Here is a 72089-nt window from a genome sequence, read left to right on the forward strand (position 1 = left end):
GTGTATTATTGCGATACCATGTCAAGCCATTTCATCTAGTTGGCAATTTGATCATATTTGGGATATGATTACTCAGATGGAAAATTAGTTTTATCTTCTAAAATAGCCTATTTAATGACAATTTTACTTAGAGTCTTTGAAGGATTAAAAAAAAAATTGACCATGAAACACAAACATTTGTTATTGAGATCAATGGTGAGAAGCCTCCCTGGTTCCATTTAGAAGGGTTTGATGATTGTCTTCAAAGTGCTTGGCAACTCTAGGACAATAAACACTTTGAAGCCCAATGCTTTGTCATTCCCCTGCCTCAGGCCTGCCCTTTCTGGCATAAATTAGCGGTGTTTGCTATTTCTTTCTTTCTCTCTTTCACAATGGAAGAGTTTCCCCATAATGAATGTCTTTCTCCCATGTGAGTACCAAGCTTTTCAAACAGCTTAGGCTATGGTCCTGAACTTTGTGGACAACTTCATTAATGAAAGGCGTACTCCCTGGGATCTTTGTTGCCTCGTTATTGTATTTGTCTTAAAACACTGTGTCCCCCACATGCCAATGATACGGGCACCACCACCACCATGACAGTCAGAATGACAGCAGCAAAGTAACTCTTGCCCTGGGTGGCTCTTTTGATGCTCTTTTCTGACAGTGACTAGACCTTCTCTCCACGCTTCCTCTAACTGCTTCCCGAGCAGAAAGCAGTTTCTTAAAAAGACGATCCTTCATCATTTTTATGCAATCAGTTGTCCTAATATTTCCCAAAACTGCTTTCAGATTTTATCTGCCAAGTCTTCTGCAAGAAAAGTACTTCTCTGGTATCCCTCTAGTGAATTGAAGGTGTGGTAGGATTCCTAGGATGACAGGCTCTTCTCAAAAGTGGACACAGTCAAGTGGGGCAATCGTCTATAACTAAGAAGTCTTGAAACAGCTCTGTGAGCCTTGCTCGCGGATAAACAATTTGTCTTCCTTATTTTTTCTTACTGTAGGCACTGGTGACATGACAATTAAAGAAACCCTGAAAGGGAGTTATGGAGAATTTCTATGGATCCTGCCTTTTCACGGACCAAAGAGAAGAAAACATCAGATCATAGAAGAAACACCAAAATTCTTTTAAGGGAGCAGACACTTGATTTGATGCAGGAAGGAATTACTGCACTGCTCTCTTCCCTTTTGTTTGAACACATCCTCAGGCAACTGATTTCTGAGAAAGGATCAGACCTCTAAATGAAATGGATTTAGGTGGTTCCTTTAAATGATGACAAATTCTCTCTCTCTCTGCCCCATATATATGTATATATACATCACATATGTTAGATGTGTAATATATGTATTACATGTACATATATGTGTTTTTACATGTACACATATTTATATTTTTTTCTATAACTGACTTTTGTTTTCTTTTAGTTATTTTTTCTTACTTATGATAACATCTGTATAAATTTCATAATATGTTACTCATTTGTAATTCAGTGGGGTTTTTACTTAGTTCCTAATATATATTCATTATTAAACTTGGCAGGAAATGAAGGCTAATGCATGTGCTAATGTGTGCACATACACACAATTACACACACACACACACACATCACTGAGCCCATAAAGTAAAATACTTCGGACGAAAGGTTTCCTCTAGCAAAATATAAGCATAGAAAAGACAAATTAATAAATATAAAGCAAAACTATAACCATTCTCTTTTTCTAATTTTAAAAAATTGTAACTTTCTTACCTAAAACAGATAAGAAGGGTTTGGTATGAATCTACATAAACTGGGCATTTCACTTGGAGATTATTAAGCTGTCTGGTGAGTATAAATAAAGTACCTGTGTTAAAAAGTTAGAAGTGTGTTCAACACTCAACCCTCACCTCCACCACCACCTTTTTTTCCTTGGAACATAAGGAAACTAACAAAAGAAATGGAAGTATGGAACAGCAAAAAAAAAAAAAAAAAAAAAAAATTAACTTGAGACTTGAATACAGACCTGGCTTGGAATCCTAGTTCCAATTAATGTTACTTAACCGTGCCTCAGATTCATCTGTAAAAGCAGGGTTGTAAGTATCTACTGTTCTGGTTGGCTGAAACAACAATGTGGGAACAGCAAATAAGATGATGAATGGAGACATGCCTGTTCATATGGGCATTTATGGAAGATAGTTTCTCCATATAACCTCTGGGATGGGCACAGATAATAAGGAAAAACCTATAGAAGAAAAGGGTGTACAATCAATTCATTCTGGATTGTACTTGTGTGATTCCAAATTGGTCTGGTTGGCCCCAGTACTTTTCTCTCCTATGTATGTAGTTCTTGAGCCCTGGTTGTTCTATGCAATTCCAGTTGTTTATCCAGAAAGAAAAGGAGGAAGAAAAAAGAGAGGGAAGAAAGAAGGAGGGATGGAGGGAAGGAGGAAAGTGGGAGGGAGGGAGGGAAAGAGGGAATGTCTCTTTATTTCATGTTCCTTGCCACCACAGGAATTTTCCCATTGAGAAATGGGAAATGTAAAAAAATGAATCGAATATAAATATTGCTGGTCCAAGTACCTGCAGCCCATTACAAACCTCTGCCACAGCAATATATATTCTTTTTCTATATGCGCTCTCTCAATTCAGCTTTTGTTCTCTCTCTCCCATTCGATCTATTTTTCTCATACTCTTCCAGATAATTACAGTAGAAATGAAATTATCACCCAGCAAACGACGTGGCAATATGTGTGCAAGGTTGATCTTGGGAAACCAATAAGACAAAAAAATAAAAATAATAAATCCCAAACAGGTCTTTTTATTTAACATAAGGCCAAAGAAGCTATCAGGCGTTGCTGAATACTGTCCACTAACTGTACAAAATATTGACTGCATGCCTCGCAAACACCAAAATATCCGCTGGAATGCCATAGAAATAAATAACTTCTGCTATAAACACATGAAAACATATCAAACTGTTATCTCTTTAAACATATTGTAAATAAAAAAATTACCAGTACTTCTACACAATAAATATTAAGAAACCATTGACATAGTTGAAATGCACTCATATAAATTAACAACTTTAATTACATTAGCCAAACAGACATTGGTTAAAGAACTGCATGTAGTATGCCAAAAAAAAACCAAAAAAAAAAACCAAAATAAAAATCAAAATAAAACAAACAAACAAACAAACAACATAAACCACAGAACATAAAAGGTTTTAAAACAAAACAGGTTTCAGATTATCTTGGCTTTCATAATTATATTTTTCTTTTAAAGAAAAATATCAACCCATTGTCAATGCACTGTTTTTCAAAGCATTTAAATAGAGGGTAAACCCCATCGGAAATTAATACAGAAGAAATGATTCACTTTATGCATAAAAAATAAATAATAATGTAGCTGAGACATGTGGTTTGCTTCTGCTCTTGAAGACGTGAACAGCTTCTAAGCATTCATTTTTCTCTGACCCATACAACAGCTTCTCAGTGATAAAGGGTTTAATTTAAACACACACAATGTCCACCCCCAAGACCTCTGCCCACTTCTACAAGTTCCATTTATTGTGTAGGTTTTCAGGGTGACTAACTTTTCTCTACATTGAAAAGGGAAGTTGCCAAAAGGCCCACAGGAAATCATTTTATCAAGTGAACATGATAATTTGAATCTAAGCTTAATACCTTCTCTGATTTTTAGAGTCATCTTGATGTCCAATCCCATGAGGGTGACAAAAAATTCACTTGCTCTATCTAAGAGAAGGCAGGTACTCTCCTTAAAATCAGAGTGTGGAATCAATCTTAAATAAGTATGAAATTGGTTGATCTTCAGGGACAAGAAAATCCCAACTCAGTGTGCCAGAATTCACCTTACATTTTGGAAAAGAAAAGAAAAGAAAATGTTAATCCAATCTACAACATATTTATCATTCTTAAAAAAATATTTGGTAATAAAGGCTTTTCAGAGCTTTGAAGATTGGTGTGGGTAGATTTTTAAAAGCCTAGAGATGGCCCTACAGAAAGAGTAGAGAGATGCAAAGATCAGATGAAGCCACACTTGTATTAGGAAAACAGACAAGGAAGACCCAATCTGGTAGAATTTAAAAGCTTTTTCTTTTGACCTCATACTGTTCCACGAAAAGTGTGGCTGTTCGCAGAGCTGCATAACTTCCAAGATTATTAAAGATAGTAGTAGTTTATCATTTTATTTCAAGGCCGTATACACTTAATAAAATATTTTGGTTAAAGTTCAAAGATGTGTAATTTAATGTAAATGAAATCTTCCCATTAAAATATTGTCATATGGAATATCATTTAGTTCTGCTTCTAATTACTGTGGCCACTCATCAAACCCCATCGTACCTTCAATACGTCCAGGACTTAGAGGCTTTAGTAGATGGCATATGTATTTGAGATGAATGGAAGCCACAAAGGGGGATCAGCTGTTTTTTTAACCTCTTTTTGCTTTGGCCATTGCCTGGGCCAGCTCTGTTATCACACAGTGAACTACGACTTGGTTTCCCAGGCTATTTACAGGTTCCCATTAGTTCCAGTGCCAAAAAAAGAGGCAGTTCAAAAAGCCCTCCAACCTCTAGACTTTAGTAAATATAGCCAGGTAACGACATTAAATCTGCCTCCATACAGCCTAGTGTGATAGCAGACTGATCTGGTCTATTTCTCAAGAGGAGCTAAACCACCTTGAGTAATATTTGGTTTCTCACTGATATTTTATTTTCCTACTATTAATATTTTTTAAAAATCTATGAATTGACATAGGGCTGAAAGCTTCAATATTTTGCAAAACGCTAATAACGTAATTTTCTGAATTAGACTTTGTTTTTCCAATTTTTGCAAACTTCAAACAAGTCAGTACAAATAAGGTTCTGTATTTTAAAAAGCACATAAATGAATAACTTCCGATCTAGGCAAGCTAAATACTGTAGAATAAATTAGTAACAATTTAGCTTTAAGCAGGTACTTTGATATTTATAAAACAAAGTGGTTTTTGTTTTTTGTTTTTTTTCCTTCTTGCATCCGAATCGACGCATACCAATCTATACATCAAGAGTTTTGGCTGTAAATTAAAATATTCGCAATTTTTACTACTGCCCCCCATCCCTGCTCCCCATTCTTTTCCTTACTCCTACTCTCTTAAACACCTTCCCCCGAATTGTTTATCGTTTTACTAGTGACAACATGATTATTGAGCCCAGCTGTGTAGGGTAGTATTTTTCACAACCAGGCCTTAATCGTAAAAAAAAAATTCAAAAAAACCCAAACAAACACAACCACCTCTTTTATCCTGGCCTAAAGGTTAATTTTTGTCTGCAAAAGCTTCTGATTTAAGATTGATTCCAACAGATAATACATATGTTATCCAAAAATAATCGGCCTAGATTGAACATGAGTTTCCTGTTTTGTTTTCCCAGCAGGGAGTAAATAACTTGTAGAATGGGGGTGGGGGACAAGAAAGAGGAGGGAATTGGATCCCTGTACATTGAAAGAGGGTCTTGTTGAATATTCACTGGAATTCCCAGGCTTTTTCCCATCCGAATTTCTGAAATGTGCCCACCTAGTTCAGAGTAAAAGCAAAAACGATAGCCTATCCTTCTTAAAAATACTGTGTTTTGCACACAAACATTCATTGCTTTAAGAACATTAAAAAATGACAGCCTGAAGTGCTTAAAATGTGTATGGACACGATGCGTCACATGTATACATACACACAGACATGCACGTGCCCGAGCACTGTATATATACACATACAAGCATGGAGCGTTCCATGAATCTGATTGAACTTGATAGCCAACAGTGTACAACTACTGTACATCCAGTATGAAATGTCCTGTTTCATGGATGTAAAAGGAGTCAAAAAACCAAACTTCTCAGGTCTTTCAAGCCTGAACACAATCCACCTTACTCAACCTTGGATCCCAACCCCTGACTCATCGACGGTGAATGATACCAACCACAGACAGACTGTTTAAAGGCTCACACAAATGTCTTTGGTGTATGTGTCTATTTTTTAAGGTACAAAATAATAATAATAATTAGAATTATAATAATAAAAATAGCTATTTTGTGTGCTGTAGCAGTTCTTTTATAGCTCACATTAAGTGCAGCTCAGAACCCGCCCCGCCCCACCCAAAGAAAATACTTGTTAAATAAGGATTAGACAGGTCGAACACCATTGTAGTGCAAATAGTAAACGATTAAAAAAAAAACACAACATTTACAAAATATAGAAATGTTTGGATCCAACAGATGGACAAACATATTCCTTTCAAGTATCTCTCCTTGAAGAAAATAAAAATTAATCAGGTTACTTCCAATACAAAAAAGTCTCTCTTTTTTGTTCTCTCTCAGGTAAACAGTTTCAAACCTATTAGGTTGCATAGTTCTAAGATCATAAGCACCTTAACGAAATGTAACTTGGTATTCTTTTTTCCTTGATCTTTCATGCTTCCCATTCTTGTTCTCAATTTTTTTTTCATTTTGGTTTTTGTTTTGTTGTGGAAGTGGTGCAGAAAAAGAAGGTGTGACCACCTGCACACGAGTGTTCTTTTACCAGAATGTGTGTGTGTGTGTGTGTGTGTGTGGTGTGGAAATGCCTCTGTGTGTGTGGTGTCTGTACGGTGTGTGTGTCTGTGTCCGTGTGTGTGTGTGTGTGTGTGGGTTGTGCATGTCTTTGTGCAGCGTGTGTGTGTCTGTGTGTGTGTCCGTGTGTGTGGTGGGTTGTGTGTGTTTGTGTGCGGTTGTGTCTTTGTGTGTGTGCATGGGCTGATATACACAGAGAGAGGGTCACACAGACATACCTTACGACCTGGGTTACTGGGTGGGAAAGTGCCTATAACTGGCCCTTTCAAACTCATGGCTTTCTAGATGCTATTTGGGTTGTGTCAGCCCACATTACTGCAGACCGGACAAGTTGACTTCGAGGCTCATACCGAAAGGGAACCGAAAAGGAGAGGACAATATTCCCATTTGAGCAACTGCTGTCACCCCTTGAATGCTGGAGGGAGAAGTGAAGGGTACCCCATTTTCCCTCTCCCCCCAAATTCCCACCTCCTTCACTGTTTCATCTCTGAGCCCTGGCTAAGGAATTTCTCCACATCTTCCTTCATCTGCTTCAGGTTTTCTTTTAAGTTTATTATTATTTTTTTTAATTTCTATTCTTCTGGTTGTTTCAGTCAGAAACCTTAAACATGTCTTCATGTCACCACTGTCTTCTCTGGACCATCTTGCTCCCATCCCCCCCGGGCTGGGTGCTCTACGAGCACCCACACTCCTCCACAATCATGTTCTGGATGTCCTTTTTGATGATGTTCTGCCCATCATCATAGTACAACATGGACATGGGTCTCAGCTTGGTGGGCACACAGCACGACTTGAGGTTGGCAAAGGGGCTGTGACCCCGCATGCGGTAGTGGTTGATGACCGTCGAGTGAAAGGAGAGGGATGAACCCGACGTTCCTGCTATGTGGCTGGGACACTCACCCTCGCAGTAGTTGGCGTGATAGCCAGAGGGGGCGATGATCCAGTCATTCCAGCCAATGTCCTTGAAACTGACAAAGAACTGTTTCTTACAGCAGATGTTGACCTTGCCGTCACACTCCAAGCCCCGCCGCCGGCGCCGGTGAGGGTGGTCTTCAGCCTGGCGGGCCTGCAGCATGAGGAAGGGTCTGTGCGACTGCTCCTTCTCCTCGTCCCCTCCCGCCCCTCCTTCTCCGTCCCTCTTCTTCCCTTCCCCCTCCTCTTCTCGCTTCTTCTTCTTGCCCAGGAGCACCAGGCTGGCGCCGGTCTCGTGGCACTGATCACAGGCAATCCGAATGTCCAGGGAGCTCTTGCCCTGGTCCAGCAACCGCTGGATGCAGCTGGAGACGGGGAAGATATGCCAGGTGCTCTTCCGGGCGTCCACCGCCTTCTCTGATATCAACACTTCATTCCTCTCCCCCATCAAGCCCACCTCCTCGGCCTCCTCCCCTGCGTCCCAGCTGCCCTGCGGGTGCTTCTGCTGTTGAAAAAGATGGATGGTGACTTTGGTCCGGGTCCTGTTGGCCTTGGGGACTTTCAGGAAGAGCCAGATTTCTGCACGCTCCACCACGGACAGGTCACTGCCTTCTTTGGAAATCTCAAAGTGCAGCGTCTTCCTGGCTGTGCCTGAGGACGAAACAGCACAAGAGAGAGCAGGGATACGGTTAGTTCTGGGGTTCATGGCCATTCCCTAATTTCAGGCAAGCTCTGTTACAGACCATCTCCAACCGGGCTCCTCAGATGAAGGCCCACAGATCTTAAGGACGGTTTTGACATTTTTAAATGGTTGAAGAAAAATAGGATGCTGTGACATGTGACAATTATATGAAATTTAAATTTCAGTGCCCATAAAGTTTTACTGGACCACAGCTAGGCTCATTTCTTTATAGGTTGTCTACAGCTGCTTTTGCACTAGAACTTGGATTTGAGGAGCCGTGACAGACAGAGTCCGTCTGGCCCACAAAGCTCAAGTGATTTACTCTCTGGCCCTTTCCAGAGAAAGTTTGTCAACTCTTGCTCTAGAAAGAAGAGAGTCTGGATCTGAGTGTGTCTGGGAGACTGGGTCTGTTGACTAACTGACTTAACCTCAGTTTCATCTTTTATAAAAGGGGAAAGACATAGCGACATTTGACCCATTATCCCATAGGTTTGGAAGGACCCAATGGGATAACACAGATGAAGACACACTATAAACTCTAGCAAGCTGTGGGAATACTATTATCCCCAACACAAATATGCACACACACCCCCCCCCACCGTGTAAGTCTGCATGGCCTGTACCCACAGAGCTAGCCTCCCCTTCCTCCACGGCCACAACCCACTTCACTCCCCATCATTCCTCTCCCGGGTCACTGCGACAGCCTTCTCTTTTATGTGCAAGCCGCCAGGCCAGCATGGAGTCAGGCCCCCTCTCCCATCATTTCTCCATTAAGCAAGTAAAGGGATCTTTCCCACAGGTGTATCTGTTTGCATCACTTGTTCCTTCCAATCCTTCACTGAGTTCCTGTTGCCCTCAGTATAAGACAGAAACTGCACAGAGCTCTGGGCTCTGCCTGAGCTGCTCCCGCCTTCCAGCTCAGCTGTCTCCCGCTGCCCCATCCTCACGGGCCAGTCACGCAGCCTGAGCATCTCACACAATCTCTCACCTCCAGGCAGGGACACTTGCCGTTCTTTCTGCCCAGAAGACTCCCGCTCCCAAAACACCAGCCTCCGTGGCTGCCCTATTAAGGTTTCAGTTTTCAGACGGGACAACCCTCTTCCTAAGCCACCTCTGACATCTCCACCCACACCCTCCTGCCAGTCTAGCTTAGGACGCCCCAGGTCTGAGGTCCTGTCTGTCTCATTCACTGTCATAGCCCAGAATTTAGCAGAAAGTAGGCAATTACTTGCTTCCTTATTAACACATGGAGGCGCCCTTAGCATTGAGCTAGATTAAGAGATCCATCTCCTACCCCCTACATCCCCCAGACCACTGCCTGCATGTACCTGCTTCCCACTCTGAGTACACGCATCCCGAGTCCAAATCTGACAACCATCTGAAAGTTCATCTTAGAACTCGCAACTCCCTGGGGAGTGGGGGGTGGGGGGTGGTCTCCCTGCCTGGATTTCTATAGCTAACGGAAATCCAGCCATACTTATCACTCTCAGCCCTGAGATGTTTACGGTACTATAAATTTTAGGCCCGGTTTCAAGTTCTCTGCGGCAGAATGCAGGCTCTTCTGTGCATGGCGAGCTGTAGATTCTGTTCTTAATTTAACACGCTCTGCACAGTGTGATTGTGCTAGTGGTAAATTCACGGAGGCCGGGGCCGAGAAGGTTTGCATAGGAAAGGTGCTCCGGCATCTGTATAGGAACTTGGGAGGACACTGGCCCTGATGGCGGTGGTGGCGAGGGGCAGACCTCGCATCTCTGGCGGGAGTTGAAATGAATCATGAAGTTAGGTTTATGATTAGATCACCAGAGCGGGGAGCAGTCAGAGGAGGAAACTGTCTTTTTTTAGGAAGCATGATGACTTTTTTTTTTCCAAAATGGGAATCCATTACTCTCCTTTGCTAAAAAAACGGCGGGGTGCTGGGGGGTTGGGGGGGAGGGGGATGGTAGTGATTGTTGGTCTTTTAAGAAAGCAAAAGAGGAGAGTCCAGGAGACCGAGCTTCATGGTTTAAATCTAAAAAGAGGGTCGGCTGTAGTGGTAGGGTCCTGCCGAGACCAGAGGAAAAAGCTGCCGGAAGCTGCCCTAGGCTCTGCGACCCGGCCCGGAGGAGAGCGTGGTCCCCTCCAGCTCCCGCACATCCGCCCTGCCCCGCGGAGGATGTTAGACAAGCCCCTCGCTGTTCTCCCTTCTGCTTCCGCCCCCGGCCGGCTTCTGAAACCCTAAACCGCACAGGGTGCCACTCTAAAGACAAAGAGGTAGTAGCTGCAAAATTAGAGAAGCCAGAGGCCACAAGGTTCTGTTTTGTTTTTCTAGGAAAGAGTGTGAAACGGGAGAGTCTGTCCGTCCCCGGGCTGGGAGAGCCCTCTGGGTTTGACGTAACTCATCCCCACAGGCTCTGCTCTGCTGTAACCCATGTTGGCCAGCGGGGCGCTGAGGGTGAAGGGAGATGGTCCCCGGGTAAAGAGAGGGTCCAGGTGGCAGTGTGGACCCACCCACACTGGACTTTCCTTGAATAAAATCCAGAGAAGTCTACACATGCTGGGAGGGGGTGGTGAGATGCTCACTGGCCGACCTGTACAAGCGAGAGCGCATGCAAATTGCCTCTGGAGGGTCAGCGAGGCCGAGGCCCCTTGCTTCCAGCAACAGCCTACAGGGCGGCCCCTCATTTCACAAGAGCTGGTTTCTAAAGCAAGATATGGCTCCACCCCTTCTTCACAGGCAGCCGTACTTGGAAGCAAATGATTTAGTGTTCCTGAGAGAGGATTGTACAAAGAGAGCACTCATTAGAGGGGGCTCAATCTGTCAGGTGCTGTTATATTAGGATCAGAGAGTCATCATAAAATGACTTTCATCCTGGTCCTGGCTGGTAATTAACTGCATCGCATCGCCTGCGTCCTGGGAAGAGACACCGTGCTGAAATAGGCATCGGTTTAATGATCTGAGCAGAAAGACTCGGTTCCCTGTATTTGCCTCCACTGCCTGCGGACGGATCTCTCCCCCATATTTCTGACATTTGGATTTTCCCCCTACTAATTGACATGCCTGTCGCCTCCTTCTCCTGGTGTCCATTTCTGGAACTGCTATTTGTATATTGCATGAGGTTTTATCAGGGAAAAAAATAAAACTGAGATCCAATTTCATGAAAATGCTGTTGCCATAATGCTCAGGAGAACGGGGGGAAGAGAGAGATTCAAGGCTTCCTAATGTCTACCTTACATGCAGGTACATTTTCAAAGTTCTATTGTATTCTGGCTTATTCAGCAGTGCATATTTTTTTTCTTTTACATCTAGCTTTCATTGCAGAAGTGGGTGGGGAGAATGAGACAGCTAGACGCTGGATGGAATTCATATATACCAGGGCTGTAGGTCTCAGAAAGATATTACAACCCTCAAATTTCTTAGGCATGAAAAATATAAGTAGTCAGCCACTTGATTATATTTGCTTTATCTGTGTTTTACCTGAGACAGATGGCTATACTGCAGTGATGGTTTCAGGATGCTCCAATCCTCAAATCTCTACGCAGAGCAACTCGAAAAATGGAGGGAGGTTGCCTAAGGCTGAGGTGTTTAGGATCAATTGCTAGTCAGTTTCAGGTTTGACTTAAATATCTCCTGCTATAAAATCTCGGAATGGAAGTCTTCCCATAGTGCTTTGTGGTACAGCATCAGTTTATACAGGTGTGCACTGGGTTCCTACACTGTTACCTGCCTATCTAGATAGAGCTGGAGGCTTTGCTAACCTTTCATTACCTACTCTCTGATAATATTCTTTTCATCCTCTGTGCTATTTTTTCTCTCCCGAGGCTTGTGAGCAAGGCTTGTATCACAGCCTGCTCCGCCTGAGTAATTCACTAAGAAAGTCCCACGCAAACCCATGTGGGTGATAATATTTCATCACTTAAACCTCTCTTGAGCTCGGTGGACACATACCAAAAGGAGAGAAAAAAAGGGCCTAAAAATGGGTAGGAGGGATGACTACTGCACCTTATAGGGAACACCTCAGAAATGTTGCCGGACGGGAGGAAAGACTTTGGAAGGCTGGAAGGGAAAACACCTGAAAGCACATTTTCCTTGGCTTTTGTGCTTTCAGAATTTTTCAGGTGTTTTTAAGAACTCACTCACTGAACCGGCATGCCAAGGGTTAAGCAGCCAGGCTCCTGGTTGTTCCCCTCCGCCCACATCAGGATACAAAACTCTGCTCATCCACCCCACACCCCCCCCCCCCCCTCCAGCATCTCAGGTTCATGGGCGCCTGAACAACTCCAATGAAATAAGCAATACTAACAAGCAGGGTTTCATTTTTGATATGGTTTCTTCCTCACCGGGGTCCTGCTCAAAGTATGCTGCCCTTCTCCATGTGGGTAATGATTAAATCCCAAATGTTAATGTAAAGAGCCTTGTTGTTTATGGAGAAGTTAAAGTCACCATGGGGGGTGGAGGGAAACCTCGGTGTAAAACGCGGCTATGACTTCAATTTTCCGTCCTTTCACCAAGGTTTCCCTGTGCCTAGATGTGGTATAGTCATGGGTAGGAGAAGACAGAGCTACCTTTGAAGGCATGTGTGTTCCCTGAAGCACTAATTTTGCATTTGGACTGTTTCCAGGGGTTTCTGCAGAAAGCAGCAAGTGAGGCCTTAAAGGTTATGCCTCCTTTAACCTACAGGAGAGGGTCTTGCCTGTAGCAGAACTACAAGTTTGGTTATAAATTATCTTTTGAATTTTTTAGCCTGAAATATCTTTTCTTAAGATGTGCTATTGAATTGTAAATGCCCGGCCACATTCCTGCATCTTTCATTTGAAGGGTGATGAAAAAGTTTAAATATTTAGAGAGAAAGGGATTTTAGTTTCCTAAAAGAAGTAGAAAAAAATCCTGAAGGTTCAACCCACAGTCTTTCAGAGACTTCTTCCAAAGTTCCTGAGAACTCTTACACTATGAATTTTTGGAGCTAGGAATCAGTTGGGTAGGAAGCATTCTGAACTACAGCTAAGAGATGGTGCCTGAGTATATTTTAGCAGAAGAGGGGGCAAGACGAAAAATCCTAGGAAGGTACGATTCCTGGCTCTCCAAATATGAAAACTGTATTTCTACCCTGACACTCTACCCTCACCCCGACTCCAGTGCACCTCCTCCACCGGCCCAAACCACTAACACATCTCTTTTCACATCTTTTCCCAACCATTTCTCTCTACACTCTCGGTTCAGAAACAAACGCATCCTCCAAAGCCGTAAGCTCTGTTCCCACAAGGTGTTAAATAAATAGACTTTCTCCTCCCTGTTCGAAGTCACTTGTCATTTGTCGCTGGTGAAAACCGTTGATAAGACAGGACAACTAGGCAACAACATCAGGGGAGATGGAAGAGGTTTTTTTGTAAAAGCCCAGGCGGCCGTATTAGGGAGAGACCTGTGAGCAAAGCAGTATTGTTGATGATTCATGGTCACATTTCTCCCCGCTCTGCTTTGTTTGCTTCTGAAATTTCTCATTCCTCTGTCTTCCGTAGAGCTCCGGAATGTTCACATGTATCACTAGAATTCCCATTTCCTTTCCTTCTGTCTCATTTAAAATGTTACAGGTAGTAGTCATGTCCCTCCCAACCCATAAAATCCTAACTTTTCCTGCAGAATGGTAGGAAGGAGGGGGTAGCTGATAATCACCAAGATTAGGGCGATTCAGGCTAGGGCTTCCAGTAGGTGAAATTGTGTTTCCCTAAAAGATTAACTGGTTAAGGAGCAAAAGTCTTTGGAATGCGCCCTCTTGTGGCCGATCATTTCCCATTATTCAGCGAAGAAAGTGTGTAACCCCTAAAGACACCCTCCAGTGAGGGTGAATTCATTCCCAGGCAAGTTCAGAAGACTGGCGTGGGGTGATGGGAGTCAACTCCACCTTGAGATGGCTTTCTTGGGGTGGAGGAAAACAGTCATCCCAGCAAGCTGCCTTCGACCCCTGTTTGGGAACATTTGTGTACATTTCTAACTCAGATCTTCTGTACCTAGTATCTTCCAAGGGAGGAGCTTTATGTGTTGCTTTCAAACCCACATGGCTGGGCTATGTGAGCATTTTCTATTTGTTGGTGCTTGATTTGTCTTTCTTCCCCTATCCTTTCTTCAACAAGTGCTATCAATTGCTAACTTCATTACCAGAATCAGAGTATCAATTTGGCCTCATAGGAGGACTCAAGGATACAGTGTTATTGTACTTTGACCAGCTATTGTCACAAATGAAAAAAAAAAAAAGAAGAGAAATTAAGATAGAGCGGTCAAGAAGACCACTGATTTTGACTTCAATGACAATTATGGTGATAGTTGGCTTGGCCCTACCCATCCCTTCCTCTTTTCCTTTAAGGTGTTAAAGTAAACAACAGAGGATTCTGTTGCCAGCCTTGAAAATATACAGTCACCTCCGTGAGCAATCTGGGGTGACAGACTTGAAAATCATTTTTGTTTGTGGGAATACATTTCAGAGAGCCTGAGGGCAAGGCTTCGCTGATTAGTCAATAACAGCTCATATCAGCTTTACCAAGATGGGGTGCTTTCCACCTGAGCACTAGGGGACAGACTCAGTTCAACAAGTTCCTGGCACTTGAGTTCTTGGAGTTCCTCAACTGCGGTGGCCATGTCTTGGCCTTATTCAACCATCCTGATGAGCAGAGGCCACAATTAAACAAGAATCCCCAAATGAGGAATTTTGAGGCTGAAGGATGCATCTGGGGTGAACATCGGTGACATGCATGCAGGTGACAGATGACTTACTGACTGGATTCTGTGCTGTACAGAACAGTTTCTAAAGAAAAGAAAAATGAATGCCCTTTGCTATCTCCCAGAACCTTGATGTTTGACGTCGTTTGAGCATTGCTAAGGTTGAATTGTTCCAAAAGTAACAAGACATTTTCGTGTATTCACTACAATCATCCCGAAGATAAATCTCTTTCCTGGGTCAGCAAAAGAACAGCAAAATACTCACATGGTACTTACTCTCCTTGGAGAGTAGATTGTCCACAGAGCAATCGTTTTTGTGAAATCATACAAAATCGACTTAAAGTTGAGGCGTGAAACTTCTCAAACGAGAAGCAAGCGTGTCATAAACCTTTTCTAAGAATCCAGCGGCTCACCCAAAGTCAAGTTGTAAACTCAACCAGGAGGACTTTTGCATTACAGACCTTAAACTTTAGTCCACATGTGAGTCAAATGAATCCACCTTTTCAAAAAGTAGCTCAATTTCTTTCAAACTAAACACCTACCAGAAAAGATCTTTTTAAAAATGACGAGATTTCATATAATTGAGAAAAAGATTGGCACTCAGATGAGGGCCATAAGTGAGAAAGACGGTAAAGAGTCAAATTCTTTTACTGCAAAATCTCTCAGTGCCAAGTGAGTAATTTGCTACACAAGTCAGAGAAGTCAGAAAGTGGGCATATTGCTAGCATCAGGCGTAGAGTTAAAAGTGGCCAAAGGCAGAGGTCTACCTAGTCATATGACGTGGGAAAAGCCAATTGAGGAAGAGCTGCAATTAAGGCCCTTCTGTGTGGCAACTGGTATATAGAAACATATATAGGGTCCCTCTGTGGCAGAAGGAGCAGTCCCTAGACCACTGGAATCCATTCCCTGCTCAGGACCCCAGGAATGGCTGAGAAAAACTGGGTGACAACTCAAAAACTCCAACCTGCCTTTTTTCACTCAATAAGCTTCACAAGATAAAGTCAAAAGTATCATGTCCTTTGCAGCTGCATTATAAAAAAAAAGCTTTAAGCGAAGGAAGTCAGACGTTCTTGAAAAGAAAGAAGCTTCTGGTGAGACAGCTAAACTGCCCACAGGACACCAGGGCTTTTCCTACGAGGGGAAGCCAGCAAACTAGCAGGCTATCTCCCCCAGAAGGATGCCCAGGTCTCTCATGGTTTTCTTGGAAATATAACATCTGAGTCAACAGGTTTTCAGGACTGGAAATTCTGAGTGTTGCCTTAATTGTTTATACTACTGCGGCAAACTTTTAAACAGCAATGCTGGGAGTCCCGGCACATACTTTACTGGCCATATGCTCCACCAAACAAAACAATGGCATTCCTTTCAAATGGATTTGGCAAGGGAGACGGTTCTTTAGCCTGGCATTACCATGAAAGTAACATGAAATTAACACATCTGTGTGCCTGGGCTGCATGCAGGGGCTTGTAGGCTGGCAAAAGGATCTGGGTCACCTAACTGTAAAAATAACCTGGCCCCCAGGGTCTCCAGCCCGCCCTTTTGACAGGTAATTTTTTTCTTCAGCAACAGGTTAGCTCGGTCCTGAGCCAACGATGAGAATCTATTTATTAAAGTTCTTCCTCTTAAGGATTGAGGGAGCGCTCAGCGTAGTATCTGAGAGCACTTTGTCAAGGTTGCATTCCTTGGCCGAGAGCTCTTAGTAACTTTACAGAGAACAAAACTCTTTTTTTCTTTTTTTTTTGGTTCAGAGAGCAAAAGTCAGTGCTCCGAAAGGGACTGCTGGTTCAATGTCATCTGTTCCCTAACCCCCCAGCCCCCAAAGTTGCTCTTCGCTGCCTAGAATGTGATGTCTGTGCTCTTACAGGCAGAATTTCTAAAGGTCAAAATGACTGTCACTAATATGCCCTGCTTCTCGGATGTGGCCCCTGATTGGATTTTTTAAAGGAAAGGGGTTGCTTTTAAGACAATGACTTCATCTGTGCCATGCCGCCCCGATCCCGCGCTCGCCGCCCCTCCCCTCCCCCCAGTAAAAACTTGGGATGGGGTCCGGAAGCCTCCAGGCTCCCCCCCCGCCCCCCCCCCCCTCCCCCGGGCCAGCACCCGAAAATGCCCCGGCTTTTCCTCCGGGCTGCTCTGATCTGGTTTCCCCGGCAGGCCGAGGGAGCCTCTCCCAGAGCGGCTTCCTGCTCCAGATCGGGCCGAGAGCTTCCTCCGGGGCGACGGGCTGAGATACGCAAGTGTGACCTAGTCACCTCCTGCCGGGGCTCAGCCCGGGAGCCCAGCTCTGTGCGGTCCTGTCCCCCTCCCCTGCGTCCCCTAATAACTCCTGACCTTGCCCGGCAGGGTACCCCTGGAGGGCAAGAAGTTCCTCCCAGGACTGTCAGACCAACATGACCACCACCACCCCCGTCCCATCCCCCCAGGGTCGGCACCCACCTGACTCCGCGAACGTGATGATCTCCGAGGTCTGCTCCATTAGTTCATTCATTTCTGCCCTCCTGCCGATGTCATCCTCTATCTCCACGTACCCGTTCTCCCCGACTTTGCCCACATGAAGCTTTCTGATCGCGTTCAGAAGCGCCGCCTTGGGTACCGGCTGGGTGACATCGGGTCTCTTCTTCAAGTGCAGCATGTTTAAAATGTGCTTCTTAACGGCCTCCACCATCTCCGGCTGAGAGTTGGGTACGTCCTTTGGGAGGGTGGCCAGCGCACAGGACGGGCAGTCGGGGGTTGCACTGTGCCCCTCGGATCCCGGGGTGGGGGAACTCCTCACTATAATCCAGCAACTCACCAACAAAAATCCTCGCAGCCAAAGCAAGGGCATCCTGGCAGCAAAAGTTGTTGTGATTGCCCTTTTAAAAGGCTCTGCTTTTCCTCCCCCCCACTCACACACAGGTTTTTTTTTTTTTTTTTTTTTCCTTTTTGGGTTTTTTTTTTTTTTTTCTTTCTCCTCTTCAGTCAATTCTCTGGAACAAGAACAAAAAGTTTTCTGTGAAGTTTTGTTTGCAGGTTCCCTCTCTGAATGCAGTCAGTGCTGTAGGTTTGTGGCTTGTCAGGGAGGAGAGTTCTGACTGTCTCCCAGTAAAAGAGAAGGAGGGAGGGAGGGAGGGAGGGAGGGAGGGATGGAGGGAGGGAGGGAGGGAGAGACAGGGTGGGGGGGGGAGACAGACAGAGACAGAGAATGGATGGGAGGGAAAGAGAGACTGGGAAAGAGGAGAGAGGGGGAGAGAAGAGAGAGGGAGAGAAGGGGGAGAGGGAGAGAGGGAGGGAGGGAGGGAAGGAGGGAAAGAGAGAGAGGGAGAGAGAGAGAGAGAGAGGGAGAGAGAGGGAGTGATTGGCCCTAAGTGAGTGAGTGAATGGGAGAGGGAGGGAGTTTGTCTGTGAGTAAAGGCTGTGATTAGGAAGGGGAGGGACAGCTCTTTCTGACAGGCTGCCTGCCTTCTGCGTACCGCTCCCTCACACACACCTCTCTTCAAATATCACCATTCTCCTCTGGAGTTCTACTTTCCCTTCTGAAAGAAATTCTCCTGATTTGCTGCTGCTGCTTTCCCCTTTCTTTCTCTGCCCAGTCCCCTTGCTTCACCTTCTTCCTCTTTTGCAGGGGAAAGCAAAGCCCCAATCAATGGCCTGTCTCCATCGACAGGGAGGACCAGACGGAAACAGCCTGCCCCCAGCACCCCTCCATCCTGCCCGGCCACAGCCTGGAAGGTGGGGCTCGGAAAGAGGGGTCACTGGGGCCAGCCTGATCTTGCTGGCCAGAGGGAATCCTGCAGACCCTCCTTTTCCCCCATTCATTCATATTTCAATGTTCAGGGCCGTCAACAGTGGCAGGCTATCAGAGGGGAGCCCAATAGAACTTTTGTTTGGGGTCATATAATACACTCTACTTTTCCCAACTGCAGAATGCAGCCGGGCATTGAAAGATCCACAGGCAGGCAAGCAGCACGGTACATGCTCTCGTCATGTGAAGCTCTGTCCCCTCTCTTTAGCCGCCGCCCCTCCTGCCCGGCACACACACTCCGGGATGACAGCCCACCACCGCTGGCCCTGACTTCACAGGCAAAATGCAAAATTCCGTTGGCCGTTCCCACATTATTTTATACAAATAATGCACTCCTGTGACTTGAATAACTGGTCCTAGGGGGAAAGAATCTCTAAAATATATTGGCAAATTATTTTCTCTGTCATGTGGTAGTTTGTTCAGCCTGCCCCCTACCCCCATCCCGGACCAGTCTGTTCACGGACTGGCCTCTTGATGGCTTCTTTTTCTCTCAAAGGAACAGCACAGATGAAATCATCATGGATTTCAGTGTTCACGGAAAAAGAAAAATGTGAATTTTTAAACAATGCCTCTCTGAGTTTTTTTAATTCTCCTCCCCCCTGCCCCCCCCCCCTTTTTTTCATTTTCTGTCTTATTGCTTTTATCTTGCAGAAGTATCTTTAAGAGGTCCATCTGTTAAAGCTTTCCTTCCCTCTCGGGTTTTTTTTTTTTTTTTCCCCACACATAAGCCCTCTGAGTTTCTGTAGATACAGTCAGCTTATATCTGACACCTAGTGTGTTCAGAGCACTAGAATCAAGCAATGCACTTTGGGTGGGAAAAGTTAATAAACAGCATTACTTGCAAGCATAAGAGCTGAGGGCAAGGGGAGGAGGGTGAGACCAGTGTGATACTAAGTTACAATTACAGTTTGCACAGGTAACAATGCTTTTCTGAATTGGATACCCTGCCCCCCTTTGCTGAAGCATCTGCCTGCGAGGCTTTCTCTGTTACCATCAATTACACTGTTACTATTTTTAAGATTTTGTTGACCTTCCCTAAAGAGTCTAGTTTTTTTTTTTTAATTGGGGGATGGTGAAAGAGAATGGGGAAAGAGGGGGAGCATTTGTGTTAATCATCGCTTAATAAAATACCCTGGAAATAGAAGACTTATAATCTACCTATTTGGCGTCACATATGCAATACCCAAAGCATTTCGTAGCCCAATTAAGTTTTACAAGAGAGGCTGAACTAGAACTCAAAGTTTCACGACTCCAAACAACTTGAGAGTCCCAATAGCTGCATTTAGATAAGAGCAACCCATCATCTGAACTCTCTCTGTATGTGAGTTTGTCTGTGTTCCCTGAATTTACTGTTTGTGAATGTAACTTAAAAATCAGCTTTCTCTTTGGCACAGGTCCTTGTATAGAGGTGCTGAACTGGGTTGTAGAAACACATAATCTATTTGCATGCTGTACTATTAAAAGCTCTACTAACTTGCTTGAATACATAAAAAGGTACAGATCACAATCTGCATGGAAGTGCCAGTAAGTTGTAAAAGTCCTGCTCACCATCTGACTATGAACGTGGAAAGAGCTCAGAAGTAAGAGTGAAAAAGCATTACCTTTCCGGTCCTCTCACCAGCAGACTCTTGTCTCATGTGGTAAGAGCTGTCCAAGTTCCTCTTCATGGTATTGGCACTGAGCAGTTTTATACTGTACTACTTATTTGTACAGTCACACACGGGTACCAGTCAAGCAGAAGAGGGCTGGGGCTTTGTTTGGGATTGGTTAGGATCAGCATGACATCAGCAGATGACTGGTTTTTCCAGTGTGAGACATATTTCATAACTCATTATCTAATGGAAAGCCTTTCTTGGCTGCTGTGACACTACTGGGTGATCACTGAGGCAGTGAAAAACCTCTGACTGACTGGACTCCCTTTTAGAAAAATCCCGGAATCCAACAGCTCTATCTCACTGAGGTTCCAACTTTCAACTTTTCTTTGACCAATCATGCACACACTTCTCATTATATTCAGGCTTGGTTTTATATCTTCACATAAAACATCTGTTACTTCATGAAGTTGCCTCTATTTACAAAGTATTTTATTGTTTCTAACAGGGAAGAAGAATTCACAGCGCTCTTCAGAGAGATTCTGAGTTTACTTTTTAAAATAAGATAGTTCAGGAAGGGAAAAACAATAGGAAAATATGTATACCTATATGGGATGATCTCCCCTCCCCTGACTTACACTATTATTTTCCATCTTGAATAACTGAATTTTTAAAAATAAGATATTGTATTGAGAAAAAGAAAAGGAAAATATGTATACTTACAGGCTGATAGTCTCCCCTCTGCCGACTTACACTATTATTTTACATCTTGAAATTGAATGCCTGCTTTATAAATCATTTATCACCAAGAACTTTGGAAATAGTCATTCTCTGCTAGTGAACTTTATGTGTATCCTTTCCAGTCTTAAGAATCCCAGTCTAACTAGCAAAAAAAAAAAAAAACTACATCATTCTTCCTTACCGGAACGTCAAGTCCTATGATTTCTAAATTGTTACAAATATAACATGAGATTAATGAAAAGAAGTGAATGTTTCTTGAAACAGGACTTAAGTTGGTCAGGGTGTCTTGGGGGAGGGAAGAGGCAGTGTTAGCAAGCCAGGGAAATAACACAGGAGAAAGGACCCCTCAGACAAGAATGTTGGGGAATGGTTGTTTGAAGGAGTATAGCTGAAGCCTAAGCCGGGTACTCATGACAAGTTGAATAAAATGTGCAAAATTGGGAGCTAATGAAAGCCATATGACCAGATATGCTGTTTTGTATGCAGGATTTAACATGCATAAAATAAACTTTTCACTGTGCCCACAAGCAAAATATAGAGGCTCTGGCCTCCTGATGTGTAGTTTAAGCAGGTTCCTTTAGGACACCAGAAGTCTGTCTCAGGGGGTCTGTCTTGGCTAAACACAGAGAAAGTGTGGGTGCTGAGCTGTGTATTGGGGTGGGGGGAGTATTCTAAGAATTGCATATGCAGAAATGAAGTAGGAAATAAAATCGTTAGGTTGTACAGGAACAGAGGGAATCTGAGAAGGAAAGATAGAAACTGCATCAGTGTTGGTTAACTCCAAAGCTGCCCATCAGTTTCAAACTGGACGGACCCAGCCCCTCTATAAGAAAGGAATTTCCCCATCCTTTTTGCATGAGCAGTCCGGGACAGCGGTGTCCGGGCCGGGCATCTAAATGCACCCCTCCCCCCAACATGAACGTTGGCGTCCTGGAAATACCACCATGTTTATGAGTCTGGGGGCACAAACCAACCCGGATGAGACCCTGGTTCCACTGCTTACTAACCAGATAACATCAGGCCTCAGTGTCCTGATCTATAAAGTGGATCCACAATACTCCACTGCAGGGTCAAGCACGGTGCTCAGAAAATACTGGGTGATATGATTTCTGAGATGCCCCGGTGCCTCTCTCTCTGAACAATCTGTGTCACAGGAATCTGCGGCACCCCGACCAGAGGAGACACCCTCTCTCGGGTGACTCAGATCGCGTTGGCCACGGATGCCACCGAAGGGCCCACCTGCCTCGGTCAGCCCACCAGCTGTGATGTCATTCTCCACCTGAATCCCCAGCCTTAGAGCTGAGCCACGCTGGAAATGCCTCCTCACTCAGTGGAAATGAGGTGGGAGTGGGAGGGGAAGTTGGCAGGTTAAAATAACTTCTGTCGACTATTCTGGATGGCGGAATGATCTTTTCCGTCCCGGACTCCGGGGCCCAGGGGCGGGGAGCTGGTTCGTCCAGCTCCTGATCAGCGTCTCCCGTTCCGTCCTCGGCTTGGTTTCTCTTTCACTTCCTGCCCCCCTCCCCCCCGCGGCTCCCCGACCCCGGCCCTGCGGTCGCGCTGCTCGGCCTGCTACTGTACCTTGAGCAACACCTGCTGGCAGCTCCCGGGGATCACGCCGGATCGCGGCCGCTGCTCGGGCCCGGCTCGCGGGGCCGGAGTCCGGGCCAAGCAGTGCGCAAGCGGCCGCCTCTATTTTTACCCCGAGCACCAGCAAGGGCAACTTCTTTTTAAGAGCAGCTCTTGATTTTTTCCCCCCTTTTGGCAGCTAGAGAATTCAGAGAGGGAGGGGGAAAAAAATCACTGATCAGGGAGGGCAGCTGGGAATCTCTGAACCCAGCCATCAGGGCCAGGGTTGAAAGCACGGCCAATGTCAGGGACCAGGACCGGGACCTGCGGGCTGGCTCCGGGGCGGACAGACGCGCGCGGGGAGCGCTCCTGCCCCGCCAGCTCTGTCCCCTTTCCGATCGCGGAGCCGGGTCCTCCCAGCCACTGCGCGAGCGCGGTGGCCCGCTGCCACCGCGCTTTTCACCTAGTGCAGGCGGCCTGATTTACTGGCGACTTCACAAAGCTCCCCGACTCCTCGCTGGAGCCTTTTGCAGGGCTCTGTTCTCGCCTGGAGGAGCGGCCCCTGGAGAATCCGGTGGAGCAGCTTGCTTCGAGGAGCCGGGAGGGAAACTGTGGTACCTTATTTTACTGTAATTGCAAAAGGCGCGATGTACCAGAGATGTATATTTAGAAGTTGTATGTTTCTACTTTTATGTAAATGGAGCAATTAGGGCCTGTCTTGCTGCTGCTAAACTCCAGGGCTTGTGCCTTGCTGGGAAAGCTGGTGTTTTCGATCACAATTAGTGAGCTGGTCAAAACCCAAAGTTCCTTTAAGGATAAGAGCTCAGGGGTGTGAGCGGGGGAGAGACCAGCGTCCCAGTGCCATCCTGGGGCCCGCGGTGACACACACCTTGGGGCACGGCTAACCTATAGTGGCGTTTACTCGTGGCAACAGCTGTCCCCGTACAAAGTTGGCATAGATCAAGGAGCGAGAATGTTCATTTTTTCTTCTCAAGCAAACCGTCTGTCCTTCGGCTTCCATCCATGCTATTAATTGGTCTCTTTACTCACTACTCCTGGAACAAGGAGACAGGCCTAGAAAAGGGGCCCGTTTTTCATGGCTCTGTGGTTTTAGCTGCTGCTCACGCTTTGCTGTTATTCTGTTTAAAAAAAAAAAAAAAAAAAACACCAGGAGGCGTGAACGCCCCAAGCAGGTGACTGGGAAGTTGTCATCTGATTCAATTGAAATGGCACGAGGCTGGGGGGTTCAGGGCACTAACTAGATGGCTGACGACTCAGGGTGTTTTAGTTCCTTCCTGTGAAAAATCTGTTCCCCTCAAAAGCATGATTTCTGGTTCATCCCGTCTGGGAAACGGAACATAAAACGTGACTAGAGGGAGAAATCAAAAGGTCTCGAGGTGTTCTCAGCAGCTGACGTGTTATTCTGGGCTCAAGGCAGGAAAACCTTGCCCCCGGTGGGGAGTGGACTCCCTCGAGAGGCAGCTCGGGATCCAGAAAACGTGGGCGGGATCCAGAGTGATATTTGCTGCAGCGAGATTTCTGGAGTCTCATCAAATGGTTTGGGTTGAATACAGGATTGGCAACCCCTGCCTGTTTCCTGGACAGCCGGAGCCTGCCCATTGCCTGGGCTCTAGGTTAGGTAGAGAGATTTGGGACAAAGAAGGATGAGCATCTCACATTCCAAAGTGAGCTAGGAAGCTGTTTGCTTTTACGTCAAATCAATGAATGAATACAGCTAAACAGAGAGCGAGAGAGAGGGAAACATTAAAATTCCTCCAAGGGCTGGAGTGGGAGTTTGGGATTAGCAGATGCAGACTATTATATATAGGATGGATAAACAACAAGGTCCTACTGTAGAGCACAGGGAACCATATACTTCAATATCCTATGATAAACTATAATGGAAAGAATATGAAAAAAGAATGTATAGATACATGTAACTGAATCACTGTGCTGTACAGCAGAAACTGTCAATCAACTATACCTCAGTAAAATCAGATTTTTTTAAATCCTCCAAAATTCATGAGAAGACAACAGGGTCAGAAATAGTTAATCCAAAACTCTTATTCCTAAGCCTCCCACTTCTCTGAGAACCACCAGAATATCCCACAAGGCTTTGTGCTATGCGCAACTGCTCTGTTTTAAGAGTGTTTGGAAGTGCCTTATCTGAACCAAGGGAACCCAGATGCTAGAACTAAAATGACTAAGGAAAGAAAAGCAAAAACAAAACCCAAACCAAAAAACCCCAGTAAACAAACTGCTATCTCTCCATCTACAGCAGTGGTTCTCAACTGGGAAGATTTTGCTCCCCAGGAGACATTTGGCCATGTCTGAAGACATTTTTGCTTGGCCTAACTGGGAAGGGAGGTGCTACTGGCCTCTACTGGGTAGAAGCCAGGGGAGCTGCTAAACATCCTAACAATGCACAAGACAGCCCTCACAAGAGAGGAATTACCGGCCCCAAATGTTAATTGCTTTGCAGTTGAGACACCCTTGTTTAGAGTTATCATTTAAAAGTTTCACCTACTTTCCTTCCCATCCATGACCCAAGGGGCCTTAGCAACCAGGCAAGAGACTAATAATTCAAGGGATTCTGCTTCCTCATGTGTCTTGTGCTTCCTGATTGATGGAGGCCCACACCACACAGCAGATACTGACACAGTGACGGTACCTCTCAGGCGTCCCCACCAACTTTCCAGTGTGGCCTCCATGTATTCCCTGATGGCTTTGTGTTCTAGTCAAAAGCACAATCTGGGTGACCAGCAACAAAATGAGATGAGCTGGCCCCCACCCAAGTTGTTAGGAGGCAACAGATCATGGAAAACAAAAAGTGAATGAGGAATGAGTTATTCATTTGAGCAATTCAGTATCAGAGAAATCCACGCACTAGTGAATTCCCTGAAGTAAAATTCGCAAAAGCGAGATTACCATGCCTTGCTCCCAGAGAAAACAAATATGATGTGGCTGATTTTATTTGTTTAATACCTCAGGGGAATGACACACAATCAATATCCACAGAGAGAAAACAGAATGCTTTGCTAAATCCTAGTGCATGTTCCAAGCAAGATTATATTCTCCAGACTTCCTTAGGAAGGCCATGGCCCTTCAGGTGTTGCTGTCTTGTGAGAGTTGGGGGAAGTGTTGTGAAGGATCCCACATCAAGGAAAATAATCATCATCATCAACAAATGTTGGTGAAACCCACAAAAGGGAATTTGCCTGGATCTAACTAGCTTAGATGTGAAATGCTGTTGTCCGTACGATGAGGCCAACTTCCCAGGTTTATCGTTTAGTCCCTGAGTGACCTGGATCATCTAGACAGGAGAGGGTCAGTCAGAGATTGTGCTGAGATGAACAAAGCACGAGGGGAATGTCTTAGACACTCGGAAGCCATCTCATCAACTCCAACACCTGAATCACAGTCTCCTCAGGTAAATGGTGATTTTAGAACCAAAGGCCAAATGCTTCAGAAAAGCCAAATGATTCAGAAAAGCCCGCATTTCTTCCCAAGAAGTAACCATTTAGTACTTGTGGAAAACTCAATCTAGAGAGAGAAATAAGCATTTTTAACCTCTAGAGAAAAATAGATATTGAAAAAGGGGAAAAAACCCCCCAAAAACCCAACACTAATGCAAATGGAATAAACATGCCCTCAAAGGCCTTCCTGACCAACATATATTTCCAAATTGTTTATCAAAACTCAGTTCTAATCCAATCAGGAAACATCTGGTTCATCTTCCTATTGCCCCAGAAGACTATGAAAAGTACTTACAAGAGAACGGATAACAGATTGTCGTAATCGTGGTTCTCACCTGGATGCCCTTGGGTTAAAAGTTCCATGTTGCTGACTTGAGGACATATAGGCTTAGCCTATAGATGCCATCGGACTGATAAAAGCAGAAATCTTGATCCTAATCCAGTGTCGTCTCTCCACAAAGATGCCCCACTACTTGCTCCCAACTTGTAGCTTTGGAGGGAAGACGCGGAAAAGGCTGGGGGCAGTCCTGTGTGTATTTCTTTTTATCAGTGAATTGCTGCCTCCCTCGTGTGCTAATAGAAAGAGTCCAAAGTTTCTGCCCCTCTATCAGAGCACCTCCAAGGCCCATCCAGGCCTGCAGAATGGGAGTGCCCTTGTTCCGGGCACGGTGTACTTTCATAGACACTGGCAGTGTGCTCTGGCAGTGCCTTGGCTTGGTTAGTAAATATTTACAGGTGCCCCACTCTAATTTTAGGAAGGTCAAGTTTGCAAAGGTGCCTTGGCAGGCAGGACTTCTGTTAGTCTTTATCGGCTTGGAAAAGCAAACTACAATTAAGCACAGTGTTTGGAGAGTTTCACTGAAATCTCTGGAGTCTACAACTAGCCTTAAACTTCCAAAATTAACTTATGGCCACCGTCCCTTTTTTTTGATATTCATCGAGTTCCTCTTTAAAGACGATATCGAATGATAGAGGAAAGAAGAGCCATTGTATGGGAAGGAAAAGAGCTTCAGAACACCTCTCTCCCAACAGGCCAGGGGTGATTTTGTGATCACTTAATGAATGGGAACACGAAGGCAATCCTGTACTTTTGCATCATTTGAGTATGAAATGAGGATAAATAAAATGGTGCTCCCTGTAGAAAAGAGTTCACCCAGTAAGTTCCCCAAATCTCAAGGAGCTTTTGTTTTATTAGATGCTGTTAGTTTCATGTTAGTCACAGGGAAAAAAAAAAATGCCCACATGCACACGCACAACTAAATGTAGTCAGTTTGCTCAGCTGGTGCTGAAGTCACTACTGCCCACTAGGAGTGAGTTACTGTAATAATCCCCCTTTTATTAATCATAGGCTGGAGGAAGCAGAAAGTGGGTGACATCATTAGGCAAAGGGCCGGCTAACTCATGTTCCAATTTACTCAGCTTTATTATAACATCTCTCAAGTGTCATATGAAAGCGATTACCATTTCACACTTTCCTCCTCTGAGCCATCATCCCTAACCTTCAAATCCAAACGCCCATAGAAAAGCTAAGCTCTCAGATGGAGGTACGTAGAGGCCAGATCTCACCAAGGGTCCTTGTCCCAAGGAGGAAGGTCCTGCTCAGAAGAGCTCTTCCTGGTCTTAAGATGCAGATGAAGGTGGTCTCTAGAACCACAGCATCCCAATAACTCTTGGCTTACTCCAGCCTCTGACGGCAGAAGACAGCTCATTCTGAAGAGGACCAGAAGGATCTGGGTGGATGCAGCTCCCCATGGCCTCGTGGTAACCAAGGGCATAGGCTCTGCGCCCCAAGGATCTGAAATGTGAAAAGCACCATTGGAAGCTGTGCTCAAAGGTGGTGGTTAAGTGTGTGGGCCCTGCAGCTAGACAGACTGGGTTCAAATTCAGCGTTCGACACTTTCGAGCCGCGGGATGCTAGACAAATTACCTATCGCTAGCTCAGTTCCCAATGAATGCTGATAATACTAGTGTCTCCTTCATAGGATCCTTGTGAGGAATCAATGAGTTAATGCCTGCAAGGCATGGAGAACGTGCCTGGCAGAGAGTAAGTGCTACTTAGTAGTGTTACTTCTCCTTTCTCTAAAAGGCTTTGCTGACTGAACTGACCTTTCTGGATCCTGCCGTGTAGACCACTGGAAAGATGGGCAAACGTGCTATGAGAAGGCATTGGGCAGACTGGTCCTGGTGAGCCCCGACTGCACGTTTTGGCCATATCACTGGCTTGACCATTACTAGTCAGTCCGCCTCTCTGTGGCCGGGTTTCCCCACGTCCTATTTGTCCGATAAGGAACTTCTGACAACTGAAAAAGACATGCGACTAAAGTCAAAAGGAGACATTGGTTTGAAGATGCTCAAGAACTCAGACTCAAGATACTATGGTTTCTTTAAAACGTTTTGAACAGACAAAATTGTCAAGCTGGGAAGTGGTGCCCGCTCTCTCTGCGTAAGTTAAAAAGGAGCATCTCCATAATGTGTATGCATCAGAAAAAAATAATGTTTTTATCAGGGCCGAGTTATATTTCATCCTCTTAAACTTGGGCCCTTGCAGAAGCGTTTTATAAATGTCTCCACTCCTCCCTTTACTTGCAGTCCCATCCTAAGGGTATTTTAAGGAGTCAAAATAAAGCTTACTTAGGCGTGTTTGACAGACAGAATGATAGACCAAAAGAGAAGCCTGGGGCTCTGTAATATTTAGATAGTGATGAAACTGACTCGAAGCAGAGTGCAGTAATTACACTTTATTACTTGGGTAGTTTATCACTTGGGTTCACCTTTGCTCAGTGTTGAATTATAAGCACTCTAATAGGTGAGAGGTTTGGCTCCCAAAAACCATCAGCTGTTGCAGGAAGGAACTGCCAGACCATATTCCATAAGTAAAATAGTCATACATTACACAGCAACTTTAGGATCTCCAAATTGGAAGCTTCCTTTCGACAGCAAGGGATGCCAGGATATCTGCTGCCCCCTAACTGGTACCATGGAGAATAGCAGGTCCTTTTCAAGATGCAAAGGAGGGTTCAGGTACTGAGTTAAGTCTATTAGGTTGTAGGTGTGAATTTGGCCACTTCCACGAATCTGTTTGTGGCCGGGAAGGCAAAGCCATGGAATAGAGTCATGCTTTGCCTCCATCTTCTCCTAGTGAGGAGGGACTCCTGATTTCTAGCAGCTGCCACGGTGGAACTAGGGCAAAGGGATGACAAGTACAAGTCATCAACACTGGGTTTTGTTTGTAACAAACCAGAAGAAACTTTCACGGGGGCATTCAAATCAACATCTCCTTCTTCTATACAAATTTCTGGGAGACCCAGAAAAGGAATGTGACCTCCAGGGAAAGTGAGACTCCTCAAGTTAGAATCTGGAGCATTCCTGACCTACCAGGAGATGCAGCTGTTATGCAAGTGGGAAGAGGCTGAGGCGCCCTCTTCTGGTGCATCAGGACAGAAAGAAAGCTCATGAAGGTACCAATAAGGGGAACCCAATACCAAAATTGGTGCTTTTTAAATAGCATCGGTCCTGATTTTAAAAGTAACACAGATTCTTTGTATAAAATGTGGAAAAGATAGATGAATATAAGAGATGTAAATCACATATAATCATCCCTACCAGAAATAATCATTATTAAAATGTTGCTATATATACATACATACCTATATATCTATATCTATATGATTACACATACTCATGTATATGTTTATATATGTATATATAATACATATACACATATAAACACAAGAGTATGCGCATGAGTATGTGTAAGATAAAATTGAGATCAGATTGTAAATATATATTGTAAATATAATTTTGCATGATGGTGTTTTTCATTTGTTATTTTCAATGGTCCAATTCGTCCTTGAAAAATATTAATGGCTGGGGAGTAATCTAGCATAGAGATGTGTCTTTATTTTTGAATCAGTCTACTATTATTGTTCATTGAAGTCATTTACAAAATTTTGCAATTATAAATAGTATTACAGACATATTTTTACATTTTTGAATGCATCTCTGATTATTTCCTTCAGATAAATTCCTAGAAGTTGAGTTATTGGATCTAAGAGTACGGATGTATTTCAGATCGTCATATATATTGCCAAATTTCTCCCCTTACTGGTTATTTACAACCAGTAGTGTAAGGGCATAGCTCTTGCCCCATGATCTAGCCTGGAGGTTATTGTAGTCTTTCCCCCAGCCCAGATATGGTATATGGTTTGTTTTAACTTGAATTTTTTGAATTATTAGTTAAAATAAAACATTTTATTGTCCATTCTCACAGTTTTCTTTTGAATAGTTGTTCATGTCCTTTGCCCATTGTTTATATTTTTTATCTATAAGAACCCATATATCAATAGTTTTATATTTTAAATAAAATTAATTGTATTAAATTTATATATATATGTATGTATTTAAAATATTTTTATTATTAATGAGAACTCAATATTAAGGACCCTAACCCATTGTCTGCTACGTATTATTTTATTTTTTCCCTGTTTATTCTTTGCTGTTTAATTTTTTTAATAGTGTTCTGACCAAAAAAGAATTCACATTTTTACATAGACTTATCTAGGAATCTTCTACTTTTTGGTGATGCTTCTTCTCCATCAGGAAATCAAATAGATATTTATCTACACTTTTCTCTAACTTTTGTTTTGCATTTTATTCTTTAATCCAGAATATCTGGAATATATTTTGGCATACATAGAAGGAAGAGCTAGAACTTAAAATTTTTTTCCAAAGCTTTCACCAGTATCATTTATTCATTTGCCCTTTTGGAATGCCATTTTTGTCACGTATTGAACGTGTACAGGTATGAACATTATACTTTATTCCAGTGATCTGTTGCTGAGCTTTCTATTCCATTCATATCTTTATCCAACTTAATGTTGTTCTTTAAACTTGATTTTTATTTTCATGCTGTATATTACATCCCCAGAACTTATTTATCTTATAACCAGAAGTGTGTGCCTTTTGACCCCCTTCACTCATTTCACCCATCCCCAACCCCGCCTCTGGCAACCACCAATCTCTTCTCTGTATCTATGAGTTTAGGTGATTTTTTTAGATTTTACAGACAAGTGAGATCATACAATATTTATCTTTCTCTGACTTATTTCATTTAGCATATTGTCCTCAAGGTCATCCATGTGTTGCAAATGGCAGAATTTCCTTTTTTTACGGCAAAATAATTTTACATTGTTTATATATGCCACATTTGCTTTACCCACTCATCTGTTAGTAGACACTTAAGTTGTTTCCATGTCTTGGCTATTGTAAATAATGCTTCAATGAACATGGGGTGCATGTATCTTTTTGAGATAGTGATTTTGTTTCCTTTGTATATATAAATTCCAGAGGTGGAATTTCTGGATCATATGGTAATTTTATCTTTAATTTTTTGAGGAATCTCCATACTGTATTCCATAGTGGCTGTACATTCCCACCAACAGTACACAAGGGTTCCCTTTTCTCCATGTCCTCATCAACACTTGTTATGTCTTGTTTTTTTGTTTTTGTTTTTGATAACAGACACTCTAACAGGTGTGAGGTAATATCTCCTTGTGGTTTTGATTTGCATTTCCCTGATGATTAGTGATGTTGAGTACCTTTTCATGAACCTGTTGGCCATTTGTAGGTCTTCTGTGGAAAAATATCTATTCAGTTCTTCTGCCCATGTTAAATCAGATTTTTATTGTTGTTATTGAGTTGTATGGGTTCTTTAAATATTTTGGATATTAACCCTTTATCAGATATATAATTTGCAAATATTTTCTCCCATGTTATAGGTTGCTTTTTCATTTTGTTGACTGCTTCCTTTGCTGTGCAGAAGCTTTTTAGTTTGATGTAGTCCTACTTGTTTATTTTTACTTATGTTGCCTTTACTTTTGGTGTCATACCAAGAAATCATTGCCAAGAATGATGTCAAGGAGCTTACCACCTATGTTTTCTTCTCAGAGTTTTACGGTTTCAAGTCTTATGTTCAAGTCTTTAACCCATTTTGGATTTATTTTTGTATATAGTGTAAGATAGGGGTCTGGATTCATTCTTTTGCATGTGACTGTCCAGTTTTCCCAACATCATTTATTGAAGAAACTGTCCTTGCCCTATTGTATATTTTTGGCTCCTTTGTTGTAAATTAATTGACCATATATGTGTGGGTTTATTTCTGGACTCTCTATTCTGTTCCATTGATCTATGTGTTTGTTTTTATGCCAATACCATACTGTTCTGATTACTATAGCTTTGCAATATAGCTTGATATCAGGACGTGGGATACCTCCGCCTTTGTTCTTCTTTCAAGAGTGCTTTGGGTCTCTCGTGGCTTTCATGGTTCCACACAAAACAGTAGGTGAATTTTCACTTATCCTCCTTTCTACTTCCTTGAACACTATTTCAATCTTCATCTTAGACATTTAGTTGGAGCACTGGGTGCTGATGGTTTCTGGAGCTATGGGCAGGAGCTGTCAATGTGACCCTGAGGCCAGGGCCCATTCTGCTAAGTTGGAAGCACATCCCTTTCTGTTTGATGAATGTCCCTTAGGTTTCAGTTTGTTCCCTGGCTTTGGAATTAACTGGGTTAGAAAGATGCTACACAGTGTGCAGCCTTTATCTTTTTTACTGCTACCTGTATTTTACCCTTCTTCATCCCCCACATCCATTACACTTATTCCTTATTTTCTTTTCTCACCTATGACAAGTCCTCCACCTCCTATCTCTAGAGATGGGCCTGTACCACCACTAATAAAACTTAGTGAGAGAAAACTAAACTGGCCTCATGCACTCTGGGCTTGGCAGATATTTAACCCTGACTCATTCCCTTGTGGGAGCTTTCAGGTCATCTTTGAGTCCTTCCATCTGCAGTTATCACGGTGTGGGCCACAGCCCTCTTCCGGCCGCTGCTCCCACCTTGCTGGTCCCTTCTCCTACAGTAGCCCTGACATAGTCCTTGACTGGCTGCTCCCTCCTCAGGCCCTGCTTCTCTGGAGTCCACTACATACAGACTTTCTCTATTTCCTTAGCCAAAGGAAAGAGCCCTTAGGTCCCCACTGGCTAGTGCTGAGAGACCAGTATCTGGGCCACAAGGTCCCAGAAGGACTGAGACTTTGCTGCTCTCTCTCAGCGCACCACCCAGCCTCCTGTGAGTCTCCACTGGTCCTGCAATGTGAATGCCAGCCTCCACCCACCTCTCTTTCTCTGCCCTTGGCCATGTCCTCTCTTTCTCTGCCCTTGGCCATGTCCTCTCTTTCTCTGCCCTTGGCCATGTCCTCTCTTCCCTTCCTATTCTGGATACTCACCACTGCCTTTTCCAAATTTAGGAAGTGTCTGCCCTGCAGAAGTACCCAGAGCAAAGATGTACAAAAGACCTGGCTTTCTATCTTTCGCGTGGGGAAAAGAGAAGGATAGGAAGAACTAACCCATACCAATGTTAAACCAAACTGTATCCACGCTTATATAACCAGACAAACCCTAATTATATCAATTCACATACTAATAGGAGAGTTCACCCTGACGACAGAATACAAATATTCAGAAATTAATGTATCACTACTAAAAGGAAAAATGTGATGGACAATACCTAGAAATCATTTTAGAAGGTAGATGCTTCTCCATCCCCCTTGTTATAGGGGAAAGAAAGGACATTCACAGAAACAAAGTGACCGGTCCAAGTTTACACAACTGTACAGTGGCAGAGTAAACTATAAACCCATGTCTATCCAGATCCCAAACTCATGCACTCAATCACTATAACACACTGGTTAAAAAATTAATATATATATATATGTATATATGCATATCTCTTGCATTTGTTGAGCATGTACTATGTGCCAGGCACTTTGCTAAATACTCTACAGACATTATCTCTTAGTCCTACAGTACCTGCTGGCATAGACCTTATTCACACATGAAGAAGATAAAGAATTTGATGAACTCATTTCTTATTCATTCTTCAGCTCTGATCTGGCTTGTTCCCAGAATGCCATTAAAACTGTTCTGACAAATACTACCTACCAATAATCCTCTACATCAAAAATTTCTGGGCATGTGTTTCCGTCCTTGGACACTCCCTCCCCAGACCTCTCTAATCCCATGGCTATTTGACACTCTGGTCCTAGGATCCCTATTCACTAAATGTTCCTTCCTAGCCTCTCTCTTGGGCTCCCTTCTCCTTGACCTTTGGCTCTTCTCTGTCTACACTCAGACTCTCTTTGAGTTATTGCATCCACTCTGGTTTTAACTGATATGTGAGTGATTCCTAAATCTCTCTCTGAACCTCAGACACATAGTCAACCATCTAGAGATCGTACCCATTTGGATATCCTTTAGGTACCTTCAACTCAACGTGTTAAAATTGAACACATCTACTTGGTCCCCAACACCAGCTCCTACTTTTGCATTTCTGATCTCAGTTGTTGCCATCCAATCACCCAAGAGTTACCCCTTGACTATTTTCTCTTCCCCACAACTAAATATAATCAATAACCTCATCATAATAATTTACCTTCTAAATATTTCTCTGGTCTAGCCTCACTGTTCCATTAAAAAATTGGTAAGATAATAAAACAAGACATTGTGGGTTAGGACCTTAGCCCAGGTTCCAGCACAATGAAAACCCTCAACAAATGTTAGCTATTATTTTTTTATTAATACACAAACAATAACAACCACTACCACCACAATAGAAGCAAATGGTGCCACCACAGCCCATGACTGTTAATTAATCCGATGTTGGATCTTTTGGGTGAATGCTCCTATTGTTTCCTTCTTTCTTTTTTCTTTCATATTTTCCATATCTTTGCTCGGTGTTCTTAGAGATTTCTTCAACTTCATCTTCTAGCCCTTCCTTTACTTTTGGTTAACTTATATTTTTAATTTGTAAAAGCTTTTGTATTGTCTCTGTTTCTTTTATGTCTTTGGGTTTAATTTCTATTAAAATAGTCCTAAGGACACTTTTTAAAAGCACCTTAGAAAAGACACTTTCTGTTCTGTGCCCTGAATAATTTGTTTTCTCCATCAGCAGTTTTTCTGTTTGTTCATCTTTCATACCTTTGGTTTTCCTCATGCCTCGTGATCCTGGGTTATACCCTCACACTCAAGTTGAACTATATTAATGATCACAGCTGGCATGTTAATTACCAGACTGGAATGGGGGCCTTGGCTGTAGTCTAGGCAGGTCTGTTTCTCCAAAAAGCCTCTCCTCTAACTTGACTGCCAGAGACATGAACTTGTGGTTTTGTTTGGTTTAGTTCTCTGTTTCTTAAGCCCTAGTGCCCAGAACAGTGCCTGGCACATACTTAGGACCTAAAAATAAGAACCCATCATTGTTGAAGGAGTTTCCCTCTTGTAGTTGACAGGATTGTTAATGGAATCTAAGGAAAGCATCTAATGAAACATAAGCACTAACCTAAACCTGGGAAGGAGAAGAGGAACATATTTTAAGCATGGTCAACCTTTCAAGCCAATTTTCTTCTTTCTCTTGTTTTTATTATAGAAACGTCCTAAAATTAAATCAAAAATAGAAAGAGGTAATGCTACTCTGATTACTAGTACCCTCTGCATCAAGAATCAGAAAATAGGAATCCTGATACCATTTGTATTAGTGAGATTCTAATTGGCATTACTTAATCTAGCTAGATCCTAGTTTCTCTAAATATAGAGGCCATAAATCTCATCAAATGCTTGTTTCCCAGGGTTTTGTGGGAATTTAAGTAAATGTCTTTAAAAGCTATTTCAATCACTTTAAAAACAATATGTTTTACAAATACTCATCACCAGCCTTCATTCATAATTGTACCATAATTGTACCTATGCACCATAATTATGTACCTATAATTGTACCTATAACTCATACCATAGCACATATCAGAGAATGTCTTTCTGGGTTGTCATGTGTGAATAAAAACTTGATTGAATCAGATTCTCTGGCACTAATCTCTTAATCTTAACACTCTACTTATGTTCTCTCTTCATAGCCTTCTCTTTGCTACTGGAGAGGTTTGAAGCCCACTTGATTTTTTTGTTGCTCTCAAAGTTAGATTTTTCCTATCTTCTTTATTTCATGGATGCTTATAAGCTCTGTTTTATTTTGTTTTTCTTTATCTTCATATCTCAAAAACTCATCAAGATGCAATGATAGATGATTCTTTTATTAATATTTCCTGAAGCCTGTTTAGAGCTTTTCAACCTGCCTACTCTGGTGTTTCTTTTAGCTCAAGAAAGTTTTCTTATAATTTGTCTGGTTTCCTCTCCAGAGACATCTTTAATTCTTAGCTTGGCTTTTCATCTTATGAACCACATATCTTTCTTCTCTCAGTGTTCATCTCCTGGTATGTTTCTTCTTTCTGGAGGATCTACTGTAGTGTGTCACTCACATCAGTGTTAAAGTTTATTTAATATGGATCATGTTCTGTAGAGTCTCTAGTACAGATTTTAATTCTGTTATTGCAATCTTATTTTCTTTACAAGTCTTTTTTTTAAATCTCTCATAGCTAGTTTTTCATCCTTTATTTCTTTGTAAGTTATTCTATTGCCTTTTATCACATCGCCTTCTCTTTCCAGGTTACTTTTTCTTAGACTGCTTTAGAATGCCAGATTTCTAAAATGTTCTTCTATTAGTAAATAGTTGTAGGAAGAATACTTTTCCATTGAACGTTATACATCATGGGCACTTTTCTTTTTTTCAACTGCATAGTTCTTATGTTGGTATTTTCTTTTTTCCTTTTCCTCTTCCATTGCAAAGAGAGCTATCACATTTGATGTTTGCAATTAGACAGAGTGTGTGGATCCTTCAGCTCTGTTCTCTGACTTCTATGATGTGGTGAAGTACCCTGGAAGGAAGGTTTGTAGTGATTCCTAGAATCTGGCAAGTGTTCTTCTTAAGAGGACTGATTCTGTGATATTCTGTACCAATGGCATATATGAAAACCTATGATTCCCAAGACACCTTTGAAGAGGTACTTCCACTTCTAACCAGGAGAGCTTTACCAAGGGGGTGATATTTCCAGGATTTAATGTGTCAGTATCTGTCCCTTTGTTCTCTGGAAGTGACAGTCCCAAGATTGATGCAGAAAGGTGAAAGGGACAGAAAAGTAGAGGAAAGAAGGGAAAAGAGCAATGTTTTAGCCCCGTTGGAAAGCCCTACCTATGCAGTGAAAGTGGGGATGCTAAGTTGATCAGCCAGGAATCAAATGTTGGGGAGGAACAAATGTTTTCCTTTCTTCTGTACAATGAAAAGTGCTCTTTATTTCATGGATCAATGTACAGCTTGGCCAATCAGGCCCCAGTGAAATCAGAGTTAATGAAACAGGTCCCCAAATTCTCGGTTTGGTTGTCTGTTGGTATTGAAGGTAACCAAAAAGTGAATCAGGAGCATGTTTTTTTTCAGTGAAACAATGAATCAATTCAACTATGTCTCTATTTTCCATCAGTGAAGTGGTTCTAAGGACAAGCAGATTCCCTGTATTCATGCCATTTTCTGTTAACCAGCCTGTTTCTATTCAAAATGAGGCAGTAGATGTCACGACTTGGGTGCTATTCCCAATCAAAATTTTCTCTATCAAATAAAGACAAAGATTTGTCGGATTAATAATGTTTTAAAACATGGTAACAAGTCAAATGACACATAGAATTCTAAGCGTACTAATTGTTAGAGTTGCCACTAATGATCACGATAGTAATTGATGTTTCTGTGTTCATAGCCAGCCTGAGACATGGTTTTCTGAGCAGGAGGCATCTCAGAGTTTGTCAGCTTGCCACGGAGCTGCACATTTGGCCAGCAGGGTCTTCGTGAGTCATGAGCTCCACCGCAGCCCAGAGCTGCCCGAAATGCAGCTCTTCTCCAGACTTACCACAGGAACTGGGGGTGCCTCCACGTTTGGAAAGCTACCTTGTACCCTGTCCACACTCAATAAATGCTGCTTAATAGTGACAATGGGGGTGTGTGTTCCATCTCCCTTTTCTCCTGAACGCCTCTATTTAGGGAGCCACAAATGTTTCCCCAAGTAATTTATTCCATTGCTTGACTGGCTGCACAGTCAAAAGAAATTTTTCCTACCGTCTCCCTTGAATGTTTCCATATTCTGAGTTTCTTGTCTTGTACACGTACCCGAACTGTGTTGGTGGTTAGGCAGTCATGCTGGGAGGACCCTGATTCAAATGTCTTGTTTCCAGGTAACCAAGTCCAAGAACATGACCCTGGAGCTGAGTTTGGTTTGCATCCATTCATTATGAGAAAAAAAAATTTTTTTTCCACTTATTTTTTTTTTCTAAATTTTGGGAATTATGCTGAGACAGAAGACTGGGAATCCAGAGGGTTGGATCCAGAGACTTCCTGACTCCGTGGTTACATGGTGGCTGATTTCGCTGCTAGTAACAAAGGGGTCTACAGGAGAATGAGCTGGCTTTCCCAAGTCATCCTTCCACCCAGGGAAGGCTCCTCAGAGGTGCCCGGGGCAGTGGTGCATGTTCGTGCACGTGAGAGCCCATGTAGAGGGGCATGAGTGCCCATGCGCTTGTGTGTGAATAAATGCAGCACACAGGCAATTCATGTTTTAGGGGGGCACTAAAATGTCAATTAGGATCTATTATCTAGCAATTCCTGTGCTTACTTCTCCAGCATGAGTTCTTCCTCTTACAGCTGAATAGGATCAGCCTTGAGAGATGTCTGAGTCAAAAACCATTTACCTTGGACATGACCTGAAAAGCCTTCCCTTTCCAAAGGAACGACCCCAGTGGCAGGTGATATAGGCTAAGAGAAATTCACTCTTTCACCTATTAGGAATTTTCTAAGTAACTCCTCAACAGGACAGTATCCTTGACATTAAAATTCATCAAATCCCTATTGATACCCATTAACCAGTGTAGTGGGTGCAGGGAACAGAGCTTCAAATAAAGCAGGCAAACTCCCCTCTCACACAACAAGAGCTGATTATTTGATTACAGTTGAGGTGAGTGCCCGAACAGATTACTGTGTGTTCACAAAGTCAGTGTTTTCCTAGACAGAAAGGTCAGACCTTCCTAAAAAGTTACCTGAAGCCGGAAAACAAAAGGATAAGTAAGATTTTCTCTATAACAAATCTTCTTTTTTTTTTTTTTTTTACTTATGAAAAACTATTTAATCCAATTAATCATCAAAGAAAGGCAAAATTCAACAAAATGAGATAGTATCTTTTAATAGAATTTGTTAAAAGAATTTTTATTTTATTTTTTACAAATCAATTTTCACTGCAAAGTAAAGGAGCTGTTACAGTGGAGGATTACTGGACTCAATGTCAATATTATGACATAGTATGAGTGTGTTTCATGTTTGGTAATTGCAATCATTGTTGCTTTTGTTGTGGTCACCCATGTACAATGCTTGATGTCAGTCTATTTATCTCTTGTAAAAATAAAATACAGTGTGTGTGTGTGAAGAAAAAAAAAGAATTTTTATTTTATTTTATTTTTTATTGAAGTATAGTCTATCTACAGTAATATTATATAAATCATAGGTGTACAATATAGTAATTCAGAGTTTTAAAGGTTATACCCCATATATAGTTATTGTAAAATATTGGCTATATTCCCCATGTTGTATGATATATCCTTGAAAATCTTGAGATCACAGTAATAAATAGAAAATAATGCATTGAATGTGATTAAAGCTTAGAATTTTTCCAAAGCGTGCACAACACAGAGGATCTAGGGTACGTTTTACACCAATCCCTCCCCTCCCACCACCACTGCCAGGAAGTGAGTGGGATCCTAGTATCATCCGCACTCCACAAATAAGTAAACCAGGCTTTGGGAGGCTTCAGTGAATTACCCCAGCTATTAAGTAAAAGATCAGGAAGTAGTAAGCAAGCCTTCCGATTCCAAGTCCAGGAATCTTCCTAGAACAGCCTTCAGAGAAGTTCTGAAGCAGAAGAACTTCAGAGAAGTAGGGGAAATGACATAACCTCAGATGTCCAACTCTGACAGTGGACCTTGATTTTATGAACAAATGCAGTTCCTTTAAAGTGGTCCAATGGGCGAACCTAGGCTTTAGAGTCAAATCCAAGCTCGAATCCTATCTCTGTCATTGATGAGGCCTAACCGTGAGCACGTAATTTAACTTTGTTAAACCTCAGCCTCTCCATCTGCCGTAAGAGACTCCTTCCAAGGCAGCAGGAAGATTGAATGAGCTACAGTACCTGACACTGCGTAAGTTCTCAAAAAAGTAAACCTGTCTCCTTTTTCCTAAGAAAGAAAATAAAGCAAAATTGTTTATCAAGTGCATCACAACAATAACAGTAAAATGTCCCTTAATGAAAGAAGCACTGAAAAAACACTCCATGTTTCCAACCAACTGTGAAGACCTCAGTCCCAAGAAATGGCTGCAATAACTTCAGAGGGAGAAGCTCATCCTTGGATGGACGCTTGCTCTCTGCACTGATTTTGCTCCAGACCCCAGCAAGAGTTCATGCCCACTACAGGTGAAGAAAACTCCACTCCCCAGAGTCTCTTTTAGAGGAAACATAGGGCAAACAACAAGGAAGAGAAATTAAGCAAGTAAATGAAATCGTTGGCTTGAGGACCCTATTTTCAGTTCTTCCTCCAAACATTTGTTTGTTTTTACCTTCTATGCCCTGTGAACTATGTATCAACTGCCATGATTTGCCTTTCTGATAGAGAGATTAAAGGCAAATCTTGGGTTCACCCATGGTGCATGTTGACCTCCGCCAGGACTGCATTTTTAGTCAAATTCTTGGTTCCAATTTGTTCTCCTTTTTATTCCTTTCCTCCATTTTTCACTTGCATTACTTTGTAATACTTTCTGTATTTTTATAAGATTCCTGAACTTCTTTTATGAAGAGATAGGTATAGGTATAGAAAAATAAGAAGGCAAGTAAGTAAGTAAATTAGACTTTAAAAACTGGTTTTCACATTCCTAGTCATCAGCTCTCAGACTGTTTCCAAATTCAGTCTGTGAAATTCTAAGTTTCTCCTCTTTTTCAGGGCTGTTACAGCATGCCAGGCAAAGTTTTGTTTAAATAAAAACTTGCCTTTAGAACTCAATAGCTTCCCTGTGTGGGACCTTTATTGTAGCAAGGTGTGGCAGTCATAGTCGGCTGGTTTATTCCAAGTCCCTTCCTAACCCCATTCTCCCTTAGCCACCTCCTACATTAAGTCTGAAAAATAATATACACACTTTCCCAGTTTTCTTTGCAGCTAGCAATGTCCATGTGACTTGGTTCTGGTCAGTAAAACCTGTCCTTTCCTGATCAAAGGATAGATGGTGGCAGCAATTTCCTTTACCTCATGCCTCAAACACAGAAGAGATGGTTTGAGCCAGAGCAGCCATCTTTTGACATTGAGGCAAGAAGCCATCATGCTGAGAATGGCAGACTAAAAGATAAAAAGACAGTGCTTTGGCTGTCTGTCTCGAGAAGTGTTAACTGAAAAATACATATCTTTATTTGGTTAAGTCACTATTAGTCAAGTGTTCTATTACTTGAAGCCACAAACCAACCTAAACTGTGTGTGTGTGTGTGTATGTGTGTGTGTGTGTGTGTATGTATGTATGTGTGTGTGTGTGTGTGTGTGTGTGTGTATCTCCCTTGAAAACTCTTCTGACTCTTTTCAATACTGGTACATATAAGCAAATACAGCTTAATCACTCTATATGATGTGAATCTATAGATTACGTTTGTAATCTGAACTCAAAATATGTATAGTGTCTTCAGACTGTTTCTTTGTGATGTTCTACAAGATATATCCACCTAAACCTATAGCAATAATAGGTAGGCAAACACAACAAATTCCACATCAACTCATTATTCCTGAAGACATAGTTTAACTGCCTGTGGAGTAATTATCCCCAGATCTAGAAACAATCTTGAGTAAGATGAGGTTAAAATATGAGCAAAAAAGGAGTTGACAGAACCTCAGATTACCCTGAGAGTAAATAGTTTTGGATCCCAAAGCAACCACTCTAAAATTTTTTTTTTATTGAAATGCATTCTTATTTTCATCACTGCCATTCTCAAAACCCCAATAAATAGATGCTGTAAATGATCTGGAAGACTCTTTTTATCCAAACTGCTCCTGGTTAAGCCAGGCTGACTCACCTGCATGAGCATCAGTTGCTGGGTCCCCTTCTCTCTACCTGTGCTCTTAGATCCTGGTGGGCTTTCTCTTGCTCATAATATCCTGGCTGTGAATTTTTGGATCCATTTCCCAACAGACATCCACCTCTACCCTGCTCCTCTGACTGCTGAGAACATCCTGATTCTCTTTCTAGAATTTGGGATCTCCACTCTAATAATTTATGAGTGCAGTTGCTCTTGTAGCGTGACTATCTCCTAGAAATTCACATTGCACCTCCATCTCAGTTGGACTTGGATGAGAAAGAAATCCAGCCCCACTCCAGCAGAAAATCCCCATTTTCCCTCCATGCCCAGGAACAGGAAAGTTTCAGACAATATAGTAAAGCCAGAGGTAAAAATGGTCTTCCATATCATTTACACCATCAATTTATTGGGGTTTGGAGAGTGATGAAAATAAAGGGTGGCAGCCTCCTGACATTTGTCCTGGTCATAAATGATCCCTGGTTTCACCTGTGTTATCATCCACATGAAGAGAAGGGAAGACAGACCATCGTGTCGGTCATGAACAAAACCATCGTAAACTGAAGAGGCTCCCTGAAATGGAAAGAGTGGGAAACACCTGGTAAAGGGAATCTTCTGGATCTTTCTGGAAGGAAATTATCCAGCACCAAGAGCAGTAAAAACTGATTGTGTGAACTTTACGATTTGACCATGATGGGTTCTAGAAGCAACACTGCACTCTTCTCCCCTCCCCCACCATCACCACGTAGTAAGGTTTGGGCAGTAATGAGGAAGCAGCTTTCCCCCATAATCTACATCACGGAGTGCCATGTGTTTTCAGTCATTAGTTACAAGGATTCAATTAAACTCAGTAGGTTTAGGAGATCCTGCTTGAGAAATGTAATATGTGTTCCTAAGTGAACAAACTCCAAATATGTTCAAAGAGGAGGGTTTTCAAACTGTGTAGTAGCTAATGGAATTGTATTTAGTTGGATAGGAAGATCTGTCGTTTGGGGTATTTACTGTGCTTTCAGGTTACTCTGAAACATACAAGCGAGTGAGTCTTGTGTGCACGGTTACATGCAAATAGAGCTTGAGAGGAAGCCACAGACACCGCCCATCACCTACACAAGACCCGTCGCCTTCGCCTTTATCCCACTGAACCCTGATTTTTGTTCACGTTCACGCTGTATTCCAGGGCAGGTTGAGACTTCCTCCTGCTGCAGGGGTCAGTGCTGATTGATCCAGGCTAACTATGGTCATTCAGTTTCCTGGACCACTGATTCACCAAGGGATGGACCCAGTGCACAATTCTGGCCAGTAAGTAAAGTCTGGAACTTCTGGAAAAGTTTTCTTTGCCCTTAAGAAAATGGAAATATGAAAAATACCTCTTTTTCTATCTCTGAATGTCACTCAGATGTGATACTGGGTGCAGTCAACTTGTGACCTTGAAGAAGAAAAATCCCAGATTATTGCAAGAGAGCTGACATCACTGAGCTACTGAATGAACTTCCCTGGGATTACCCAGTGCCCAGACTTCCTGTGAACTAAGATCATACACTTCGTTATTTGTTAAGTCACTTTTAGCTCGGTCGTTTGTTACTTGCAGCTGAATGTGTCCTAAGTGATACAACAATCATCCCTAGAGGTACAGAATCTTGAGATTGTTTGGGGTGGAGAAAGAGTAACTCAGACTCACAGAGAAGATGTGGCTTGCCTTAGTTATAGAAGCCAGCTTTGCTCACGGGACTATGTGTTTTCCACTCTCCCACGCTGTCATATAGGGAGTTGCTTGTTAATTTAAATCCACTGGCATTCAATTTCATTTGAATGATTTTCTTATTATGATTTTGATGTCATTTCAAAGAAAATATTTAGCTTGCCTAACCAGGGAATGGGAAATCTTTAGCCAGAGGGTTAGAAACTAGACTCAGGGACTTCCCTGGTGGTGTAGTGGTTAAGAATCCACCTGCCAATGCAGGGGACATGGATTCAAGCCCTGATCCAGGAAGGTCCCACATGCCGTGGAGCAGCTAAGTCCATGCACCACAACTACTGAACCTGCGCTCTAGAGCCCATGAGCCACAACTACTGAGCCCACGAGCCACAACTACTGAAGCCCACGTGCCTAGAGCCCGTGCTCCTCAACAAGAGAAGCCACCACAACGAGAAGCCCATGCACCACGACGAAGACCCAACACAGCCAAAAATAAAAATAAATAAATAAATTTATTTAAAAAAAAAGAAACTAGACTCAATCTTATTGCCTACCACTATGAATCAAGCCAATGCCAGAAAACTGAGAAAAAGAATAAACAGTGAGGCAGCTGCCTCCTGATCTGTCACCAATATATGGCAAGGCTAGACATGCCCAACGGTTACAACCAAGCCATAAATATATATTCTATACTTAACCCCACAATCTTAAAAGTTGTTTGATTTTCATTATTGATGTTTGCACACCCTCCAGGTCTTACATTCTAAATCCATTATCTTGTACTGTCATGGTATTAGGAAAAAGGAAAAGTGCTTTTTAAAAAATTCCATTTTGCATAGGTTCACAGACTCTTGCCCCACTAGCATTTGCATCCCGAGCGTAAGGGAATTAACGCATTTATAATACAAGTGAAGACGCCCAGCACGAAGGTACTCCAGAGGAGACAGGACTGAGTTTATGAGTGCTGGGAGGGCTGTGTGTCTGGTGAGAATGGGGGCAGATAAGGGAAGCTGTTTAAATAGTAAAGCTTTAGAGTCTAGCAACAAGTGCTTTAAAATATCTGTTATAAATAAGTTGCAAACTCATAACACATCCTTTATAATGCCAGATCCACCATCTCTGCCAAAAAGACTTTTTTGGAGAGAATTCTCTCTTTCCTTTAGCAGCCTGAGTTCTACCTAAGAAGCTACCGTATATTGATGCATCACCACCGTTACAGGAGGCTGGGAGTGATTCCCATTCACTTCCGGCAAATAACCCTCCCTCCAACATAAGATGTGGAAAGCCAAACCGAAAGGTCCTCTGTGTTTGGAAAAGCTGCTGTATTTGGATCATGGCAGCCTTTTTGTGGCAAAGATGAGAGCTGGAGAATCCAGGAGAATGTCTAATGAAATGCTGACAGCTACGTTATCACTGTTCATATCTTCCACTGTAATGTTGCCAAATTGGCAACCAGAGCCACACAAAGTTAATATTCTGCTTGGAAAATAGTCTCCCCTCAAGTACTAACAATACTTGCTTGTTCACAACTCTCTAGAGTACAGGGTCTTCTGGGAACTTCCCTAAGAACCTCTGTGGGCCGTGCACGGTGGCTGCAACCTCTGTCTTGGAGACCTCACTGATTCGTCGTAGAGAATTGCCAACAGGAGGTTTCTCTAGTTTTAAAGTCCCTTTCCTCTAATTAGCTGTTTCCCAGATTTTTCCGTGGAAGGATATTTCTCCAGTAGCCCACCAGATTATTTCTAGACTTTAAAAAACCCCTCTCAAAGAAGTCACATGGGAATGAAAATGGAACTGAGGATCAGGGACCCATGGCAGACATGCATTTAGGAAGCCCATCTTGTTCTTTAGACAAGAGTATTTCCTTTCTACTTTCAGTGCGTGCTGAGTGGAAAGGAAAGAAGCGTGTCTGGGGCAGCACATCCTCATTTAGTCACTTATAAGATCTCATCTCATTTTAGTGACGTTTACATACATGACTGGTAATTAAGTCTTATTAAATCAGAATTTCTCTCTTTCATTTAAATATGAGCTTTAATTATATAAAACCACCATTGCTGTACAAATGATGGTAGGCATTTCTTTGAGCTTTGAGTGCCCTCTACTGGAACAAGAAAAAAGTAAAAAATCAATAGCACAGAGGTCTTGGTAGGGTTTTGTCCTAACGACTAAAATGGTATTATTATTGGGGAAATAATAATAACTGCGAGAACTCAACCTATCTCATTCACAGTGACCTGATAGTGATCAAAATTGTTTCTAAAAATGACTTATTTAATGGAGCTCATGGTGCACATCTTGCGGGTTTTACATTTACAAAAACTCCTGAAAGTATGGAAAAGAAGCTCCTTGGTAGCTGGTTGGCCTGCTGTCTTATTTCCAGTGACTCCAAGTCTACATGCCATTAGTTTTTGGTTTACAGCCGTGGCCTCTGAAGTGGAGTTAGTCCCGGGACCAGTTTTCTTTATTAAACATTTTTCTTCCAAAACCTTGCATGATTTCAACTTCATTTGGATGCCACATTTCCTAAGTCAGCCTCACAAGCCTTTCACCCTTTCTGCTCTTCCCACTTTCTCCCTGCTCTCTTCTTTCTTTCATCTGTAGTCACCCCTTGACCTGTCTGCTCCGCTCTGACCTCCGAAATGCCCCCTGTGCACCATCAAGTTCCCTCTTTTCATCGCCACCCAACGAACATCTCACGCCCACTGTAAACAAGACCAAGCCTGGACTCCCTCCCTGGTCTCTGTTTAATCAGACTCTTCACCCTTCCCTATTTCAATTTATGTCCTAACTTGTCTGGACTTCATGGTTTATTATTTCAACCACATTGTCATCAACCCACTCATTTCCACCAACCCTTTGATCGTCTGCTCTATAAGCTTTGCAAATAATCTATTCTACAAAAGCCTGATGATTCATTCTAACTGACTCCAATTTCTAAGCTTTGAAGCACTGCTGAAGAAAATCATATTGCTTTTTTCATTGGCTGATGATGAATTCTTTGGGCTAATCTCAGGTGAGACCTCAGGAATGCTCAACCATGTTCTTTCTTATCTGTAGTTTGCTTATTTTTCTAATCCTTTAACGATCACTCGAACCTTGCCTTTTCCCCTCATTCTTAACACTCAATTTGCTTCTTAATTTTCAGAAAGAAACTGAGGCTACTGGACCTTAAATTCCCATATCCTGCACTTCCTGATTTGTTTATATCTGCCTTCTTCTTCCCTTCTGCAATGGGAGATTAGCATTTTCTCCATTTGCTTTGGATTGTACCCCCTCTCAACCCCCTTTTTCTTTTTCTTTTTCTTTTTTTTTTTTTAACTTTTGCAATGATCCGTTCAGTTTTTCTCTCTCTCCAAGGTACTTCTTCATTAGACTCAGACTATAAACATTCCAGATTCTCCACCGTTCTGCTTCCCCCCCACCCAAAATGTATGACCCTTTCCCAACCTTGACTCTCCCACAAATGACGGCCCCGTATTTCCCTGGCTTCACTGTGAAGCTTTTGGAAAGAGTAGCTTGTATTCCTTGCTTCTACTTTCCATTAAACACTCACTCCTCTATACAACCCACTTTGGTTTTACTTTTCTATCACAAATCAGGAACTGCTCTCTCAAAGGCAACGAAAGGCCTTTGTAACGTCAGGTTCCCAGGATTACCTACCTTGTTCTCAGCCATCCTTAGCTGATGCGCCAGAGCCCAAGACTGGCTATGCTCTAATCCACTGCCCAGCCATTAGGAAGAAGGAAACGATGCAGAAAGATGCATCCCTTCCCTTGAAGGACATTTACCAGAAGTTGTGCCCACTAGTATAACTTAACTTTAATTCAATGGCTTGAATGCAGTCACACGTCTAGACCTGGATGCAAGGGAATATTCTGGTTGGCCAAATATCCAACTAAAATTGGAGGTTCTATGACTAAGGAAGGAGGAAAAAACTAATATTGGGGCATTTTGAAATCTGTGTACTCAATTACTGAGCCTGCGCGTCTGGAGCCTGTGCTCCTTAACAAGAGAGGCCGCGATAGTGAGAGGCCCGCGCAACGCGATGAAGAGTGATCCCCGCTTGCCACAACTGGAGAAAGCCCTCGCACAGAAACGAAGACCCAACACAGCAATCAATCACTCAATCAGTCAAAATAAAATAAATAAATAAGAAATCTGTGTACTAAATGCTAAACAAAGGTACAAAGAAATTAATGAGAATGGAGCTTAAAAATACAATGAAATGCACTTATTTTTTTTAACTTCATGGAATTTTGATCTAGTTTGTGTAATCTCTATTGTTTGAAAATTAGTGAAGTTTTGTATCTTAATCTATGCTTCATGTTTTCTAAATGTTTTATGAATATATAAAAAGAGGACATACTTTTATTCTTTTAAATTAAAAATAAATAGATACATACTAACTTATCCTTATGGATATTATACATTTCACATGCCAAAGTTTTTTTAAAAAATAATTTTCTTTAACAGACACTGTATTAATGACTACAGCACTCTGACGTTTTCCTACATTTTTTCCTATATTTGAGAATTTTTTTTTTTTTTTTTTTGCAATATGAAAGTGATTTTTTTTTTTTCCAGATCACAAGGACTCGACAATTATATCGATGGTAAGGTCTTTACTTTCTATTCTGTAGGAATTTTCAAGTTGTAATTTTTTTTTTAATTCCACTGGTCATAGTAGAGTATCAAGTTACATATTTAAACTTATACATCTCTAATTCTCAGTAATTTTGGAACCTGATACTATTCATAAGGAATTTGGTGCATTTTACTTCATCTACTCTTCCCTTGCTCTACTTCTTAATTGCTATTAATTGACCTGGGGTAATAGATCTATTGTATTATTACATGATGAATTTCATGATATGCCATTATATTTTAAAGAACTGTTTTGACTTGTGCATTATGTTTCTAATTTATATATACATGTATAAATTACGTGTAATGTAATCACTCTATATGCTCTATTGGTTTTAATGTCTACTTTGAGTCCTTTTATGTTTGACTTTTCCATTCTTGAATAGTTGCTCTTATTTAAAATCTCCATCTTCATCATTTGAAGTACATCTTTACCTTTATTTTGTCCTGCTTTGTGTTAGTAAAGGCATACAGAGTTCCATTTTATGAGTGCATTTTAAGAATTTTTGTATTGCTTCGTACATACTACTACTCAATTGGGGTATGATATTCTTGTAATGTGTCCCAGATACATTACTTAGAAAACTTAAACAAATCAGCTGTAATATTATTAGAAGGAACACGGAAGTCTTGCAACATGGTTGGTTCTGATATGTGTGCATCAGTGGTCTTCCCTAAACCACAGGAACTGGTTTGTTGAGATGTGTCAACTTAAAGCACTACAAATATGAAATGTGTTTTATTCAGTTTTTCTTAATCTCCCCTTAAACCGTGCCTGCAAAGTTTACACTGTGGTAAATTTCCCATCTATATCTCTTAACAATATCTTGGGCAGATTCCATAATATTTTCATTACTAAAATGCATCTAGATTAAAGGTTCAATCATAAAGTTGATTTAAACAACCGTATCTTCTTCCTAACATAAGTTTGATCCATAACACTAAGAATCTGAAGTGTAAATTAAGACCTGGTTATCTTTTTTAATTACACTCTCCCTTCTGCTCTATGGAGAGCTTTGTAGGCTCGGAGACAGCTATGCTAAAACTGCAGAGGGTGATCCCAGGCTTAAGGGATTAGCGCATAAAATAAATAATAAGATAAAATAAATTAAAATGTTCTCATGAAGTAAAGAGTTTGATGTGTTCTAGGAACTACTGAGGGCCAAAGTGACTTGGGGGTTAGTCAAAGAAAAGTCCAAAGGCATGAGATGTGGTTGAAGACCTAGGCAGAGGCCAGATCCTGGAGGATTATGAAAGCCATAAAGAGACTTGAGATTTTATTCTAGCCTCAGTGGGAAACCATCAGAAACTTTTGGACAAAGGAGATAGGTGCTCTGATTTATACCTTTAAAAGGCATCTCTGACCACTGTGGGGAGAATAGTCTGTGGGAGGCAAGAGTAGAAGGAGGAAGACCAGTTAAGGAAGGATGGCAGTGGTCCAGGCAAGACATGCCCATGACCTGAATCCGGGTGGTGTCCAGAAAGATGCTGAGAAGACTCCAGATTGTGCATATATTTTGAATATTCAGACAACAGGATTTGCTGATGGACTTGACATGGTGTGGGAAAGAAAGAGAGAGTGAAGGGTGACTTCATATATTTGACCTGAGCAATTGCTGAATGGAAGTGCCATTGACAGAGGATATGGTACAGGACGAGAAAATATGATGAAAGTAAGGAATCAAGAATTCAGCTTTAGACATGTTTGCTTAAAAAGCCTATTGCATTGAAGTGGAAATGTTAGGTGGGTAACTGGATAAGTGGGTCTGCAGTTCCCAGAGGAGCTCTGGGCTGTAGATATAAAGGCAAAACCATCAGATATATATGTATATAGTATATAAAGCCATGGGAACGGAAGAAATCACCAAGCAAGCCTATATTTAGGAGAGAAGAGGTCCAAAGACTAAGCCCTGTGGGATCCCAACATTTCGATGTTGGGAAGATGAGGAGGAAGACGCAAAGGAGACTGAGGAGGAAGGACCAGTCCAACAGGAAAACTGGGGCGGTGGCCTCGAAGCAGAATTAGAAACATTTTAGAGTATATCTCAAGAATTGTGTTCAATCACTAATCATTAGAGAAATGCAAATCAAAACTACAATGTGGTATCATCTCACCAGTGGCCATCATCAAAAAATCTACAAACAATAAATGCTGGAGAGGGTGTGGAGAAAAGAGAACCCTCCGGCACTGTTGGTGGGAATGTAAATTGATACAGCCACTATGGAGAACAGTATGGAGGTTCCTTAAAAAACTAAAAATAGAACTACCATATGACCCAGCAATTCCACTACTGGGCATATACCCTGAGAAAACCATAATTCAAAAAGAGTCAAGTACCACAATGTTCATTGCAGCTCTATTTACAACAGCCAGGACATGGAAGCAACCTAAGTGTCCATCGACAGATGAATGGATAAAGAAGATGTGGCACATATATACAATGGAATATTACTCAGCCATAAAAAGAAACGAAATTGAGGTATTTGTAGTGAGGTCGATGGACCTAGAGTCTGTCCTACAGAGTGAAGTAAGTCAGAAAGAGAAAAACAAATACCGTACGCTAACACATATATATGGAATCTAAAAAAAAAAAAAAAAAATGGTCTGAAGAACCTAGGGGCAGGACAGGAATAAAGACGCAGACGTAGAGAATGGACTTGAGGACATGGGGAGGGGGAAGGGTAAGCTGGGACAAAGTGAGAGAGTGGCATGGACATATATACACTACCAAATGTAAAACAGATAGCTAGTGGGAAGCAGCCGCATAGCACAGGGAGATCAGCTCGGTGCTTTGTGACCACCTAGAGGGGTGGGATAGGGAGGGTGGGAGGGAGACACAAGAGGGAGGAGATATGGGGATATATGTATATGTATAGCCGATTCACTTTGTTATAAAGCAGAAACTAACACACCATTGTAAAGCAATTATACTCCAATAAAGATGTTAAAAAAAAAAAAAAGAATTGTGTTCATCTCTTCTTTAGTAGCCTTGGCTTCATCTCAGGCTAACAGCTTACTGAGAACAGGAAAAAAAATTTCCTGTTTCCATACCAAAATTATTTTAGAAGTAGGCTTTTCCTTACACTTCCTGGACAATAATTGCCTTTCCCTGTGTGATGCTATTTTCTCAAGACCTCACACGTATATGGCTCCCCTCCCACTTACAGGGCAGTCACATCATACGCAAATTTAACTCGTGTGATTTGAATTCCTTGAAGTGGAAGGAAAGAGAGTGTACAACAGTGTTGTGGGTGATTCTACCTGCCACTCTACTCTATGCATATGCCCAAGATTAGGGGAAGTGGATGTGAATCTGATGTCCTTCAGGGGTTATACTCACAAAGCAATACTTTATGAACCTTTGGGCGGACAGTGGAATTTTTCAAGATAATTTCATTGTATATAATATGAGCCCTATGTTCGATGTGATCTCGCCCCGCCTGAACCAGAGTGGGGTGCAGACTGTCCAGGTTAAGTCTGTCAACAGAAAGGGTGTGTGGAATATTCTTAGCTTGAGTCCTGGCAGATCACCCTCACGTCCCTCTCTACATTGTGCAGCCTTAGGCATCCTCTGTGTGACTGAAGTGGAGTTTTCTTCATCCAACACTCAGGTTTCCTGGCTACGTTAGAGTCAACACACTTTCCTTTTTTTTTTTGAAGTACAGTTAATTTACAATGTTGTGTTAGTTTCTGGTGTGCAGCAAAGTGATTCAGTTATACATATATGTATATTCTTTTTCATATTCTTTTCCATTATGGTTTATTACAGGATATTGAATATAGTTCCCTGTGCTATATGGTAGGACCTTGTTGTTTACCTATTATATATATATTAGTATGTATATGTTAATCCCAAACTCCTAATTTATCTCTACCTCCCCTCACCCTGCTCTCCCCTTTGGTAACCATCAGTTTGTTTTCTACATCTGTGAAGTTATTTCTGTTTTGTAAATAAGTTCATTCGTATCTTTTTTTTTTTTTAGATTCCACATGTAAGTGATATCATATGGTATTTGTCTTTCTCTGTTTGACTTACTTCACTTAGTATGTCCATCCATGTCGCTGTAAATGGCAGTTTCATTCTTTTTTATCACATCAGTCAGAATGGCCATCATCAAAAATTCTACAAATAATAAATGCTGGAGAGGGTGTGGAGAAAAGGGAACTCTCCTACACTGTTGGTGGGAATGTAAATTAGTGCAGCCACTATGGAGAACAGTATGGAGGTTCCTTAAACAACAAAAAGTAGGGTTGCCATGTGATCTTGCAATCCCACTCCTGGGCATATATCCAGAGAAAGCTCTAATTGGAAAAGATACATGCACCCCAATGTTCACTGCAGCACTATTCACAATAGCCAAGACATGGAAGGAACCTAAATGTACATCGATAGATAAATGGATAAAGAAGATGTGCTGTATATATATATATATATATACACTATATATATAGTGTATATATATATATGGCATATATATGTATATATATGCCATATATATATATATATATACACACACACAGTGGAATACTATTCAGTCAACGCACTTTCTCTTGATCCCTAACATACTCAGAACATCTATGTTGGTGGTTACTTTCTCAGTTTTCTCAGAAATAGTCCGTCTTCTTCCTCAACAACAGTGTTTCTATTGTTTCTATTGAGGTCACTACATCACTCACAGCAGTACTGCTCAGGGGGGTGAATCTTTTGGTTTGTGTGATTGTTTACTTTGTTTTATTTATTTATTTATTTTAGAAAACTGACATTAAACAGCACATTACACTAGTCATTTCTCATTTTAGCAGCATAACAGTCCTCTGTTTTTGTTCAAGGAAAAAATAGGCAGTCACTTTAAATACGTCAAGTGAGACAAGCACATAGGGGTTTTGTTGTTGGCAAGGCAAGCTGTCAGGCATCACCTCTATGGATGGATAAAGCTGGGCTTGCCCCTCTCCTGTGCATCAGCAGATTCATACTGAGGCCAAATAGCCATCCTGAAGAGGAAGAAATGAAGCTTTGAGGTTCCAAGTTCTTAGAGGATGTCTGATGGCCTGGGGTTGCCCTGAGTAAGACCAACAAATGAGAAAAGGGGCTCCCAGGAGAGTTGGATTTAAACTCAAACTCAGGGTCCATGTTGATGGGAAGAGCTTCATCTGGCTGCAGAAGTTCTATGACCCCTATGGACCAGTGTCTGGGTACCACAGTGTGCCCTGGGGAAACCATCTGTGCATGAGTGCAAAGTGATAGGATTATGTCTTGCAATTTGGACTGGCTTGGTGTGAAGCAACCCTGGATGAGAAGAATCCTTCCTGTGGGGAAGGAATTTCCTTCACACCCTGGATGCAGAGGTGGAGTCGGGGTGGTCTTCAGTGCCTTGGAGCTTTATGAGTAGTGGAGGCCTTGCCCTGGAAAGCTTGGCTTCCTGTCTTGGTGGTAACACCATGCAGTGGCAACCGCACTAGAGAAAGAGTCTCCCTCAGGGGAAATGGCCAAACTTTCCCATTTCCTCCTCTGTAAGGGTTATTAATTGCTAATGATCCCCTTCCAATGAGAAAGCATTGGCTGGGTACCTCCAGAGGGCGAGCCTTAGTAGAACAGAGATAGGGAGTCATATGATTTGGACATAAGGAGGAGTGAGACCTTATTTTGCACAAGCTGGGAAGTGGGTCATATCCTCCTAAGAACTTTTATGTAAAATTTGGATATCGCCTCAAAGAAAGATACCTGTGACCCCAAAGGCGGTGACATTGTCTTTAACAATGAGGAGGTAGAGTTTCTGGGAAGCAGAATGCAACTAAAAGTCAGATCCAATTGTCTGCTGCTCAACTGATGTCATGAAAAATGTGTGTCTGTGGCCAAAGAAGTAGGAGTTGCACTCTCAGCTCTAAGGCGGAGAAAAGAGTGTGGTGCCCGGATCCATCCCGAAAGCCCTGCTCACTCAGATCCCTGGTCCACGCGGAGGGAGTCGCTTCCATCCTCTTCCCACATGACAATCAAAATCACACCCCAGACTTCACTTTTCTCACTTCTCCTACACAAGGGCTCATGCTTGGGCATAAGATAATGAGGACAGGCTCTGTCACCCACAACGTGGCAAGATAAGATGTAGCATAGTCAGAAGAAATTATTTTAGGGCCCCTCCCCCAGAGTTTGCACTGGTGACTCAATTCATCCCCTTTATGGCTAAATGGCTGAGAGCAGATCCGCGATCCTCAGATGTCCTAAGTTTTAATTCTGGCTCTACCACTGACTTCATTTCTGTAGTAGGTATACTATAACCGTCTCCAGGCCTATGGCTCCTGGAAGATGATATTCAACTCTAACTCACCTTACCAAATTATAAAGAACACCAAGTTTTATTGTGAAGTCCCCTGGGAAGTTGTCTCCATCTGCACCATCCTCCAGGCTGCCAGACGTCAGCACCTCCCCCAGCCCCTCCACAGCCCTCCACCACAGCGATGCTTTGTGAACATTCACTCTCCATAAACTGAGATTTCCCCAAACATAATTGCGGCATTGTTTTTTAAATCTGACACATTTTTAGTAATGTTTTTAAAACGATGACTACTAGATCTTTGTCAGAGTTAATCCTGTTAAAATCTCACTGGCTCGGTCAAGTAATGGGTTTCTTACATTGGCCGATAAAACCCATCCTATGCCTCATACAGTTTTCAGTCCTTCATTCTGTCTCCAAGAAGATAATCATTGATCCCAAAGACATTGTGGATGTTCCACACAGGAACTGAAAAACATTTAGGGTCAATGATGATAAGAGAAACTCTAATTTAAAAAAGAAAAAACAGTGGACTTATGGCATTGAACTTGCCGAATGAGAAGGAGGAAAAAGAGGAGGGGAAGAATGTCATACAGGAACTAATGAGTTATTATCTGAGCCAACAGTAAACTTAAAGGTCGAAGAAGAACATTTTTTATTCTTGTGTCTCAGTTTGTTTATCTGGTAAATGGGGGTAACAATCAAATCGGCCTCCCTTAGTAGAGATTTATATTTTTGCCCAGTTTATAACTATAATTAGTTAGTATTCACTCACTAACTACAGAACTATAAATGTGCCACCAGGTGCATTATACATAGCTTCCCATAGAGAATAAAATACTTTTATTGGTCCCTGAATAACTTTACCTATAGATTAAATGTGTCTGAAGGTTGTATTTTCTTTGCTTGTTTGTTTCCAGTGAGGTTAGTAATGTTCATTACTGCAGTAATGTCATATTTTTAAAGCAGTGACCTCTTTAACCTCTTTATTGAAATATTTATATGTAGGATTACTGACTCCATAAAACTCTAATAAATTCTGAGGAATTGGTTGCTAAAGATTTAAGACTTAAACATTAAAATTCCACGCAGTCACCAAATATTCCCAAAGAAATAGAAATACCTGGAAGTATATAACCATTTTTTTTGGCATTTATTTGAATATAAAAGAAACGGATGGCTTATATATCCATCTAATTTCATTCCCTGAGTTTGTGTACGAATCAGATGATAATTGATTATACAATGGGTAATGCAAATTGCTTCCCAAAGTGAGTATTAATATTGGATCACAATTCTTGAACCACAAACCCTGCAGGCCAGACTTCAGAATTCGTTGTATATATTTTCAGAAAGGCAACGTGAGCACGTACTATATATTGTGTAGCACCCCCCATTGGGGCCTGGGAGAGGCACTCAAACATATTAACTTTTATACAGTGAAACAAACATGTAAAGCTTCAAGCTAAGTGGGGAAACCACCACCAAGTAGTCTCAAATCAGTTCAGATAATTTACCCCAAATAATAAGTTTCCAGCGTTGCCCCTGACGCAGAATTACGCGTGACTGTGGATCTGTATTCTTGAAAGCATTTGGGACACTCTGCAGCCACCCACGGGAAAGTCTTTGAAAATTTAATGGACACTCAGGGACGATACAATATCACATGTATGTTAACAGCCACGGACTCACGTTTTCAGGAACTCACCAAATACGTAAGCCAAGGAAGTTTCCTGCCTTGGGTCCCAGGATTGAAAATAAGTAAATTCATGATACTGCCCAGATGGAGTTGGAAGAAAGGCAGGAAGACAGCCTTAAAGGAGAGAGAAGAGGACCTGCCAGAGAGGGAGGGGAGAAACCGTGCGAGTATGTGTTGGCCTCAGGAAACACCTCGTTTTTTACAGAAGAAATTCAATAGTGGCCGGGTTTGCAAAGACATCACGTAAGATGAGGACTGAAGCTTCCATTCCAACTTGGGCAGCGTGCTGGGTAGCAGGGCTTTCTCGCAGGCTGTCCCCTGCGTCCCCCGCTGGATTCACCCCAGGCTCACCGAGGGGCGGGGACTTGCTCCGCAGCCCCTTCTCAGGGCTACGCTCAGCGCATGCGTGAAACCCTGCAGATGGGTAAGGCATCACGTCCTCCCTAAGAGGACGGGGAGTTTTCTCCGTATAAACTGCCTAGAAGCGATGGCCTAGGGCAGGACACACAGTTCCCTGAGAAAAGAGGAGCGATAGGGACCATTGTCACAGCGGATACTTTGGGTAGTACAGCACAAGCTGCCGATTTCAAGGGCGCAATCTTCCCAAGCTTAACCTAAACAAGAGAGAGACGTTCTACAGTGCCTAAAGCAGGTTTATACACATTATTGAGACTTTGAGTCTTCAATATCTTATTTTCACCTGCAAAAAAAATGGAAATACAGTAGCATCACATATGAGGAGTTTTGCCTTCTGGGCCCCGTATACATTTGAACCCTCATTCCCCTCTTATGCCCCAAAGTACAGGCTCAGCTACAGCCAACTGTGGCTTTTTCTCAAAATGTAATGGTTCCTGGAGCCTCCTAACCTGCTCCCTTGCTGCTTTTTTTCTTCCCTGTAGGCTCTCCCTATCTGTGTGCACCGCCTGGAGAACCCCTATTCTTCTTCCAAAACCTTGTTCAAACATCTTGCGGGATAAATGCGTGACTCCCTCCTCTTTCCTGTGGCCCTCGTTCATCTCCAGTCTCCCAGGAGAACGCAACTTTGGTGTTCTCAGAGGACTTCCTTCTTACTCTATTGGTAGTTTTCACTGTGTTACATTTGCTTGTGTATTTATAGCATCCACTAGACCAGGAGCTCCTGCAACCAGGGGTGGAATCCTCCTCACCTGTGTATTCCAAGTATCCACCACAGTGTTTGACACATAATCAGCACACAGTAAATGTTTTCCAATACACAGTGGCACGATAAATACAGTCAGGTCAGAAAAGCAAAGCATCCATCCATCTAACATCCCATAGGCATTTCTTTTTATAAGAGGAAATGTGCAGTTTAGAGGGTAATGAGAAGCTGTAGCTTCTTATTGCCAAAATGATCAGGAACTTAAAAACATGTCCATACAATGTATCCCTTACATAGTGGAGAATGTGGATGTCAATTAGCAGATAATGACCCCAAAAAGAGAGGCTCCCAAGAATTCTTTGAGGGTTTACAGAATTGCTGAAGTAAAGAAAAGGTCAATTGTAAAGAGAAAGTATCTAGGGGGCTGCGGATGGAGTTGTTATTTGGAATAAACTAGAAAGGTTTCCTTTCATTGGAAAGCACTGGTGGGAAAATGAAACACTGGCAATGAGAATGAGGGCAATAAAGAAGTAGGAGGGGAAAATCACCAGAAAAGGGAAACAAGTTCAGTTATGACGTTAGAAGAGATATAAATAAGGGAAATATAAATAATCATGTGAAGGGGCAGTTATCATCCTAAGATTTGCTTCCTTAAAATATGTTTAAAACAGTGAGAGGGGCTTCCCTGGTGGCGCAGTGGTTAAGAATTTGCCTGCCAATGCAGGGGACAGGGGTTCGAGCCCCAGTCTGGGAAGATCCCACATACCGCAGAGCAACTAAGCCCGTGAGCCACAACTACTGAGCCCATGCACCACAACTACTGAAGGCCACGCGCCTAGAAGCTGTGCAGAGAAGCCACAGCAGTGAGAAGCCCGCGCACCACAACGAAGAGTAGGTTCCGCTCGCCTCAACTAAAGAAAGCCTGAGCGCAGCAACGAAGACCCAATGCAGTCAAAAATAAACAAATAAAAATAAATTTTTTAAAAAATGAGAGAAACATTAATGAAGTCTTTTTTTAACGGAATCAGGAATTCCCTGCCATTGACTGTGGTCATGGAAGAACACGTACTGAAATCCTTCTTTAGGATGAAAGTACTTAACTGAGACATGAACATGAAATTTATCTAAGCTCTTTATTCTCATGGGGAAAGCCAACTTGAGCTGAGAAGGGAGGAGACTGAAGACTGATATTGACAAGTTGCAAATCTCCAGATGGAATTATGAACAAAATGATGCAGCCAATAGACCTCCTCGTTGTTAGAGATGTTAAGAGAGAACAGTCCCAAGCATTCAATTTGCTACACTTTAGATTCACACAAACAGCCACCTCTCCAGAACACTGACCTACTTCCAGAAGATCTGTTTAGGAACATGCTCCAAAACCTTTTCTCTGAGGGAGCCAGACCCCCATTTTCCTTTGACAAATGTTTTCCTTTGGAGTCTGGTTTGCAGGGAGTGGAGTGGTCCTCACCTGAAGAACCATTGTGACCCATTCAGACACTACTCTGCAGCAGCACTGCATCTGAGGAACTGTAACACCAAGAGCCAGAACCTCTTCTCCCTTCCTCACTCTCACTACACACTGAGTGATTACTGCAAAACCAACAGTGGCATCTCAAGGGTAGCAAGGAATCACATCAGACTAGGCAGGACTATTTGTGTTCAACAATGATACTAAGTCATAGTGACAGAAGAAAGAACAGCAGAAAATAGGCTAGTAGATTTTTCAGATTCTTCAGTTATCTCTCCGAGAGGTTGTAACATCTTACTGGTTTCCCCATTAATTAGTGAATTAAATAATGTCATTGGTGAATTCAGTAAAGTTGCAGGATACAAGATTAATTTACAGAAATCTGTTGCATTTCTATACACTAATAATGAACTATCAGAAAGAGAAATCAAGAAAAGAATCCCATTTGCAATGACATCAAAAAGAATGAAATACCTAGAAATAAATTTAACCAAAAAACTGAGAGACCTGTACTCTGAAAACTCTAAAACATCAATGAAAGAAGTTGAAGACAATACAAATAAATGGAAAGATATACTGTGTTCATGAACTGGAAGAATTAATAATGTTAAAATATTCATGCTACCCAAAGCAATCTACAGATCCTGAGAAAAAAAGAACAAAGCTAAAGTCATCATGCTCCCTGACTTCAGACTATATACAAAACTACAGTAATCAAAATGGTATGGTACTGGCACAAAAAAACAGGCACATAGATCAATGGAACAGAATAGAGAGGTCAGAAATAAACCCACCAACATATGGTCAATTAATCTATGACAAAGGAGGCAAGAATATGCAACGGGGAAAAGACAGTCTCTTCAATAAGTAATGTTGGGAAAACTGGAGAGCTAAAAACAAAAGAATGAACCTAGAACACTTTCTCACACCATATACAAAAATAAACTAAAAATGGATTAAAGACCTGAATGTAAGACCTGAAGCCATAAAAATCCTAGAAGAAAACATAGGCAGTACACTCTTTGACACTGGTCTTGGCAATATTTTTTTGAATATGTCTCCTCAGCCATGGGAAACAAAAGCAAAAGTAAACAGGTAAACCTAATCAAATATAAAAGCTTTTACACATCAAGAGAAGCCATCCACAAAACAAAAAGGAAACCAACTGAATGGGAGAAGATACTTGCAAATGGTATGTCTGATAAGGGTTAATATCCAAAATGTATAAAGAACTCATACAATTCCATATCAAACAAACAAACAAACAACCAGTTTAAAAAAAAACAAATGGGCAGAGGACCTGAATAGCCATTTTTCCAAAGAAGACATCCAGATGGCCAGTGCCACATGAAAAGATGCTCAAAATCACTAATCATCAGAGAAATGCAAATCAAAAGCACGAGATATCACCTCACACCTGTCAGAATGGCTGTTGTCAAAAAGACAAGAATTAACAAGTGTTAAAAGGGAACACTTGTGCACTGTTGGTGGAAATGTTAATTGGTGAAACCACTAGGGAAAATGGTATAGTTTCCTTAAAAAATTAAAAATAGAACTACTATTAGATTCAGCAATTCCACTACTGGGTATTTATCTGAAGAAAACAAAAACAGTAATTTGAAAAGATATATGCACCCCAATGTTCACAGCAGCATTATTTACAATAACCAAGATATGGAAGCAACCAAAGTGTCTACCAACAGATGAATAGATGAAGAAGATGTGGTATATATGTGGAATATTACTCAGCCATAAAAAAGAATGAAATTCTGCCATTTGCAGCAACATGAATGGACTTAGAGGGTATAATGCTTTGTGAAATGTCAGACAGAGAAAGACAAATACTGTACGTTTTCACTTATAAGTGAAATCTAAAAAATAAAACAGATGAGCAATTATAACACAACAGAAACAGACTCATAGATACAGAGAACAAGCTGGTTACCAGAGGGGAGGGGAAAAATAGGTGAAGGGGATTAAGAGGTACAAACTACTAGATATAAAATAAATAAGTTACAAGGATGTAATGTGCACCACAGGGAACAGGGTCAATATTTTTTAATAACTTTGTATGAAGTATAATCTATAAAAATATTGAATTACTATGTTGTACACCTGAAACTAATATAATATTGTAAGTCAACTACACTTTAATTTTAGAAAAAGAAAAAAATAATAAAGTCATTGGTGGGGTTTATTTTATATCTATATTAGAGTTAAGATTTTACCCTCTTTTAAAATGTATCCTTTAACACAAATAAATAGGATGGATGTACTAGTAACCCAATGGAGACATATCCCAAAACACTTTAGCTCCTGCGAGAGTAGCATGGACATATATACACTACCAAATGTAAAATAGGTAGCTAGTGGGAAGCAGCCGCATAGCACAGGGAGATCAGCTCGGTGCTTTGTGACCACCTAGAGGGGTGGGGTAAGGAGGGTGGGAGGGAGAAGCAAGAGGGAGAGGATATGGGGATATATGTATACATATAGCTGATTCACTTTGTTATACAGCAGAAACTAACACACCATTGTAAAGCAATTATACTCCAATAAAGATGTTAAAAAAAAAAAAAAGAAAGAAATGATTCCAGGCTCAATTCTGTGACTCCACCGAATGAATGTTCATAGAGAAAGTAAGATCATATCAGTTTCTGGATACAAGCCATCTTTTTCTTCGTGTTATTAAAATGATTTTGGTTTATGGAGATGGGTTAAAGGATCTCATCTTTCCTATTATTTAGTGCCGGGACCTTTATTTTGCTAAATAAATTTGACATAATGTAAAATAAACTGAAATAAAGCAGAGATTTCTATTGCCAGCAATACAGAAGACAGGAACCCTGAGTGGTTCTCTTGCTACAAATTCTAGAGTAAAAGAAAATTGGTAATGTGAGACTGACAGATTGTAAAGTTATCTCTAAGAGGAAAATAAAACAGAACAAAACACCTTAAGCTGGAAACTGGCTTTTGGCTCTGAAGCACTGGTGAAGCCTGGGACCCACAAGGAGGTGACAGTTGTCCCAGAATAACAGTTCCCTGGCTGAATTAAGCACAAATTCTCTGTAGAAAAAAAAATTCTCAGCTTAGGCCTCCAGTTAAGATCAACCAAATGCACAAGCGAAAAAACTTCAGGCAGGAGAGTTGGCAGAAAACATATACAACACCAAGAGATTTAAATGTTCATGGAGTTTAGATATTGGAATTATAAGACAGAGTACATAAAGTAATTGTACACAATGTTTAAATAAATTAAAGAGAATTGTTGAACTGGAAAACAGATTTTAAGAAACTATTCAAAATGCAGCACACAGAGACAGAGAGGGAAAACATTAAGAGCTTTAGAATGAGAAGTTTGAACATATATCATATTAGAGTCCCAGAAGCAGAGAATAGAGAGAATGAAGGAGAGGTTGCATGGAAAAGATAAGGAAAAAGAAATATTCCAGAGAAGATGGAAGAAAGAATCTACACTGAGAAAAAGCACAAGGAATCCCAAGCAGTCAAAATAAAATTTATGTAAGCATTGATTTTAAAAACAACATCTAGACACTTTATACTGCAAAACCTCAAAGACTGATGGTAATAATAATAATAATAATAATAAATAATAATGATAGTAGCTGCAGCCAGAGAGAAAAGGTAGTTCATCTACAAAGGAACAACAATTAAACTGGCAGTAGGCTTCTCATCAGCAATAGTGGAAGCCAAAAGCCAGTGGAAAGGTATCTTCAAAGTGCTGGGGATGAGAGGGAGAAGACCAACCAGAATATGGCATCCAGAATGTCTCTTATACAAGAAAGGCTGAGGGAAAATTAAAGACACCAGTAATGTATGAGAATTCCAATTTCTCCACATCCTCACCAATACTAGTTTTCCATTTGTTTGATAATGGACAACCATGTAGAATTTTACAAAAGGCAATTTCTGTCTTCTTTTACATTTATTTACCCTAGGAAAGAATAATCAAACCAGATTAAATGTTATGCCTCGGTTACAGCCAGAGAATATCCCCCCCCCCATGCACTTATCACCCCTCCATCATGTACTAGGAGTTGGAGGAAAACACTCCAAAAAGAATTTTAATTTTGGAGTGGAACATATGCATGCACATCACATCAAAATATACTCAAAGAGTGAGGGTGCAATAAAAGAGAAGGGAAAAATATTGGTTTTGTCTTAATGGAATATTTATATTAAAATTTTTTATATCTTATCTCAGGCATGACTAAATATATAATAAACACCCCATTTTTTTAACCTTTCAGATAAAGGAGCACACACATGCCAGATACTTTCTTGTTTTCCCAACTTTATCACTAGGAAAGTGTTTTTTTTTAAATTAATTTTTATTAGAGTATAGTTTATTTACAATGTTGTGTTAGTTTCTGCTGTACAGCAAAGTGAATCAGTTATAAATATACATATATCCACTCTTTTTTAGATTATTTTCCCATATAGGTCATTACAGAGTATTGAGTAGAGTTCCCTGTGCTATACAGTAGGTTCTTATTAGTTATCTATTTTATATATAGTAATGTGTATATGTCAATCCCAATCGCCCAGTTTATCCCCCGCCTTCCCCCTTGGTAACCATAAGTTTGTTTTGTACATCTGTGACTCTACTTCTGTTTTGTAAATAAGTTCATTTGTACCATCTTTTTTAGATTCCACATATAAGTGATATTATATGATGTTTGTCTTTCTCTGTCTGACTTACTTCACTCAAGTACCCAGAGACAAAGAAAAGCAGGAATCATGATCAGCATGTCCAACTCAGGAAACGTGGGAGCAAAGTATGGTATTGGAAGTAATGTCTGTATATAACTCTGATAGGTTTTATTGGAGAATTAATAAACATAAATAAAGTCAGATTCTTTGTCACTAAAATGTAGATTCCTGAATAGAAAGAGTAAATCAAGTCTCCCCCCAACTTTGGAGTGGGATGCCCAAGTAGACAGGGACCACACCTCAAGGGAAGAGAACCCCAGAGTTCCTGGATACTATCTTTGGATCCCATTAGAGGTCCTCACCTGAGGACCTGAGGAGAGACTCCCATTAAAGGTGAGGGTAAAGGAGAGACTTGAGTTGGTTTCATTCGAATGTCCTCTGGCTGTCCTGGAGAGAATTTGCCACAATTTGTTCCAGAGTAGGGCTATTACAATAGAAAGGGCTACAGTTCCCTCTAAAGAGCCTGCATGCATGTACCGAACAAATTTCAAATGTCAACACTGGTGACAGAGAATTCCTTCATTGAAAAGACTTATAGGCTTGGAACAGGTTTTAGCATATAGATGAGTGTTGAATGAAGTCATGAAATAGAGGGTATCATGGGTTTGTCCAGATAGGGAACCATGAACAGCCATAAAGGAGAGTCTCTGTGAATTCCCCAGGACCCTGCTAGGGAAATGGCAGATATGTGGGGAGTCCCAGTGACTCTGCAAGGTGGAGCCTGGAAACACCAAATCAATGAGATTACTCCCTGGTCTTTGAACTCCCTCCTTTTTAGGACCTGAGGCTTGAGGACCATCAGTGATGTTCACATCACTCTGTGACCATTGGCTAGTCCTTTTTTCTCACCTTCACCAAAGCTAGGGTTGCCTGACGAAGCAAGAGTTACGAATACGTTGCCAAGGGATTCTGGCAGAGAGTCAGGGTAGCATTACACAGACATGAATCAAAGGGCAGATTTTAGGTCAGTGGGAAATTTCTTACTTATTCCATTAAGGTTTAAAAAGAAAGAAGAATTGTGGTTTTCTCAGGGTACACGCCCAGTAGTGGGATTGCTGGGTCATAACGGTAGTTCTAGTTTTAGTTTTTTAAGGAACCTCCATACTGTTCTCCAAAGGGGGTGGGAGGGCGAAGCTGGGGCGAAGTGAGAATAGCCTCGACATATATACACTACAGAATGTAAAATAGTTGGCTGGTGGGAAGCAGCAGCATAGCACAGGGAGATCAGCTCAGTGCTTCGTGAGGACCTAGATGGGTGGGGTAGGAAGGAGGTGAGGGAGGCTCAAGAGGGAGGGGATGTGGGGACATGTGTATGCATATGGCTGATTTGCTTTGTTGTACAACAGACACTAACACAGTATTGTGAAGCAATTATACTCCAATCAAGATCTAATACAAAGAAATAATGAAAGAACAGTCACTTTTCTTTTTCCTTTCTATTTTTACTTTTTCTTACCTTAAAGAAAGTAAATACTTTATCTGTGTATGTTTATGTGTATACACACACACACACACACACACACACACACACACAGTCACACCCCTTGCTATGGATGAATGGTTGTGGTTTTCCAAAATTCATATGTTGAAGCCCTAGTCCACAGTGTGATGGTATTTGGAGGTGGGGACCTTGGCAGGTAATTAGATTTAGGTGAGGTCACGAGCATGGATCTCCCATGATGGGATTTGTGCCCTTACAAGAAGAGAAAGAGACCAGAGCCCCCTCTCTTTCCACCTTCACACAGCGAGGAAAGACATGTGTGAGGTGGCCGTCTACAAGCCCAAAGAGAGCTCTCACCAAACACCAAATCTGTGGCACCTTTATCTTGGACTTTCCAGCCTCCAGTACTGTGAGAAATAAATGTTTGTTGTTTAAGCCACCCCGTCTATAGTACTTTGTTATTGCAGCCAGAACTAAGATATATATATGAATTATTTTTTGTAAAAGACTACAACCACCATTGACTCCTATCCAATCTTATTCCCCTTCCAGAAAATAATCCTGTTATCACTTTTCTGTATACCCTTCTTGGACTTTTTCTATGTATTTTCATATGCTTACATAGTGACCTTTGGGCATGTTACTTAACCTCTGGGCCACAGTTTCCTCATCTGTAGTGTAGATAATAATACTCTACATCTTATGGAACTATTCTGAGTTTTAAATGAGATAGTATATACAAAGCCATTAGTACAGCGATTGGCACGTGGGAAGCTTTCAAACATTCTTGTATCTCTATCTCTATATACAGTTTGGTTTTATGTATTTTTATTTACACAAATAGAATCATACTTTATGTATCCTTATGAAACTTTCTCATTTAGCAAGATAGCTAAGACATCTTCTGTGTCTAAATATATGATTCTACCTCCTTCATTATAACTATTGTGCAATATTTCATGGCATGAATACATCACAGATAAATTCACCATTCCTGTGTGTTAAGGTTGCTATCAATTAGTCAGGGTGAGATAACGCTTCAATGAACCCTGTTGTGTAAACATGTGGATTCTTCTCCAGGGTAGATACCTACAAGAAAAATTCCTATATGGCAGGCTATGGTCAATACTAATTTTAGTAGATATTGCAGTGTCTTTTAAAAAATGAATTTAATTTGTATAGGAACAAAATATATCTTTCCCAATTATATGAACTTGAGTCTTTCCACTTTTACTTTGGTCAGATCTAAGGATTGAGCTTTTAAAACTTAACCTGAAGCTTGCAAACCTAACTGGTGACAGTGTGTATGGCCCATTTGTCACTGACACTCTCACCCACAGCACTGCATTTACAACAGTTACATGGGGTCACATTCCTTCCTCTTTGGAGCCATAGGTGTTGGCCCCTCCAAGATTCTCTGTCTCAGAAAGAGGGCACAGTTCCCTATAGAATATAAAATTGGAGATCACGTGGATTGTTGAGAGGATTCCTACAAATTCCCAGGTGTAGAGAACATAGTCATAGCAATCAGTGTTGTTATTATAAGAAAACAGAACAAAATCTGCTGGGAGCACTTGGGCTGCCTTCTTGTCCCCTTCTTCTACCCACTCTGCACTTCAGCAACTAATAACGTTCTTAACAGAACTGGGGACAGAAATGAACACAAGCCATCCTTTCCTGCATGCCTTTCACACATGAGCTTGCACCAAGCCAGCACAGTGAGAACGTCCCTCGAACACCAACATCTATGTGCAAACTCTCCAGCCTCTGCTGAGAACTCATTCTTATTTTCAGTAGTTCTCAGTGGAAGGAAGCCATTCCTTTTCTAGAAGAAAATTCAATTGCTATGACCAAAGAGACAAAAACCATGACAGGTTATTCCCTAAGTAAAAGCCCTCGGAATCTGTAAAGATACTTATTTTATTGCCAATCAGATTTTCTGTCTCTAAATGCTGTCATCTTTTCATGTTTTAAACTGCTCAACTCTTCTTTACACTCTTTATACAAGTTCTTTCCAAGTTTTCTTGTATTCCTTTTGGTGTGTGACTAAGACTTTTTAAAGCATCCAATCAGAGAGCAGTTTTATAAAAATGTTGTGTTTTTTGCTTTGGAATACTTTGGGGGATTCCAACAGCAAGCTTTTAAAATGAAAAATGTGATACCATACTTATTGACTTATTGAAAACTTATTTCGGTTCTAGGTGGTATTTTGCCTTCCCAGGCCTATACTACCTCCTGTAAGTCATACTCTCCAAAAAAGGGTGACATGACACACAGTAGAGGGAAAGTGGAGAGAGGAATGAAGAAACACAGGCAGTGATAAAGAGGTTGAAATGTTTTTCTTTCCTAAATGTCTCTCTAATTTTAATTAGCGTATAATTAATAAATCATACAGAATAGGCCAACCTATTTGATTATATAAAGCACAATTTACAAGTTAACTTACAGGCTGCATCAGGAAGTCTTGTTGCTCAAAGACAGATGTTCTTTGGTATTTTTCTGGCTCGATTTCTCTTTTCAATTGTCAAGGTGTTTGCTTGCACATACTTTAAGATGTTTAGAGGTTAGTTGTGGCCATGCGTTCTGCTTAATAACTATGGATCTGTTGGGGTCTTGGGAGAAGAGTTTTGGGGGAGGTATCCTTCTTTCTACCCAACTTAAAATTTGAAATCTGGAGAGATAGATGAAGAAGTCAGATGAGAGCAAACGGCAAGTTTCTAATCTGTAAGTTTGTCTGGACGACGTGATTTAGATACAGTCAAGTGCTCTTGCTAAGACCTCTTCCCTGAATGAGGCCAACTTAGCTGATCACAGGCCATGCTGGGCAAGATCAGGTCTCCATCAGGGCAACCCATTCTGACGAGCATTGTCCTTAAGACAGGTTGATCCCAAAGAGAGAAGGAGGAAGGGACTGAACCCAGACTGAGAGGCCAGAAATATAACTCAGGAAATTCCTTCACATGATAAGAGAGGTGGAAAATATGTGTAATTATTTTATCACAACATTTGGCTTTCTGATTTTTTTTAATTGTGGTAAAATACACATAACATAAAATTCATCACTTTATTTTAAAGTGCATAATTCAGTGGCATTAAGTGCATTCACAAAGTTGAGCAACCATCGTCACCATCATCAGAACATTTTCATCCCCCCAAAAGGAAATCCCGTACCCTTAAGCAATCACCCACAATCCTCCCCTCCTGGCCCAGCCTCTAGCAACCACCAGTCTATGCTCTGTCTCTGTGGATTTGTCTATTCTGGATATTTCATATAAATGGAATCATATAATACGTGGCATTTTGTGTCTGGTCTTTTTCACTGAGCATAATGTCTTCAAGGTTCACTCTTGCTGTAACACATATCAGTACTTAATTCCTTTTTATGGCTGATTAATACTCCATTGTATGGCTATACCACATTTTATTTATTCATTCATCTGTTGATGGATGTTTGAATTGTTTCTGTCTTTTGGCTACTATAAATAATAGCGCTATGCACGTTTGTGTCCAAGTTGTTGTTTGAATATCTGCTTTCAGTTCTTTCGTGTATATAGAGTGGAATTACTGGGCAATATAGTAATTCTATATTTATCTTTTTGAAAAATCACAAAACTGTTTTCCAGAGCGGCTGCATGATTTTACACTCCTACCAGCAATGTAAATAAAGGGTTCCAATTTTCCACATCCTCCCCAAACTTGTTTCCTTTCTTTCTTCCTTTCTTCCTTCCTTTCTTTCTTTCTTCCTTTCTTTCTTCCTTCCTTTCTTTCTTTCTTCCTTTCTTCCTCCCTTCCTTCCTTTCTTTCTTTCTTTCTTTCCTTCTTTCCTTCTTTCTTTCTTTCCTCCCTCCCTGCTTCCTTCCTGCCTTCCTTCCTTCTTCCTTTCTTCCTTCTTTCCTTTCTTTCTTCCTTTCTTCCTTCCTTCCTTTCTTCCTGCCTTCCTTTCTTTCTTTCTCCCTTTCTTCCTTCCTTTCTCTTCCTTCCTTCCTTTCTTTCTTTCTTTCTTTCTTTTTCTCTCTCTTTCTTTCTTTTTATTATAGCCATCCTAGTGGGTATGAAATAGTATCTTGTGATTTTGATTTGCATTTCCCTAATAACTAATGATGTTGAGCATCTTTTCATGTGCTTGTTGCCCATTTGGATATCTTCTTTGGAGAAATGTCTATTCAAGTCCTTTGGCTGTTTTCAATCAGATTATCTTTTTGTTGTTGAGCTGTAAATTGTTCTTTATATATTCTGGATAAAAATCCTTAACAGATATATGATTTGCAAATATTTCCTTCAATTCTATAGGTTGTCTTTTCACTCTCTTGATAGTGTTCTTTGAGGCACAAAATTTTAAATTTTGATGAAACACAATTGGCCTTGTAGAGTGTTTAGATTTAGGGTAAGAAGGATTTTGTTTGGTTGTTTTGTTGTTGTTTTTATTTCCTCTAATAAGGACGGTCATGCTCTTCCCTCTTCAAAGTTAAGTGAGGACAGTTCCAAGAGAGTCACTGAAGCAGATTGGGGGTGCTTGCAACACGGGGTAACTGGCATAAACTCTCCAGTTGGATGTCTACTTAGGTGGTGAAATTGCTTAACAGACTCTGCCTAATTAGCAAAAGAAATGAACATAAGAGAGAGGGCAGTCTGGCAAGAGGGGGTGTCAGTGGGGCAGCTTGCACCTGCACAATTTGGCATGTCCTGGAGGCATGTGTCTCCTGTGGGGTGAAGTGGAAACCACAGAAGATACCTGGGTCAAGCCTGTCTTGCCCTGCTTCCCACTTAGCAAGGGGATCCCAGGAGGAAAATGCACGTGGCTGTGAATGGTGGCAACTGACAATGAGTATTGACTCACTGAGCATTGATTCACTACATAAGGAAAGTGTGCAGTTGGGAGGCTTTGTGAGGCTCTTCTGGGAACTCTGAAGAGTCTGCATCTGGATGGCCACCCCGCAGAGGGCAGTGCTGTCAGCTGGTGTTAGCCATGGCAGCAAAGGCTCCAACAAGGAGAGGACTGGCCATGGCCTGATCCCCCTAGAGGAGCAGAGCTGTCAACTTCCACCTTCTTCAAGCTGACACCTAAGAACCAGGTGACGAAATTGGACCTGAATTTAAGATTGAAATTTTAAATTGGAAAGTACTTGTACTAACTGAAAGTGACTAGAAATGTATGGAATCTGAAAAGGAAATGGGGATGCAAAGGGTTTAGTGGAAAGAAGTATGTGGAGGGAAAAAAATGTTTCATATTAAAAATAACTATTACACATGCTTGTAACACATTGATACTAGTTTTCATAAAAGTGAGATCACACCTCATACTCTATATGGAATTTAGCAGTATATAATGTACACTGACCCTGTCCATAAATATTTGCCAAAGACATCATTTTAAATAGTGGAATATTGTTCCGTTCCATGCAGGTAGCACAATTTAGCGTTGGAGACTTAGAATGTTTTCATTCTTTTCTCATTAATTTACACAGTTATAGAACAAATAGCATTTTCTATTAATATTTGCACACATTCTTAAGTAATCCCTCAGGAAGCAATCTAGAAATAGATTAGCTGGGTCAAAGTGTATACCTACGTTTGTCTGTTCCTAAAATGCCTACCAACACTAGTGTATTCATTTATGTGACCAACAACACTAAGAGAGCCTGACCTTGTTTATTTTTTGACTGTCTAGACTTCTTACCGAATTGTTCTTTGACCTTATTTCATTGTACTGTTTGCATTAAGTAAGCTGCTGACTGCAAAGAATATATATATATGGCTTTGCACTTAACTAGCCACATAAAATACCTGCACTCCGTGTCTGGTTAGGGAGATATTCTCAAACTCACTGCTGCCCTATGTCTTTCAGAAGCTTGACCAGATAAACAACAATTCACAGAGGGTTGATCTTTTCCTTCTAGGTAGTTTGAAACACATGCTTGGATCAGCCAGCTGATTAGAGAGCTGAATTCCTGGATAGCATAATTCTACCACTCAATTTCACCCCACGCCCATGGATTGTTTGGCCAAGTCTAATCTGTATAGTATAGTATAGGATAGTATGTCATCATCCTATACTAAAGGAAATTAGAAGTGACAAGTCTGTGAAATCTGTCCCCTGTTTACAGACAGGATGTTGTCATTACTTCGTACAGTCTCCTTCTATGGGGAGTCCTGGGGGGAAGTTGTTTTAGTGTCACTATAGGAAACTATTGCTCTTTTCCTGAACTGATTTGGGTTAACCTTGTGGACACTGAAATTTAAAGACCTTTCTAGAAAAATCAGATGTTAGCCTACATTTAGCAACAGGAAAAGATTTCAAGGTACAACTATTTCATTTTGGCTCTGGTCTACTTTGCTTAGCCTCTTAGGTATTTTATTTCTTATCTTGAAATAGAAACACATCCTTCTTGTCCTCCTTGAGTCTTCTTTTAAGGAAGTTTAGAATGAATAATAATATAAAATGGCAAAAAGGTAAATCCACTAAAAATAAGAAAAGTGGAGCTCAGGTAGCAGGCACCTGTTTCTAGGAGGATATGCAGATAGATGGCACCTTGGAGAAGGGGGTTAGCAATCTGGGATAATTAAAGGCATTTAGATGGTGTAGCATTTCAGTTTGGGACTTTTTAAAGATGAGTAGATTTGCTTTGCTACTTTGGTTAAAGAAATCACAGGCTTTGTGATGGGAAAACAGCAGCATAAAAATGCCTTTGTCATCTCAGCTAGAAAAGCCATGTGAAGCCCAAATGAGGCAAGACACAGGGCTGGCTGCTCTGGACCAACTAGCTCTAAATTCCATATTCCAGAAACAGAGTGATTAGAACCCCTCAGGTTTGGGTCTGCCCTGCTCCGTGGGGATCGGAGAAGAGGGAGGTCAAGATGAGAAGCAGCGGGGAAGGCAGGACGTGAAGAGGTGCTGCTCAGGGAAGCTTGTGTCTGTGCCTGGAGCATCCCTGCTCCAA

At 41.5% G+C, this 72089-nt stretch overlaps 2 protein-coding genes across 2 annotated transcripts; one reads left to right on the top strand and one right to left on the bottom strand.

Moving 5' to 3' along the window:
- Nucleotides 1-2752: 2752 nt before the first annotated feature.
- On the bottom strand, nucleotides 2753-20340 carry INHBA (inhibin subunit beta A). The gene is made up of 3 exons (XM_007187734.2): nucleotides 20218-20340; nucleotides 17272-17801; nucleotides 2753-8116 (listed from the first exon to the last, which is right to left on the bottom strand). Exons 2-3 carry the CDS (start codon nucleotides 17657-17659, stop codon nucleotides 7227-7229), a joined length of 1278 nt encoding a protein of 425 aa, XP_007187796.1. The 5' UTR covers nucleotides 17660-17801; nucleotides 20218-20340; the 3' UTR covers nucleotides 2753-7226.
- Nucleotides 20341-20394: 54 nt separating this feature from the next.
- On the top strand, nucleotides 20395-38066 carry LOC130708567 (uncharacterized). The gene is made up of 3 exons (XM_057549663.1): nucleotides 20395-20425; nucleotides 22718-23132; nucleotides 37682-38066. Exons 1-3 carry the CDS (start codon nucleotides 20395-20397, stop codon nucleotides 37986-37988), a joined length of 753 nt encoding a protein of 250 aa, XP_057405646.1. The 3' UTR covers nucleotides 37989-38066.
- Nucleotides 38067-72089: the final 34023 nt, after the last annotated feature.

The sequence above is a fragment of the Balaenoptera acutorostrata genome, chromosome 7 (genome assembly GCF_949987535.1).
Source record: "Balaenoptera acutorostrata chromosome 7, mBalAcu1.1, whole genome shotgun sequence".
NCBI lineage: Eukaryota > Metazoa > Chordata > Mammalia > Artiodactyla > Balaenopteridae > Balaenoptera > Balaenoptera acutorostrata.

Coding starts and splice junctions, on each gene's coding strand:
- INHBA (XM_007187734.2), bottom strand. CDS start 17,659: ATGCCCTTGCTTTGGCTGCGAGGATTTTTGTTGGTGAGTTGCTGGATT. Junction 8,117..17,271: donor CATCACGTTCGCGGAGTCAG/GTGGGTGCCGAC, acceptor TTTCGTCCTCAG/GCACAGCCAGGAAGACGCTG.
- LOC130708567 (XM_057549663.1), top strand. CDS start 20,395: ATGACATCAGCAGATGACTGGTTTTTCCAGT. Junction 20,426..22,717: donor AGATGACTGGTTTTTCCAGT/GTGAGACATATT, acceptor CCCTTTTGGCAG/CTAGAGAATTCAGAGAGGGA. Junction 23,133..37,681: donor GAGCCGGGAGGGAAACTGTG/GTACCTTATTTT, acceptor CTGTGTTCATAG/CCAGCCTGAGACATGGTTTT.